This window comes from Zingiber officinale, chromosome 11B (assembly GCF_018446385.1).
Source record: "Zingiber officinale cultivar Zhangliang chromosome 11B, Zo_v1.1, whole genome shotgun sequence".
Lineage (NCBI taxonomy): Eukaryota > Viridiplantae > Streptophyta > Magnoliopsida > Zingiberales > Zingiberaceae > Zingiber > Zingiber officinale.
Window position 1 is genome coordinate 29,731,327 of NC_056007.1, and position 72,089 is coordinate 29,803,415.

The 72,089-nt window shown below is 38.1% G+C and overlaps 1 protein-coding gene and 1 pseudogene across 1 annotated transcript; both read left to right on the plus strand.

The window, feature by feature from the left end:
* The first annotated feature begins 5,678 nt into the window (after positions 1-5,678).
* LOC122033859 lies at positions 5,679-23,899 on the plus strand. The gene is made up of 4 exons (XM_042593016.1): positions 5,679-5,847; positions 23,311-23,434; positions 23,521-23,653; positions 23,723-23,899. The coding sequence occupies exons 1-4, from the start codon at positions 5,679-5,681 to the stop codon at positions 23,882-23,884; spliced, it is 588 nt and encodes a 195-aa protein (XP_042448950.1). The 3' UTR covers positions 23,885-23,899.
* Positions 23,900-24,888: 989 nt separating this feature from the next.
* LOC122033860 lies at positions 24,889-26,424 on the plus strand (annotated as a pseudogene).
* Positions 26,425-72,089: the final 45,665 nt, after the last annotated feature.

The window sequence follows — 72,089 nt, forward strand, 5'->3', positions numbered from 1 at the left end:
GTTCGTGGGAGATTTCGGTGAAATCAGAAACCCAATCGATCAATTGATCGATTGAGAAGTCCTCAATCGATCAGCCGATCGATTGGGAGGTGATTCCCCGCGAAAAGTGAGCAGCTGAGTTGATCAGCTGATCGATTGAGAATTCCTCGATCGATCAGCCGATCGACTGGGAAGCGATCTGCCGCGTACAGAAAGCTGATGAATCGATCAGCTGATCGATCAACCATGGGTCGATCAGCCGATCGATCAGGAATTTAATTTTTGCGAACAGAGAGCCTCTGAATCGATTATCGGATCGATTGGCCAAGCTGGATCGATCAGCCATCGATCTAGAATTGACCCCCGTGTATAGTAGCACGTTGAATCAATCAGTGGATCGATTAGATAACTCCAATCGATCAGCCGATCGATTGGAGTGTCTGATTTCAGCTGGAAGTATCTAATTTCAACTTTTTAATCAAATAGAAAGTTTAGGTTCCCTTCTTTAGCATATGTACAACTTCAGAAGTGTATTCTGGGTATAATTTCCAGATTTTATAGTAAATAGCAGAGAGTTTTAATTAGTTCAGCTTTTCCGCATCTTAATGTTCAGTGATAGCCTAAGAATAGTTTAGCATAATGTAACCCCTGGTCTCACAGCCTAGACAGTAGGAGGCGGGGCGTTACACTTCAACACTCCAAAAAAATCTAAATTGTCCCCGTCATTAGATGATGGTACGCTAACCCCGTTGTTCTGAGTAGTTCTGCGAGCATCACGAGATCTTGTATGGTATCGAATACCATTTACAATGCAGGCATCATACAATTGAACTTCAAGATCAGGTCCCATTGCTAAATAATATAACTCGTTTGTGATTTCTGAATTTGTTAAATTCTTTAACTTTATCATTCTATCCCTAAACCATTGTGGGAAATCTCGCTCATGGTATTGGAGAAGTTGATTTGAATGAACTTTATGTGATAGAAGTTGTAGATGTTCATTGTAGAAAAAAATAATTATTTTACAATTGTATAATGAAATATAAATAATAAAATTACATAATGTAAAAACTTACTTCCTATATTGGTCAACTTCCTTACAATTGTAGAGAATATACCAATATGCTTTCTTATACAAAGTCAAAGGAAATTTCAGAATATGTGGATTGCCAAATACTCTTGTTTGTTGTGAGAAAACACTTAAATTGCATGTTACTGGTTGAACATCATGGTTTCGTTCTGACCTACTAAATCTTGTCTCAATTTGACTCATATATAAGGAACTAAAAGTCAATGCCTCATTTACAATATACCTGTAGGATCAAAAAGAATTTAGATATCTCCACAATGACATGATATTGTCCACTTTGGGCCTAAGCCCTCATGGTTTTGCTCTTGGGCTCTACCCAAAAGGCCTCATTGCCAATGGAGATATCTTTCTCTTATAAACCCATGATCTTTCCCATGTGTTTTCAATGTGAGACTATGTTTGTAACCTTGCAACCCCAATAATCCCCCCCTCAAACAAAAGACCACAGACTTCCCACGTCCGATCATCGACCCACCAGGTCTTCCTGCCCCTCGGTCCACCCGACCTACTAGGACTTCCTTGCCTAGTCGCAACTAGAACTTCCTGCCTGGTGTCTGGTCCTCTTGATCCAAACATAGGAGCCCCCACTTCCTTTGTTCGAGGTCAATATTGTACCCACATGGCTCAATTAGACCATAGCTCTAATGCACAGTCGGCGATTAAACCTTCTAGCAGTCCGGGCTCTGATACCAATTGTAAGATCGAAAAGAATTTAGATATCTCCACAATGGCATGATATTATCCACTTTGGGCCTAAGCCCTCATGGTTTTGCTCTTGGGCTCTACCCAAAAGGCCTCATTGCCGATGGAGATATCTTTCTCTTATAAACCCATGATCTTTCCCATGTGTTTTCAATGTGGGACTATGTTTGTAACCTTGTAACCCCAACAATACCCTTCTACAATAGATCCTTCAGGCCTTGCTTTATTACGAACATACTTTTTCAGTTTGCCCAAATATCGTTCAAAGGGATACATCCATCATGAAGAAACATGTCCAGCTAACATGGCTTCACGAGGTAAATGAACTGCCAAATGAACCATAATGTCAAAAAATGCTGGAGGAAATATTTGTTCCATCTTACATAATATGAAGACTATTTCCTCCTCCATTTTACATAAGTCTGCTAAGTGTAAAGATCTTGCAGTTATCTTTTTGAAAAAATCGCTTAACTTAATTAGTGTGCCGCATATGTCTTTTGGAAAGAATTTTCGTACGACCACTGGAAGTATTCTTTGCAACAAGACATGACAATCATGTGATTTTAGTCCATGTACTTTCCATCATTTGCATTCACATTTCTATATATATTAGTAGCATATCCATCAGGAAACTTCACAGATTTTAAAAATTGACAAAATTCACTTCTTTCTTCTAATGTCAATGTGTAACTTGCATATGGTTTACTAAATTTGTCTCCAACTTTCTTTAAATGCAATTCACTTCTAATTCCCATATCTTGCAAGTCTAACCTTGCTTTAAATGCATCCTTTGACTTTCCATCTATATTAAATAATGTGCCAGCCAAAGCGTCGCAAATGTTTTTTTCGATGTGCATCACATCTAAATTGTGTCTCAACTTTAAATCTGGCCAATACTTTAACTCAAAAAATATAGACTTTTTTACCCAATTTTTTTCATCCAAAGATTGTTGCTGCTTTTTACTTAATGTAGGATCCTTACTGAATGTCACTTGGGGTAATGCATTTAACTATGCTAAAATCTCATAACCATTAAGTCTTCGTGGTGGTCCTTCTTGTTCAAACTTTCCATTGAAATTCTTATTTCTACGCCATGGGTGTTGCACATTCAAGAATCAACGGTGGCATGTATAACATATTTTACTCCATAATCTTTGAGATTTAGTTTCATCAAGACATACTGGACATGCTTTATAACCCTTTGTGCTCCATCCAGATACTGTTCCATATGCTGGAAAGTCATGAATGGTCCACATTATAGCAGCATGTAATTGAAATACTTGTTCAGTCGATGCATTATATGCTTCCACCCCATCATCCCATAGCTCATTCAGTTCGTTGATCAAAGGTCGTAAATACACATCTATCTCTTTCCCAGGTGATTTGGGACTAGGAATTAAAAGAGACATTATCAAATATGATGGCTTCATCATTTTCCATGGTGGTAAATTATAATTCACAAGTATAATAGGCCACATACTATAAGCATTTGACATGTTTCCAAATGGATTAAAACCATCAGTAGCCAACCCTAAGCGAATATTTCGTGGATCACTAGCAAATATTTCATGTGAAGTGTGAAATTCTTTCCATGATTTACTATCTGCTGGGTGTCTTAATACACCATCTGTTTCAACCCTCTTTTCTTTATGCCATCTCATATCTTTTGCTGTATGTTTGGCAATAAACAACTGCTTAAGTATGGCCTTCAAAGGAAAATATCGAAGAATTTTCTGAGCATTCATTTTCTTATTCATCCCATCATACTTGTATCTGGGCTCCTTGCACACTGGACATATATCTTTATTCTCGTGCTCACCCCAAAATAATATACAATCATTCTTACATGCATGTATCTTCTCATATGTCAATCCTAACTCTTTTAACATTGTTTTTGCTTCATAATAAGAGTTTGGAATCACATTTAGTTTTGGAAATGCCTCTTGCAATAACTGAAGTAGCATATCAAAAGATTTATTGCTCCACCCATTTAACACTTTCACATGCATTAACTTGACCAAAAAATCGAATGCAGAAAAATTAGTACAAGTGTGATACAACTCTTTTTGTGCTTCTTCAAACATTGAGGTATAACTTCCTCTAATATCATCTGCATTAATATCATCTAATTGAGGTGCACTGGTATTGATATTTTCTGCATTTCTTAAATCAGTAAACATATCTTCAAAATCATCTTCTTCAAAACCACAATCATCTTCCTCTTCATTGACAATATTTATATTAATCGATGATGTAGTAGCTTCTCCATGAAAGTTCCAAACTTTATATAATTTATGAAATCCCCACCTATAAAGATGTCCTCGAACATAATCCAACTCATATTTAAACAAATTGTCACACCTTCTACATGGACAACGAATTTTGGATAAATACAAACTTATCATATAATTCTCTACCACATTTTAAAAACTGATTTAGCCCATTTATATATTCAAGCTCAATCCGATTCTCAATCATTATCCAACTTTTATCCATATTTATAACCTGATTAAATATATAAAAAATTTCATATTTTTAATAAAATAATTCTAAAATTAATTAATAACATCAAAATAACCCTAAATTATCATCTAAGCATTAAAATAATCCTAAAATTATCATCTAAGCATTGAGGTTAACAAAGGAAAAAAATAAATTGGACTCAAAAATTTGAATTCCGAAGGCAAAAAGAGTAAAAAGGTATCACCACCTAAGCCAAACTGACATAAGTGAACATGGAGACTTGAAGTCCGAAATGTCATATTAAACAAATAAAAAACTAAAGTATGACCAGAATGCATCACAAAAGGATAAACACAAAATATTACAATTCTAAACTAGGTATAGCTACTATAATCACCTAGAGACAAGGTTACCAGTGGTTTTATCTGAGACAAAATTTGGTAACATAGAGATTATTTTTGTTTTCTATGTTTCTATATGTTTGTGTGGAGAAAAGATTTATGTTTTGTATGTTATTTATTCTAAATGATGGTGAAACTATCTTCTTTTGTTTTGACTGGATTTGTTGATTTTTGTATGATATTCAAGTCTGGAAATGTGTCTAAATTCAATAATTTCAATTTTTGATATTATGTTGTTATCAACCACTGGTATTGTTTGCTCATGGGCACATTAGCTTTGGATGATTAGTATGTTCATTTTAAGAATATTAGAGATTTTATTTTACAATGAATGCACAGAGCTTATTTGATGTTACATATAGTTTCTTGTATCAATGATTTTTTAGCAGAGTGACTTCACATTTAGTTGATTGATGATGTAAGACTAATGCTTCCTTTTGACCTATGACTTACTCTTTAAGTTTAATTTTATGAAAACTAATTCAAAAGGTGGTAAAGGATAAAAATTATACTTACATTCATATATCAGGGGGCATTGGAGTAACCCAACATGCGGTTTGACTTACATGTCATCTTGTTTATTCAAGACTAGCACAACCTTTTGTAGGGCACCTTAGTTTTTTGATTGGTTGGCTTGTTAACCCAAAAGTTGAGCCATTTGAGAAAAAGCTGTAGATTTATTTCATGATTCATATGCTGTAGATTTGTTGCTGTATTTAAAAATCATAAATATGGCATTTATACCTTAAGTTAGGTTTGGCATTAATAGAACTATTGTTTGGTATGATCTTTTACATGTGACTTATTTTCAGTGTTAATCATTGAACGGTGAGTACTACAAACATTTTCAATAAATCAAATCTACAACTAGATTTTTTGGTTTTAGATGGTTAAAGGAGAGTGAATATACCTTACTAACAAGTAGCAGATTTCCGGATGGGGTAGTTAGTCGGTTGCCAAATCGCCAGAAATAAGAGGGAAGATGAACCTAGATGTGGTGCTTCCGTAAACAATAAACAAACAAGGGGCAGGAGGTACCGTGGATGGTGGCCCGCTGGAAAGTAAAAAGCGAGGGGAAGGCGCCGGAGTCGTCGGAGTCGCCGGAGGAGAAGTGGGGCGTAGGATGGCGCAGGAGAAGGGAGCAGGAGGATTCCGTAAGAGTCGCTGGAGTCGCCAGAGAAGAGGTAGGCGTGGAGAAGAAGAGAAGTTGTGGTGCGAGGAGAAAGACCGTGGCGTGGAGAAGAAGAGAATTCGGGTCGGGGAAATTAGGGTTCTTTTAGTGAATTTTAGCGGCGAGTTACTCAATTTCGTCGCTAAGGTTATGTTAGCGAATATATTAGCGACGATTTTAATATATTTCATTGCTAATATACGAATATTAGTGGTATTTTTCCCACCTTGATCATATTAATTAACAACAAACTCCATATTTCGCCGTTAAATAAATAGCGACGATTTATTTCCCACATATTCGTCGCTAACACATATTTTTATCAAAAAAAATATTTTAAAAAAATATTTGCGACAAATTAATATGTCGTCGCAAATTGCGATGATTTGCTTCAAAATTTAATTTCGTCGTTAAAAATTCGTCGCTATTTTACTAATTTTTTGTAGTGAAGTAGGGTCAGGCCTGACAAAATCTCTACTTTCCATCTCCCCATTGGAGTTTTGTGTTTCTAGCTGGTTGATGGATGACACAATTTGATCTAATTGACTTTGTATATTCTGTATCCTTGAAAATTGTTGCTCTTGATGCTCTCTCATTTGTTGCATAATCTCATTAGCTTTCCATGTTGACATTCCAAATTGAGGATCATTCTGTTAAAACCCATATAAATTCTGGTATGTTGGTTCCGGCTCAAAAAATGGTCCTTGTGTATTTTCATACCTGAAATATGAATGATTCACCCAATTAGAATTATAAGTATTAGAAAATGATTCATACCTATTTTGTTGACCCATGATTGGATAAAATTGATGCTCAGGCTGAAAATACTGATTCTCCTTTCCACCTCCAAAATACTGAAAATATGAATCCATGCTAAAAGAAATCTCATGTTCTTACACTACAACACTAATAATTAATATTAGAAGACTTAGGAGCACATAGTTTCAAATACATGGATATATGAACATTAAAAACTTAACAATTCAAGAATAAACCAACATGAAAATACAAAAGATAAGCAATCAAATCAATAGATATGCTAACAAAGAAAGCCAATCAATGTACAATCTAAAATAAACACACACTACTAGTTATGTTCCCCGGCAACGATGCCAAAATTTGATGTCGTCCTTTTATTACATGTCACTAGGCACTTCAAATTAATAAAGATTGGAACCCATTAAAACTAAAGATAAGAGTTGCAGTAAGAAGTCCCAAGTCGTATTTTTCCAAGTTAACAAAATAGTGTGTATTTGACAAAACCTATTCTATTATGGAAATTAAACCTAAACAAACAAGTAATCAAACATCATAAAACCAATTCAAAGTAAACAAATCTAACGGGAACCTAAACTAGTGCAAAAATTAAACCTAAGAAAGAAGAAACTAGTGACTTAACGCAACCTAAATTACTTGAAACTAAACTAAACCAAATGAAAACAATTAAAGAAATGCAGAAATTGGAAGTCAGAATTGAAGTATATAAACCAGGAATCAGTAACGAAGTGATCAGGATTCGAATCAATGCTATGAGTCAATCTAAATCCTTACCTCTGGGTTCGGCACAATGAAGGACTACTTAACCAACTATCTAACTAATGCAATTGCCTAACAAACTTAGATAATAAGCTAAGAATAGGAATTGGAATTAAAAATTTAAACTGTAAATAGAACTTACTGTAAGTAATTGATGAATTGGATTGCATAAGCTCAATCTACCGAAATAAGAATGAAACCTAGTTGTAAAATTGAAACATGCTAAACTAAATGAAGAATCAGTAACAAATCCTAATTACAAACACCTGAGAGCAACAAATGTAGATTAGGTCATGTTTGAATGACAAGCAAAACAAATCAGAACTGAAAATCTACAAATTAAATCTAGAAACTAGGTAAATAGAACATTCCACAATCTCAGTTCATCGATCTATTCCTTCCCTCTGCCATCACACAAAGTTACTTCTGGAAACACCCTTTGAGCAATCAACGATGAAGATCTGAACTCCTTGCTGATTCGGACGATGTTCTTAGTCGTTTGAGAATGCCCTTCAAGCTTGCGATTGTCTGAATCTACCCACATTCAAAGAACAGAGGAGAGAAATCGGAAGCACTCGTTCGGATCGATTCTGAAGTCGCGGTTGGAAATGAAGATGAAATGGACTCGAAAGAACTGGGAAAACTTCGAAGTCACTTCAGATGGATGATGGCAGCTCAGATCAGGGAACACCTTTAAATCTGTGTGTGGATGAGACTCGCGGAACTCAAAGTTGTGAATCGAGGAGCGCCCTCAAATCGCGCCCTGCTCCTTGATCGCCGAAAGCCGGATGGTTCAAAGCACGCTGTCGATGATGGAATTTGACCTCAGATTTGGATGTGGAAGGGAGCGTCGGAGATAAAGAAGATGAACAGTGAAATTATCACAAGGAGAAACACTGAGCTCCAAAAATCACTGTAGCTTCTCACTGGTTTTAAAATCAACTCAAATCTCAATCAATGGCTGAGAACGCTTCAAATTTCATCTAACGGCTGAATAAATTTAGATATGGATCAAAAGCTTTGGATCTTGATCCATGACTATGATTTACTTCCACTTGGCTTGGATGGATCAGATCTTTAAAGGATGATTCAGATCTCTCTTATTAATGATGAACGGTCCAAATTAATTCTAGATTACCCCTCCTTGATTAGCCTAAGATTTAAGCCCAAATTCGATTTGATCTGATCGGGTCCATGACCATTTTGATGCCTACAAATAATATATCAAAATATTAACATCAAATACCATGATTATAAGATAATTTGCAATTAAGTCCAAGAATAAATGCAATGCATGAAAATGATGTAAATATTAATTTAACCTATGAGAAGATCATTAAAAACATGCATTATAAATCAAAATATTGTAGCAAAATCATGGTTATCAGTATGCTCTCATTTTTATTCCAGCATTTGAAACTACTGAAATAATCCTATTAGTCTTTGATGTTCAACCCTCCACTTGCTGACATACTAGAAATCAAGCTACAAAATCTACGATGTCTTTTTTTATGTCGTTCCACTAATATGAATGCTCCAAGTCTCTATACATTTAGGTACCACCCAAATGTATCCCAAATCTGAATTAGTGTGCTTCCTTAAGTAACTCCTCTCGGACAAGATAAGACTCAGGAAACATGTAATCTCCCACGATAATAATGAATACTGCATAAATAATGTCAACACATTTTCAACGTGAAAAATGATAACTACTAACTCTAAAATCATGAGTTGGACAATTCTTCTCATGATCCTACAGCTATCGAGAAACATATGATACTGCTCGTTTATGCTGCATCAGAACTGCATCTAACCCCTGGTATGATACATCCGCATATTGTACAAATCCGTCTACACTAGAAAGTAGAACTAAGATGGATGCAGTTATTAGTTTTCATTTCAACCCCTAAAACGGGTCTCGTAAGCATATATCTAGGTAAGTTCTATACCCTTCCTAGACAAACCAATCAACGGTATAATAATGCTAGAGAAATCCTCAATCAATCTCTGGTAATATCCAACTAGACCGAGGAAGCTACGATTCTCCTGTACAGACTTCAGCTACTCCTAATTGGTAACAACTTCTATCTTCTATGGATGCATTGATATGCTCATGTTAGAGACAATGTATCCCAAAAATCCCACAATTAGTATAACTGGTAGTATTCACTGAGACTGTAAACTTTGATCCTCAATCCCCAAGTTGACGGACCCGACCCTTGTTTCCCAACTCGATATTAGTCGATGCCACATAAAATTCTACATTCTCTGCATCAAGTTCGACCCTCAAAGTGTCAACTAGTCGTGTTCGTGGTCATCCTCGACCACGGATACAAATAAGGCTGACTCACTAAGTGTCACTATGCTAACACCAAGTCAATGGATACCTAACAAATAGGTATAGAAATAGCTATACAATCCAACATAACTAAATAAGGAAATGAACCTAAACAAGTATGATAACCACTAGAACATACCTTATTTTCCTATAGCTTGGAGATGTCCTGCCATTGCCTGGTCCCAAAACTCAAAAAGTCACATCGAGAAAAGAAATCACAAAATCTAAAACATGAAAAACAAGCCTCATAAACCTGTGACTCTGATATGACCACTCTGGAGTTCTCGAAAAGACCTTAAGTATGTACCTTAAAGAGTCACGATTTGTTACCTTTTCTCTGAGATTGTTGAGCTGGGTGATTAGATCTTTGATCTCAACATGGAGTTGAGCTACCTTCTCACCCTTGTTCATCCGGAGATTCATCAATTAACTTCGGAGGATGTCCCATCTTGCTAGTTTTGTTGGTCCCTTGCGGTCGACAAGAGCTAGGGGGGTAAATTTCCTTGTGCAATAAAAAAACCCAAAACACCTTTCTCAATCTTATAGCTTTATTAAATCACTTGTACATAAAGAATTAAGAAACTAATTAACTAAAGAAAAGATGCACAGTAATTTACTTGATTTGCAATCAGAAGATTGCTAGTCCAAGACGTTGAAAGCTCACTATCAAATTTCCTTCAGGTAGAAAATCCTCTTACAGCAGTTAAAACACTAGATAACAAAGTAGAACAGAAAAGAAGATTATTTTACAAGTGTTATCCTGACTACTAAGATCAGGGCTATATTTATAGTGTTGATCCGAGCGCCTAGAAGGGTTCTAGGTGCTTGGGTGTGGATAAAATTTTATTTACGATGTAACGGATCGTAACAACTAGCATTTCGATAAGTTTTCTTGTCCGGGCACCTGGACCAGGTTCGAGCGCTTGGACCGAGCTGAACAAGACCTCGACCAGGGTGCGATCCCGGGGTGCCTTGACTGCCTCAAGGGTGTGGGTCTTCCGCTCGTTTGGGTGATTTCTTCCATCCGAATAAGGCTCACCCGTACTTATTTTCTGGCCTTCTCCTCAAGCAAGCTTCCACTCTAATTTCTCGTCTCTCAAAAATGTCGCGCGCTTCATTCTCATCCACCAACTTACTCTTCTGCAACTCCTCGTCCCTCGGACGCACCAAGCCCGTTGACTCTCTCCCGTGCCATCTTTCTCGCTAGCTGCATCTTTCGCTCTACTTCTTATGCTCCTAAGTTCCTACACACTAAGACACAAGACATCAAAACATAGCAGAACCTAACTTGACTTGGTTGATCACATCAAAACTACCACAGGATACTTACAATCTCCCCCTTTTTAATGTGCGTAACCCAAGTTAAGTTAGAATAAACTAAAAACAAATAACAGGAAAATAACAAGTATAAATTTTGTAATTAAAAAAATATACAAAAATTAAGATATTACCCTCCCCCTAGAATTAACCTCTACTTCTCCCCCTTTTATCATATTAAAAATAGGGATATGCCATGAAAGTAACCTAAAGTAAATTCAAAATAGGGTCTAAGGGATTAAAATACAATGACTAGTATTAGAAAAATCATCAAGTTTAAATTTTGAAAATCTAGATTTTTACTATTTATAAACAATTTTTGGAAAAATAATTTTATAATTATGTTTAATTGTTCAAAAATTTTGAAAATTTTTGCAACAGGTAAGCATATATATCCAAAGTTGTAATAACTTTTTTATGAAATTATGGAATTGATTTAAGCAATAATAATTTATCTTCTAAAAAAAGTTATTTTTTTTTAAAAAATATTTAAAAATAGTTTTTAGGCTCAAAAAATCATAAATTTTTTTCTAAAAATGTAATAAATCAAGTATTTTTAAAGATTTTTTTTTTTAAAATTGAGCGAAAATTAAATTTTTAATATTTAAAATATGATTTTTATAGAAAAAATCATAGAAAAATAATATAATGATAAAAAAAATTAGAATTTTTTTCTTTGATCGATAACATAATAAGAATTCACAAAAAAAATGAATTTTGCAAAAATTACTTTGAGAATTATTTTTAAATTGAAAAATATATTTTTTGTTAAAAAATTTATAAAAAATAATTTAATAGTAAAAAAAATTTAAAATTTTTTCTACATAAAAGTGATGAAATTCTTTTTTTTTTGAAAAAAATTAAATTCTAATTACTTTCTAACAGAAATCATGCAAAATAATTTATTTGAAAATACAACCACCTCAAATACAAGTTCCTCGATTCACAAGGTAACGGAAAATCATGAATTCTTGTGATTATATTTATCTCCAAGAGCATGATTTTGACATAGGTTTGGAGAGTGATCCTACATCGTTCTAAGAAGTCAAACAATGCTCTAACCCTGAAAGATTGATTAACACCATGCAAGAAGAGTTGAAGTCTATGACGGACAATGACGTTTGGGAACTTGTCGAATTTCCTGAAGGAAAGAAGCCCGTTGGCTATAAATGAATATTTAAAATCAAGCGGGATTCAAGGGGCAATGTCAAAAAGTATAAGGCTTATCTTGTTACTAAGGGATTTACTCAAAAAGAAGACATTGATTACAAGGAGACTTTCTCACCTGTGTCGACGAAAGACTGCCTTAGGATAATCATGGTACTTGTAGCTCGTTATGATTTGGAACAACATCAAATGGATGTAAAGACTTGATTCCTCAATGGAGACATAGAGGAGTCTATATATATGGTGCAACCAGAAAACTTTGAGTTGAAAGACTCAAAGCACTTAGTATATAGATTAAAGAAGTCTATTTATGGTTAAAAGCAGGTGTCTCGTCTATGGTATCAGAAATTTGATCAAATGGTTACCTCATTAGAGAACCTCGTTGATCAGTGCATATATGTCAAGTTCAGTGGGAGCAAGTTTATTATTCTTATTTTGTTTGTGGACGATATATTGCTTGCGAGCAATAGTAAGGATCTGCTGCTTCAAACTAAGTCATTTCAATCTGATAATTTTGAAATGAAAGATCTTGGTAAAGCATCCTTTATTTTAGGTATACAGATCTATCGTGATTGTTCAAGAGACATTTTTGGACTTTCACAATAGGCCTATAATGAAAAGGTGCTTATAAGGTATGGTATACAGAACTGTAAACTCGGTGACACACCTGTGTCAAGAGGTGACAAGTTCAGCTTGCAGTAGTGTCCACGGCTTGAACTTGAAATAAAGGAGATGGAGCAATTCCCATATGCGTCAACAGTGGGAAGTCTCATGTATGCATAAGTTTGTACTCGACCAAATATAGCATTTATAGTGGGAATGTTAGGCAGATATGTTAGTAACCCAGGACCATCACACTGGAAAGCGATAAAGAGAGTGATGCGGTATTTATAAAGAACTAAAGGACATATGCTCACGTATCGGAGATCAGATCATCTGGAGGTGATTGGATATTTAGACTCCGATTTTACTGGATACTTGGATAGTAAAAGATCTACTTCAGGCTATATTTTCATGCTTGCTGGAGGGGCTATATCTTGGAAGAGCATCAAACAGACGCTAGTAGCCACTTCTACTATGGAGGCAGAGTTGGTAGTATACTATGAAGCATCCAATCACGGGATTTGGTTGCGGAACTTTATTATAGCATTAAAGATGTTGATGGCATTAACAGACCACTAAGGATCTACTGTGATAATAAAGTCGTAGAACTTTATGCCAAGAACAACCGTAGTTCATCGAAGTCTAAGCACATCAACATCAAGTTTCTAGTGGTTAAAGAAAGAGTTCAGAGTTGTCAGATTATGGTAGAGCACATCAGCACAAATTCCATGTTGGCAGATCCACTCACCAAAGATTTGGTGCCTAAGGTGTTTCATGCACATGTTGTGGATATGAGAGTCCTTATGGAAGAAGAACTCATCTAGTGGAAGTATGTATTTATTTTATTGCTCTATATTTGATAATAAAGATAAACATTTTGTTTTTATTATTGTACATACTTAAAGTTCAAAATATTAATGGAAATTTATATGTTTGATTGACACTCTGAATGTGATATCATCATTTACTACTGTTGTTTAGCATTTAGTATTTGTAAATATGATATAGATTTCTTTTGGAATCATAAAGTTAATCATGATTTACTATTGCAGTTAAGCATAAAGTATTTCACAAATATGATCTGACCTCTTTTGAGGTTATCTTAGGACCAGTTGAAAATTGACATGTACTGATCACATTTCATGTAATTTTCACTCTACATATTTACATCTTGATCTATGTCATTAATGTCATTGGTATTATGATTATTGTTGGGGTTTGTTACGATCATATACAATAACTATGACCTCTTTAGTCCTATACCAATGAAGTTAATGGATCAGATTATTTAGGGTATCTTGTACCCATAAAGTTTGATATCAACTAAAGTTTTACTTGTATTCCACATACAACTCACATATAGACCAAGTGGGAGATTGTTAGATATAATTATCCCTATCAGGTGGGCTTATTTGTAAGTTACATATGTAAATACGATCTGAACCCTTTAAAGTGATCTAGCTTATGCTTATTGGGTTCGGTTATTGGATATAGACCATATATGTACAAAACCTTTAGTCCCGCATCTATTATCATCTATATGCTGATAATAGATGTTCAGTATATATATGGACTTATAGTCTCACATCTATGATTATCTATGGGTTGATAATAGATGTGCACTATATAATGGGTTGGTCCATAGAGGATTAGGGTATCTTTGAGACGTCTCTTCGTTCCCCATTGACGAAGAGAATTAGGCGCCGTCAACCCTAACTCCTCTGGAAGGCCAATCTTCTTCTCCTTCTTCTTCCGCATGATTGTTGAATCGATGAGCTCTACACGAAGAACAATAACAATTCTGCTACGGTTCTTTGTAATTATAGTATTTACTTTCTTATGTCATGCTCTCGATGAAACGAAGATCCATGCTCATATGTTATTGGGTTTCCTATTTGAATTCTTATTTTAATTGTCTAGAATTCATGCAGCTTAGATTTTTACCAGAACTATCAAACATGAGAATGATAACCAAGATAGGGCAATTCTGAGTTCCATAGATTTGTTGAAACTACTTCTATGAAACAAATCACATGAGCATTTTCTTTTGTACAAGGAGTCTCAGTATCCTGGTTCATGAACATATGAGTGAGCAAATCTAGACAACAGTAAGTTATATAATTTTGTGAAAGGTGAAAAAAAAAAGGCAGGTTTTTCAAACATCAAGTAAGTTTAAGACACACAGTATAACCAATGAAATAGGAAAAGACCGAGGAATACAAGTACACAGCATAACCAAACATACTGATCCAGCAAAGCTCTAGAAAGGTGTTTGGAAACTTTGCTCCATGATATGTTGAAATTTTTCTTCGTGCCATTCAGAATGAAGAGTGATTGATATATTGACATGAACTCTTAGAGGTCTGGGCGTGACTATCTACGTTGATCAACCATGACATCTACTTCGAATAGGCTTATGCAACTAAAGATAGAATTCTTTTACCTCCAAAGAAATATTGTTAATTGCTTGAACCCTCTAGATTCTCAAAGTATGATCGCAATTATGTAGCAAAATCTCCATGGTCTCCAGAACCTCCACCTAGGGTCACATTTTACAAAGGATGAGAATCTTTATCAATCTCAGGCACACTGGCAAATACAGTGTAGCTCAACTTTATTCAAATTTTTTTTTGGTCATTTCTCTTCTAAGTGCCCATTACAAAGAAGGTTCAAAATGAAGCATAAACAATTTTCTACTCTGCCTTTTCTACCTCTGCAAAGTGAAGAAACCATCCTGTATTAGACCAGAGCCACCGGATTCCAACTCTAGTGGGATTACTTGGTCTATCTGAAAGGATTTTTCCCTTCCACTTATCCAATCTAGAAGTATCCAATTTCCAGATTTAACAATGCTTCCCTTAGAACTCGTTCCATACAATCGAATTGCATCTATTTCAACCATGGCGATTACTCCATCCAAACACACTTTAACAAAGATCTCTTCTTATCAAAACGACTTAATTCGAAGAGAACCAAACACCGGCGACGAGGTTAGTTCAAGTTCAGGGCACCATGAAGAACTACCTTCATCGGTTACAGAGTTCAAACAAACAAATATGGCTTGAATGGCTTGGTTAAAGGCTCTACACCAAAAGGTTAAGTTCAAGTAGCCTAATTAATGCTCAAGTTCGGTTTCTATTTTAAGCTTTAGTGTATATTACACTAAGAGTTACAACCTCTTTTCTATTCAATGAGTTTTATGTTGTTGGTTTCATTCTTTATTGTCTTCCATCCCTGTTTTCTTCTTTCCAACACCGAGTAAGGTTTAATGGGGCAATGAGGGTATGTGACTCTATCCTTTACCCAACTAGTAGTAGCAAGAGTTGGTACAGTTAGTGATATTTTTTTGAGACTGTACTTCTTGATCTCCAATAGGTTGTTGATGGACTTGACCCCTACTTTTCAACTGAGTATCAGTTGCTACAGAAAAATCTATATTTTCTGTATAAGGTTCGAATCCTGAAGTGTCAACTTGTCACTTCCCTGGTCATTCTCAACCATGATTGCGAGTGTACTAACTCACCAAATGTCATTATACTAAACCAAGTCAATGAGAACCCAATAGACATTCAACTGGTCTATCAATAAACTAAAACATAATAGTGAATCCAAAAGGTATAACAATCCTAAAGATATACCTTACTTCCTATAGCTCAGAGATGTCCTGCCGTTGTCCGATTCCAAAACTTAAAAAGTTGCATCAAGAAAATAAACCACAAAATCTGAAACATAAAAAAAATAAGCTTTACAATCTGTGACTCTAATACCAATAAATTGTCACGCCCTAAAGGTTTACTTGTCCAATAGAATAGATGATACCCCCTAATGACAATGTATGATACAACATGGTATGAGTCCACAACATGGACATAGATATATAGCGGAAGATAAAATATAGTGACAATAATAAAGAAGGATTTACACAATCCGTACAAAACATAGAAAGCATAAATGACTACATGCTGACACAGCTTAACACAATAAATATCACTACTGAATAAAACTATGCTATAAGACTAAAAACCACAAACAAAATCACTTGTAAATACAAAGTAGCAAAACATAACTTAGAAAACATGATCTTGAGTGTGATGTGAGATTACCTATTAGGATCTTTGAGTGACACAACACATTCTTTATCTTCTAATGTGAAAGACAAAGGAAAAGCAATGGATATTGAGTACAATAACTCAGTGGGTATAAAAAGACAATACATGATACTAAATATGAGGAGATCAAAGAATACTGTCTCAGGTAAAATACTTAGTATCAAAGTAAGAACACTAATATAATTGTTTGCTAACCAAAATCATAAATAATAATAAACTACTTCACTAATCTGCTTAACTAGGTATAACCAATTAACTGGGAGTACATACAGTACATCCAAACCTGCATGAACAAATGCATAACTATCACATAGCAAACATATAACTAATCCTTACTAGCGTAACGACATGCGATCATGAATAGGTCATGTGGATGGTCAAGGTATATAAATAGTCACTTTCCGTGAGAGAACGTTTTACCACCGATGTTTCCATGGGTTGACAGGATGGGATATCTATCTAGCTTCTCAGTTACTAACTATGGGAGACGCTCTACCACAGATAGTCCCGTGGGCAGTTAGGGTATGCAAATAGTCACTGTCTGCATGACTACCACGGAGAGTCCCATGGACAAACAGGATACGTAAGTGGCTATTATATGTGGGAGAGCACTCTACTATGGATGATCCCATGGGTGGACAGGGTATATACATATACCAAGCCAAAATAATAAAATAAGTAGTAATAATTCATCTAAGGATAATGCTTTCCAAGATACACTATAGTCTAACCTTGCTAGCGTATAGGAATGATCTTATATAAAAACAAAAGGTCTACTAGGATACTCGATATCTAATACTATGATATAATTTTACTAATGTATAGGCATGAACTTACATAGTAAGTAAAGATCTAGTAGGATACTCAATATCCTACCATACAATATAATCTTACTAATATATAGGCATGAGCCTACATAACAAGCAAAGGTTTAGTAGGATACTCAATATTTTATTGTATGGTATAATCTTATTATTTTTTAGTCATGAGCCTATATAACAAGTAAAGGTTTAGTAGGATACTCGATATCATACCATACAGTATAATCTTACTAATGTATAGACATGAACCTAAAGAACAAGCAAGGTTCTAGTAGGATACTTTGCTATTTAGCTATGGACTATGTGCGATAGGTTAATATCACTATTTGGTCTAATAGGCTATTCAAATGCATAGAAATACAATAAGTAACAAGTCTATCAACATGTACCTAAGTACAACAACAACAAATACAGTAATAATGATCGCAATCAAGGAAATTCTAGTCACCTAGTCATAATATCTCATCTAACTCATTGGTATCATCATAATTACCATAAACCAATAGATTCAGAATCAAGTAGTCATGGATGTCGTTATAAAGAAAATAACCTGGTGGAATACTCTACCCCTCTACTAGGATAAGATATCTATCCTACGCATAAACATACACGAGTTTACTTATAGGTACAAGCCTAAATATATAACTAGAATATGATGTACATGCACAAGCATCAATTTGTAACTATACTATAGTCTAGTGATATCATGTATACCCAAACAATACATGCATGAAAACAAAGGAAACTGCATAAATATTAAAATAGATCAAAATATAAGCTCAAGCAATAAAAAGTTAAGCTCAAGAAGTAACCAAGAGTAGATATCAATTTTAAATAACTACTACTCAATCAATACAAATAATAGAATCATGCATTAAGATCAAAGATCTAAAGAAAATAAGCATGAACTATCCACCTCAAATGTAGAGTGTCCTGCCTATGTTCAAGTCCAAAGGTCACCTCGAGTTTGAATCTGAAAGCAGTAATAAGTAACACAATCAATACTTAGATTTACAATAGATCAGATAACGAAACCAAACTCTAAACTAATCAAGAATGCTAATATCTCATCCCAATGATTCAAACCTAAATTGATTTGGAAAACTCCCAATTAAATTAACCTAATCCTTAATTAACTCAGATCAATCCAACCACTTTGATTTAATTAGGTTTATCCCATATACACAAGTAATCCATGTATGAGAATTAGAAATCTCCCAATAACTAATCCATCGATGCAAGTTTACAGAGAGGTAACATTCCTTACCCTATGACTTCTCCTTCAGTGACAACACCTGGTGGTTAGCGAAGGCAACAGAGAGAGCTATAATGGCGGAGCAGCAACAGTAGTAGTAGCAACAACTACTGCCCTAGGCCCATCGAAGTGAAATGGTGGAAGGTTGGGTGGTTTCGACATGGTGTGCTTGAGTTGGCTACTGGAGGAAACAACAAGCAATCGTGGCCACAAGCTTGCTATAGTGGTCGCATGCTACGATGGTCGGAGTAGAGGTGAAATAGCCTGATTGAACTCAGGACCAAAGGATGATTGATGGTGCTAGCAAGAGTGATGATCAATGGCCAACAGCGCCACACTCGTGTTTCCTCCCATGCATAGAGAAAGGAGAGAAAAATAGTAGCTAGCCGGACATGGTTGCCACCACGTTGGCCTCGACTGGCAGCGGTGGCCACAGGATGACATCGATGACGACAACGTTGATAGTCGGCTGGTGATGGCAATGAAATTGGGAGAGGGGTGGCAGTCCACATGGTGAGGTCTCGCGACCCACACAGAGAAGTGGCACTGATGGATTGACATGAGGAGAGGGTAAACTTCTCGCTCGTGGCTAGAGAGGGCATATAGGCATCAACGATGAGGATGGCGACGTCAAGCAATTAAGGAGGAATCAGGATGACATGAGAGAGAGAGAAGAAGAGATCGAAGGTGAGAGAATTTAGGCTATGGAAATAAAAAAAATAATTTTGTAAAATTAATATTTTCTCATTTAAATAAGGTAAATAAAACAGGTCTTTCTTTATTCCTTTTATCCCCATAAAATATAAAAGACTCATTTAAAATTTTAAAAAGATTCTAAAAATTCTTAAATATCTAATAAGGTAATTTCTTAATTAACTCCTAGAATTTAATTTTTGTTTCAAGGAAAGGAGCGGAGCCCTAAATCTAAGATGATGTCAAAAGGGGAGAAAATACCCTTTTCTAGCTGGGGGACACAACCGTGGCTCCACACCACACGGTCGTGCCTTAGAGGTACAGACATAGCGTGTATACAATGGGAAGGAGGAATAGTCGGTCCATGAAAATTCTTGAAAATAGGAGACACGGTCATGCCTCTTAGGCACAACCTACCCGTGTAGCCTATTGAGATGAAGCATTGCCATGTACCTAGATATGACCATGGTGTCGATCTTGTTGGAGCGAGACATGGCTGTGCTGTGGGTTCTACTAGGCACAACTTTGGAAGCTCCTAGGAGACACGACCGTGACTTGTAAGCACGTCCATGTTAGTGAATAAGCACAGTTGTGCCTAGAGAAGCACGGTCTTACCTTGTTGATCTTCCTCTAAAGCCGCTCAAATGTTCATTTTTACTCAATTTTTTTGCTTTAAATTATGTCATATAAATGAAAATACACAAAAATATCTTTGAATAAAAAAAAGTAATTATGCTGATATAATGATAAAATAGGATGCGATAATATAAATCATGCTCCTAAAATGCAAGTAAATGTACATCAAATAATGCATAAAAACATATATAATCTACGCGTATCACTAGGAAAGATTTCAATATATAGATAATTACACATGATGAAATACCCACTAATTGTAATTCAATCACAATTTTTCTCATGTTATTCTTTGTATTGTGGACTTTATTAATTGTGTTTAAGATTAAATCACATACATAAATAATGTACATCCAAATAGTGACTTTTATTTATCAAATAACTAAGACAATGTTTAAGGCGATTGTAATTTGTTGGTACCCCAAGGTAGTTTTGATGTGATCAACCAAGTCAGGTTAGGTTCTGTTGGTATTTAACCCCTGTATCTAAGTGTGCAGGAACATAAAGTACAGGAAGTCGAGCGAAAGAAGCAGCAACGAGAAAGACGACACGGAAGAGAGCCGACAGGCTCAGTGCGTCTGAGGGACGAGGTGCTGTGGACCAAGACTTTTATTCAAACTTGATGTGGCGCGAGCCATCATGATGAGGATAAAATTTTATGCCCCTCTAGGTGCTTGGAATCCTTCCAGGTGCCGCGAACAAGGTTATAAATATAGCCTGATCCCAGTAGTCTAGAACAACAGAGATACGAGTTTCTTTAAGTGTTCTACGACTTTGTGTGCTTCCAACGCTTATAAGAGGCTTCTCTGCCTATGACAAAAGGAGAATTTGAGTAGTGCTTCAGAGTCTTAGATTAACAACCTTCCCGGTTGTAACCAAGTAAAAAATCAGTAGACTCCTTCTTTTTAGTTTATTAATTCTGTTTATACAAGTATATTATTATTTCAAAAGATTGAGAAAGGTTTGTTTGTTATTATTGTACAGACAATTCACCCCCTCTTGCCAGCCACACCGTTTCTAGAGCCAGACCCACTTCAGAAGGACTAACTGCCATCTGAAGTAAAAGAAATGGTATGATCTAGTCTATTCGCCGAAATTTGAGGGAGACTTTGCAACTTGGAAGAAGCTCATGGAGGTATTCTTCAAAACTGACTTCAAAATTCTCTTAAGTATAAAATATGGTTTTGTAGCACCTACGGATTAGCATAGAGCCAAGAAAGAATAATACACATGGATGAAGAAGGAGCAAGCCGACTTTGTAGCTAATGGAAAAGTAGAGTTCCATCTACTCAGGGTTCTTCCACCCCCGGAGGTCAGCCGGATCGGAAGTTACGACTCCACCAAAGATCTCTAGAAGAAATTCCTGGAACTTCATGAAGGTACCTCAGAATCCAAATTGGCTAAGAGGGACATCCTTCGAAGCCAACTAACGAACCTCCGGATGAACAAGGGAGAGAAGGTAGCCTAATTCCATGCAAGAATCAAAGACTTGATCACCTAGCTTAACAACCTCGGAGAAAAGGTAACAAATCGTGACTCCTTAAGGCACACACTTAACTCCTTTCCGAGAACTTAAGAATGGTCACCTTTATAGATGCTTACTACATCTCTAAGGATCTTGAGGTATGTACTTTTGAAAGCTTATTTTCAACTTTTGAACTTCACGAGTCTTGCTATACAGATTCTCAAGAAATAGAGAAATCAAACAACATTACTTTAAAAGCCAAGAAGGATGAATCAGATGCCAACAACTCCTTTGACGACAATGAAATAACATACATGGTAAGGAAATTCAAGAAATTTTTTAAAACTAATAAGTTTAATCAAGTGCATGCAAAGAAAAGAAGATCAAGGAAGGTAAGATGCTATAACTACACTACAAGAAAAACCCTCATAGACATCGGTGGAACAACAACAGTTTTAAGCAAAAACCGATGTCTTTGAGTATTTTACAACGGTTTTTCTAAAAACCGGTGTCTATGAGCGCAGATTTTCGCTCATAGACATCGGTTTTTTAGCCGACGTCTATGAGCGCCTTTTTTTTTGTTAATAGACACCGGTTTTAACAGCGGTTTTTAAAACCCGGTGTTAATGAACTAAAAAAATATAATTTAATTTTTTCACCAGCCAAAATTTACAATACTTCACAAAGTTCCCTCCAAACCTACCAATATCGCACCCCTTCTCTCAGCCTAAACCTAAACCTAAACCTCCAAGCCTCATCTACCTCTTCCCCTTCGATCGACGCCCCTTCCTTCTTCCCCTTCGATCGACACCCCTTCCTGGATCGACGTTCCGTTCTGCCTCCTCGTCCGATCCTCTCTTCCTCCTCCTCCTTCCTCTCTTCACTCTTCCCGGCTAAGGTAGGGGCCGACGAGATCCGAACAACGAGAGGACGCCCACGACCACCATGGCACGGTTGGTCGGCAACGTGAGGGAATCCGAAGGAAGAGAGAACAACACCGAGATCCAGGAGCTCGTACACAGAAGGGGCATCGACTTACTTCCTCCTATCCCTCCCCTCCCGTTATCTCCCCTTCTGCGCCAGATCTACCTCTCTGGCAATCACGACCTCGCCTTCGTCGGCGCCTTTCCGACGGCTCCCCCTTTGCCGCCACCTGGAGCGGGAGCGGTGGTTCGAGGGGGAGGGGTATGAGGCGATGCACGTTCAAGGCAGGCGGTGGAGCGGCGACATGGGCGGCCGATTTAACCCTAAGAAAGGCATGGTGTTTGAGGGTTCAATCTTCGATGCCGGGCCGATTTTTGAGTCCTATGGCGTAGCTCACAGATAGGCAGGTCGATTGCTCGATTTTGGGTTCCAAGTTCAAAACTGCGCTTAGCAAACTGATACAACAAAATCTGTTCTTTGAATCTACTTTTTTTTTCCTCCATTTTAACATATGGTTCTTCCAGTCTCATTTGAGGTTGTATCACTGACTTGATCAGGGCAGTCCTTGATCCTCACAAAAATTTGCTCTTTCAGAATTGGTCTAGATTTAACTTGTTTTTGTCTGGAACAAAATGATTAGTTCTGATCACGGCCGATCTGATTGTCGGCATGTACATCTGGTCGCATTTCCTATTTCCTGTAGTTTGTGGAAAATCAAATGTGAACCCACAGTCTAGGGACTTGGTGCTGCAATTGGTCGAAAGGTTTGTCATGAGGCAATGCTGATACTCTTATCCTTTTGTTTCTATTTATTGCTTTAGTCAAAAGCTACTTTTTGGCTTTATTTTAGGATTCTCTCTGGACCGAAAGCTCGAACTATTCTGTTAAATGGCGTTGTTCGGAAGGGGGAACGCATAGTACCACCTGCTGTACTTGATCTACTCATGCGGGCGACTTTTCCTGCTTCTACAGCTCGAGTCAAGGTTTGCCTATTTCCATGGAAGATTATTGCATAAAATTTTACGATGAGTTCCTAATATATCTTTCTGCAGGCAACTGAAAGATTTGAGACGTTTTATCCTACTCTAAAAGAGTTGGCTCTTACTGGTTCTGGTACCAAAACCACAAAGCAAGCATCACAACAGCTTTTGCCTTTTGCCATCCAAGCGATTCAAGAAAGTATAATTGAGATGTTGCATTATTATGTGTCCTAGGCTGATGTTTTCATAGTATGACTGTACTTAACATGGAACTTATATACAGATAATTCTGAGCTAACAAAGGAAGCGACGGATTTGTTCATCTGGTGTTTGACTCAGAATGCTGAGGGCTATAAACAGTGGGTGAGTTGTTCTTCAAACGTGCTATTTATAGCTTTTATTATTTTGTAAACCTTTCTAACTGCTTTAACTGTTGTATCATGAAGGAAAAACTCTATGTAGAGAATGTTGGTGCGACAATTATTGTTCTTCGGAAACTCTCCACTGAGTGGCGAAATTACTCGGCCAAAATTTCCCCCGACACTCTCAGAGTAACACTTAAGCATTTGAGGGCTAAAGTAAGTATAGCTACTATCAAATATTTCTAATTTTCTTGTCCAAGTTTAGTCATTCGAAGCTCACGATTTTTGGATTTCCATCCTTGGCATCTATCGTGTGCATGATATGATAAATTTACTTATTTGTTACACTTGTATCTAGATGTGGTCAGGTTTAGTTGCACAGTGTTTTTCAAAATTTAGTTGCTGATCAGAATCTTTTTCTTCTTATTTTCTCTATCAAAGAATGAAGATGCCCTGTCAAGAAACACAGACCCTAGCCAAGTAGCATCCATCAAAGAAGCTGACAAGTACTACAAGATAATTTTGATGAAGTTAACACGTAATTTTGGCTGCATGAAGGGTAGTGTTTTGGTGATTGTGCTGGGAATTGGTCTCTTTTTCACTCTTTCACCGAATGCCGAGTTAATTAACTGGGAGAACATCAATTGGGAGAAATTTCAGGTGTTGTTCAGTTCTCTCCAATCCTCTTAGAACAACTTGGAGTTTAACCAAATTTTACCAACAAATGAGATAGGTCAAGAAAGGATATGATGGCGCTAAATTCAAAGATAATAATAAGTTTGGTTTTTCACCTCGGCTAGATAACTATCTGAAATTGCTCTGGTGTTCGTCGTTGTGGCAAGCTGCTCCTACTGCTATTTGCTTTCCATCCCACCAATGTTACGCAAGTATGGTTTTCATCTTGTTTTGTCTGGAAACCGTTACTACATTTCTGATCAGGTACTTGATTGCATGTCAAATTCATATTCATATTGAAACTTGTGTCTCAGATATTTAAAGCATGTTCAAAGTTTTATGTGCTAATTAAGGAATATATATTCAATGTTAGCATTTTGTTTATATATTGGAATATGTGGAAGTCGTTAGCAATGAACCTGGATGTATGAAGACATTCACAAATGCAGAATGCCTTAAAGCACATATCAAAACTTCTCACCTTTATGTTGATTGTGTGATTTGTGGAACAAAACAGCTGAAGAAGAATATTAAACGACATGAACACATGCATGAAGCAAGTGAGGTGACTGAGAGGACAAAATGTAACTTTGAAGGTTGTGAACACACCTTTTCAAATGTAAGACCTGAATTTTGTGTAGTTATCGATTTTCTGTCTCTCAGGCCGTCAAAGCTTAATTGCTATTTGGAGGCAATCTAGTAGCACTTTTTCAGTTAATAGGATGAGGTTAAAATCATGACCAAATAAAACCATAATTAATATGTTTGCATCCCAATTTGTGCGCCATCAGGAATTTGGTTAGGACATTGTTCGAAGCTTAACCTCTTTGCGAGAGACTAAGACATGCTGAAACTGTTATTGAGGTTGATTTTCCTGTATTAGAAGCAGTTCTTGAACTAGGAGACAATTATTGAATATGAATGGATCAAAGGTAAAGATCATGGAGATGTCTAATTTGAGCCTTTTTAACAGAAGCTTAAAACACCTAGGCAAAGACAATTATCAGATATGAACGGATCAAAGGTAATTTGAGCTTTTTTAACAGAGGCTTGGAGTGTGTAGGCAGGTAAAATAGATGTTCAAATGGCCTTTTACCACATTCATTATTAATTGCATAAATGCACACTTGTTGATAAGGACAATTTATTGGAAGATCACCCTTTTTTTCTTCTCATATGCATCACTTAATTTATTTCTGGATAAGCAATCAATCTTCTATTTAGTAACTATAAAGTATAGTTTTTGCGCCTTGCAGGTATCAAATCTCAGACAGCACATAAAAGCAGTCCATCAAAATCTTCGTCCATTTGCATGTAGATTTTCTAAATGTGGGAAGAAATTTTCCTACAAGCATGTCAGGGATAACCATGAAAAATCTGGTGTGCACAGTTACATTCAAGTAAGTGTTTAGTCTAAGATTTATCTACTAGACTTGACATGGTTATCTGAAATGTTAGCAAATTCAATTTTGAATTTTGTTTGAATCTGAACAAATATTTAATCTAGGTTTGCATGAATTCTGAGTTGCTTTGAGCTTCTTGTTGCAGGGTGACTTCCTAGAAATCGACGAGTAGTGGCAGTCATGGCCACGAGGTGGACGGAAAAGAAAGTGTCCTTCTATCGGATCTTTCTGCAGGAAGAGGATTGTTTCACCTGAGCAAGCATCAGCACTTATGTACAATGTTCTCCGGAACATGATGCAAGCAGAGTTTTGCTGGTGGGACGAAATAGAATAGGTGATTGTTTTTGTGCAAGCAGAGTTTCATTTTCCCTTCTACCCAACTCTTTTCCTTGCTTCTAATTTGAGTTTTGTGCAAGCAGAGTTTTGCTTCTAATTTAAGCATTCAAATTAGTCATCTTGTTACCTGGTGCTCTTACTACTTTTTCAACTATGATTTTTGGTCTTGGTTTACTAATATATTATTTATGTATTTTTACAGTTTACAAATCTCAAGTACTCTAGAGTTGAAATTGATGAAGTGTGGTTCGAGTGGGCTGAATGCATGCTAGATTACATTTGAAGTGCGGTTCTACCTTGATGTGTTAAAAGAATGTTCTACCTTGATTTTGATATCTATTAGCTAGCTTTTGATGTAAAAAGAATGTTTGGGTATTTTATGGATATTGTTGTAAGAAGATTATTTATATAATTTGTGAATATTTGTGTATTTTATGGATATTATTGAATGAAGAATATTTGTATAATTTGTGAATATTTGTGTATTTTTTTTTGTTATTGTCGGTTTTTCATTGTTTCGGAAATCAAATTTGCACTGTTAAAAAATATACATATTACATCGGTTTTCCACCGCTGCAAAACCGGTGTTATTAACTAATATTACATTGGTCATTTACCGCTGCCAAAACTGGTGTTATTAACATACAATATTACATCAGTTTTACACCGTTGATGAAACGGTGTCGTTAAGTGATACTACACCGGTTAATAACCGATTCGAAGACCGGTGTCGTTAAGTGATACTACACCGGTTTTAACCCGATGTCTAAAATGATAGACTTTTAACATCGGCTTCATAGACATCGGTCGAAAATGAAATAGACACCGGTGGAAAACCGATGTCTATGAAGGTTTTGTTGTAGTGCTACAATGAAGAGGGACACATTAAGGATGACTACCCAAAACTGAAGAAGGAATACGAGAAGGGACCAACCACAACAAAGCACCAAACCCTGAAAGCGATGTGGGATGAGTCATCATTAGAGTCAGATCTGGTGGAGTACACTGGACTTGCATTAATGGCAAGCCACTAGGAGGAGAGCATAGATGAAGGGGGAGGCTCCTCGGAGGAAAATAGCAGCGAGGAGGAAGAAATAAACTTTAGAACATATCTGGTAAGTGAGGTATATTTACTACCCCTAACCAGTTATATTCAAGTATCAAATCCATGACCATATCCCTATGTAAACTAAAAACAAAAAATATTAATTTGAAAAAGGAAGTTTTGGAATTAAGAACAATCCTAGCAAAAACATGCCCCCTAGAAATGTGTGATAAATTAAAAGATGAAAATAAAAAATTAAAGGACCAAATTGAAAAATCAAGAAACTTTGCATTTGATAATCAAAATACCTGGAAAAATTATAGAAACCTAAATTGGTATCTTAAATATCATAAGGGCCAAATTAGGAAAAAAATATCACAGAAGTATGCTCCTAGAACTTTTTGATAAATTCAGTAGGAAGGAATCTATTTTAGGTTCCAAAATTATGCTTAAATTAAAATTATCTTTTGATGCATGACCTGACTTAGGACTTTCAAAAAGAAAATTAAAGATTTAAATTCTTTAAGAGGCTTTATTTAGAAGTGGTTGATGCTCCAATAACCAAGAAGGTCTAGTGTCTCGCCATAATCTGGAAGTCAATTACTAAATTGAATGTTTAATTGACTTACCGTGAAGCATTTAACTAATTCTTTAAATTACTTATTAAAATTTCTATTAGAAAATTTTCGATGAATTAGTTATCAAAATGCAAGTTTTTTTGTGATTTTTTCCCTAAAATTTAAATTTTTACCCTTGTTAAATCTTTTTAAACATTTATTTTTTTTAAAAAAAAACTTGTTAATAAAACCAGAGTTTTTCAAACTTAACCTTTCATTTTTTTCCTTAGACTCTATATTTACCTTTCCAAAGTCATTTTTAAAAGTACCTTATTTTTTTAATGTGATCAAAAGGGGGAGTAGTGAAGATTAAGTTTAGGGGGAGGGTAGCTAGTCATATTTTTAATTTTTTTTACTTATAAGTTTTTTCTTTCAAAAATTATAACTATTATTTTTGAGGTTTACCTAACTTAACTTGGGTTTGCTCACATCAAAAAGGGAGAGATTGTTGGTATCCCAAGGTAGTTTTAATGTGATCAACCAAGTTAGGTTAGGTCTTGTTGGTATTTAACCCCTGTGTCTAAGTGTGCAGGAACTTAGAAGTATAGGAAGTCGAACGAAAGACGTAGCTAGTGAGAAAGATGACATGGAAGAGAGCTGATGAGCTCAGTGCGTCTGACGGATAAAGTGCTATGGAAGAGTATGCGGGCAGACGAGAAGGAGCCGCACAATGTTTCTGAGGGACGAGAAGCCAGAGCTGAAGATTGCTCCAAGGTCGGAAGTTGGGTTTGGGTTATCCCTATTCCGGATGGCCGATATCACCCAAGCGAGCGGAGCCGGAGTGGAAGACACGGACCCAAGCGAGCGAAATTGGAGCTGAAGACCGGGACCAAATGTTAACAGGATGTTGACTTTCTTGGTCCGGGCACCCAGACCAGGACTTTTATCCAAACTCGACGTGGCATGAGCTATCACGATGGGGATAAAATTTTATCCCCCTCTAGGTGCTGAAACCCTTCCAGGCGCCCTGAATAGGGTTATAAATATAGCCCTGATCCTAATAGTCTAGAACAACTGATATATGAATTTCTTTAAGTGTTCTATGACTTTGTGTGCTTCCAACGCTTGTAAGAGGCTTCTCCGTCTATGACAAAAGGAGAATTTGAGTAATGCTTCAGAGTCTTGGATTAACAATCTTGCCGGTTGTAACCAAGTAAAAAATCGATAGCCTCTTTCTTTTTAGTTTATTAATTCTGTTTATACAAGTATATTATTATTTCAAAAGATCAAGAAAGGTTTGTTTGTTATTATTGTATAGGCAATTCACCCCCTCTTGTTGGCCACACCGATCCTAACAGCCGTTAGAACACCTCTCAAATTAATATTACTAAAAGTTAGATGGAAACCTTTTCTATTTAAGTTAGAAATAGAAACAATGTTCTTTATTAACAAAGAAACATAATAATAATTATCCAATTCTAAAACTAGTCCACTAGGGAGTTTTAACAAATAACTTTCTATGGCTATAGATGCAACTTTTACCCCATTGCTAAATTGTAAATTTGCTTCACCCTTTACCAATCTTCTAGTCTTCTACTATTCTTTATCCCTCGTATGTCATTATATATGTGTGAGGCACACCATGTATCCATACCCCAAGTGTTTGAAAAAAAAGTATTACATTCAATAACAAAGATGCCTAAAGTAGATAGGGCATTGAATGCCTTCTTCTTCTTTAAGGACTAAAGATAAATCTTGTAGTTTATTCTCCAATGTCTCATCTTACCATAGTGGTGACATGAGCCCTTTAGAGTTGACTCTTCTTTCTTGGCCTTCTTTTTCCCTTTGGCTTGAGTTTTTGACATTCTTTTAGAACCTTTCTTCGAAGAGTCAAACAACATCACAACTTTTAGTTTTTTCTTGATAGATGGCTCCACTGTCTTAAGCATGTTGATCAAATTGAGAATGGTGGATTCATGATGGTTCATCTGATAGTTTATTACAAATTATGAATATCTATTAGACAAATTATGTAAAAGTAAGTCAATCCTTAATTAATGATCCTTGACAAAACCAATTGATCCCAATCACTCAATGCAACCTTTAATCTTTAGTGCAAGTTGCATCGCAGATGAATTCTCTATCTTTGAGTGAAAGAGAAGGCTAGAGTTCTCGAACCATTCGGATATTGGCTACTCATCAAACAACTCATGAAGTTGATAGACAATAGCATAAGTATCCATATGCTCATGTTGCTTTTGCAATTCAAGAGACATCGAAGCTAATATGATGCAGCCTGCTAGCTCAGAATCTATCATATGCTTGTGATAGGCCAATCATTGGTGATTAGTAGCATCATCAACCGGACTTGTGGAAGAGGCTCTTCGAGGACATAGAAAATTTTCTCAAGCTTGAGAACAATTCTTAGATTTTGAAGCCAATCTAAGAAGTTCAAACCTATCATTTTATTTGTTTCTAAAATTGAGCGCAAATTTATAGAAGTAATGCTTATTCTAACCACTTATAAATATAAAATTGAATATAAGAGAGATAAATTAAATATAACATGCAAATAATTCACATTCATAAAAAGGACCCTACTTGGTTATTCAAATTCAAGAGTCCTTACTTTGAATTCAAAAGATGGTAGGTTATCTCTAAATGGGTTGGTATCCACTATAGATAATAATAACTTTGGAGAGAGTCCAACAAGTCAGTCTTAGTTCTAGTGGTAGGTTTCAAATATACCAATTATATATCGTATATATCTAACTATCACATTATGCTATTAACTATTGATATTTGCATTAATTATCAGATTGTTAAGTCATTAACATATATACATCATATGTATATCACTTAACTTTAACTCTATCCATATTAACCTTGGAGAGAGTCCAACAAATTAATGCTTCAACTTAAAGTAAACCTATTAATCATAAGATCATATCTCAATGGTCTAAAAATGTCCAATGCCAAGTTATGCTTGGAGAGAGTCTAACAACCTAAACAAGAAATTAAACTCTAGTTCTTATCGTATTAATAGAAGGTGTAAGATTTAAAATTTAAACAAGACATTTATGTTATTAAGGTCTCATCAATTCCATACAATGTATAAACATAACATAGACATAACATAGTTATCATGGTATAAACATGGTATAGACATTGTCTAGTTATAATGGTACAAACATGGCATAGTTGTCATGGTATAAACATGGTATAAATATGGCATAGTTATCATATATCAAACCATATATATATAATTAAGAATTTGGTTTCAAAAAACTAAATTCCTTAACTAGATTAGTAAACAATTTGGAAAATGTTCCAAATTTAGAAGTTCCTAATCAGATTAGGAAACATCCTTTAAATTTCAAAAAATCTAAAATTTTGGAAGTTCCTAATTAGATTACCTAATTTTGGAAGTTCCTAATTAGATTAGGAAACACTTTCCAAAATTTAGAAATTTCCAACGCATTAGGAAATAATTTTTAATTTGAGAATTCTAGCCCGGATTAGGAAACAATTTCCAAAATTTAGAATTTCCTAATCATATTTGGAATATGCGACTAAAACCATTGGAGTTTCCAGGATCATCTTTAGACTTTAAAAAAAAACTTATGACAATTTATGATATGCAAAACTTAGATCTACAATCTATATTGAAACACAAGCTGCTCTGATACCACTTATTGGAAATTTTGAAATACAAATTGTATGTTTTCAATAAAAACACGCATAAGAAGAAACATGATTTACTTAAAAAAAAAATTCATCCTAAATAAACAATATCATACAGTTGCAAGACATAAACACAAATAAAAAAGGTTGTATAGAAGTTATACCTTTCTGATAATGTTTAGTTGAAAAGAAATAACCTATAAAGCCTCAAAAGACTTGCCACTATTAGTATTCATGTTGAAATATCTTCAAGAAGACTTTACAATCTACAAGTTGTGCCTTCGTTTGGTACTAGCCAAATAAAAGAGATATCACAATTGGAGAGAGATGTCGGCGACACCAAGAGGAGCTGGAGGTACAAGGGGATGCCGACCCATAAAGTTTGGGTAGTGGCACAAGGGGGGAGCCGACTAAACCTTTTGGGAGGCCATAAAGGGGAGCCAGCGAAATCTTTTTGGTGGTACAAGGAGGAAGGCGGTGACACAAGGGGATGAGTGGTGGCTCTAGGGTGGCCGACGACACAAAACCAAGAGGAGAAAATAAAAAAAAAAACCTATCTTTTTTTTTTATTCCATGAAGATGGCTTTTTATACCTCTTCACTAAGGCTTAAGGAATAAGCCCTAGCTCATGCCATATGTTTAAGCTTGAACTCGCCTACAAGAGGCTTGGCTAGGAGTGCTTCTGGAGTGACAAATATTTTTCATATTTTCCCTTTACTTGGTCCAACCAGACTTAATCTCCCTATTTAAGAATCTTATTTTCTAACTTATTTGTAGGTCTTTAAGAAATACTCATAGTGTGTGTGACTCAATAGATTTTTGGTTATGTTGGTCATTTATAATTAACCATTAATTATAAATAGATCATGAGTGTCACATAGTAGTACATTATGACCCCCAATTGACTGAAAAATTATAGTTGACTTCAAAACATATTCTGAACTCATTAGCAGCTATAGTAATTAGTGCTTCTATTCCTTTTACTCATCTTATATCCACCTGGTTTAGGATATGGTATATGTGTTAGTCCCCACTAGGCTGACTACATCACACCTAGCCTAAATTGTAGTCTCTTGTCCTATGAATTCAAATTACTCAAAGAGAAAAATACATATCCAAGAAGATCATCCCCTTGACATGTTTATTTTGGCTAAAGACTTATGAATACTAATCCTGACAAGAGACTATAGGGTATACATCTCCTTATAAAAGGAATGTTGAATTTTTTGTTGGGTTATTCAAATACCTTCGGGTATATTGACTTATACTCAATCATCACATAACTACACCTCCTCAGAGATGTTTAGCTAAGATATCAAAGTATAAGCCTCTATGACTAAGATAACTTGAATATCTCAAGTCTGAGGAAACTTACACTCGAGCTACAATGAGGTTTTCATTGGCATGTAAAGAACTACATGAAGTCTAATAGCAGGTCACATCCGATGAACTAGTTACCATTAACTAGCATCCACATGTTAACTCTCGATATCCCTGTATTTCCAACCAATGAGGGTGTACTGCATGGAAAAATGAAGGAGTATAACATGTGCTAGTCTCATAGAATTGACAATGTTGAATCTCATCAATTCACCAACTAGGAAAAAATTCAATACTTACATAATTATACATGATGAGATACCTACTAATTGTAATCCAATCTTAATTTCTCTCATGATATGTTTTCTATTATAGACTTCATTAATTAAGTTTAAGTTCAAATCACATACATATAGAATGTACATCAAAATAGTAAATTTTATTTATCAAATAGATAAGACAATGTTTAAGATGATTTCTTTTAGGACACCTCTCAAATATAACAATTAATAATAAAAACCCCTCTAAGTCAATGTCGATCTCAGAGAAACCACTACAACAAATATGAATTTTCACAATGCACAATTATACTATCTGCCGCACACATCGCATGTTGCACAACTGCAAGCTATTAAAAGTCATCAGGCATTAACATCACGCGCCGTACACTGCAGTTAATGTAAGTACCCTGTGGTAGTTTTGTTGTGGTCAACCAAGTTAAGTTAGGTTCTGTGTGTGTTTGATTCTTGTGTTTAAGTGTGTAGAGCTTAGGAATACAAGAAGTCAAGTGGAAGACACAGCTATCAAGAAGGATGGCACGAGAAAAGAACCGATAAGCTTAATGCATCCGAGGGACGAGGTGCTGCGGAGGAGTACACCGGTGGACGAGAAGGATGTGTGCAACGTTCGAGGGATGAGAAGCCAGGGAGGAAGCCTGCTCGAGGAGAAGGATAGAAGATAGGTTCTGGTGAGCCCAATTCTAGATGGACGAAATCATCCAAGCGATCAGAGCTGCGGAAGAGCCAATCAGGAATTGCGGAGCTACTAGAGGCACTCTCAATTTGGTTGGAGGTGCCTCCACACCTTTTTGTGAGAAGATGACTTCAATAGGGTTGAAGGCACCTTCAACCACCCATGGAAGGTGCCTTCAACCCTTTGAAGGCACCCTAGACTGGGCAAAATATAACCTTTAGCGAAAATAAAACCTTCTCTTCGCTTTCCTAGTTGGAGGCGCCTTCCACCTTATTGAAGGCACCTTTCAACCTCAGATAAGATTTTTCAGGGGTTATAAAAAAACCCCTAGACCTAGGAAATATAGAATAACTTCAGTATTAACTTTCCTAGTCATTCTTGATCTATCAACGTGTATAAAAGGTTTCTTTGCTGTAATGCCATAAATTTCCTCTATGTCAAAAGGGAAAGAATAAATAGGAGACAATAAAAGAAATAAAAATAGATTTATAAATAGCCTTGGGCTAAAATTGAACCCAAGACCTTTTATTTAAGATTAGTTGAAGTTGCCATTAGAGTGGTGGTAAAGTATCACATTAGAAATAGGAAACAATTGATTATAAGTAGATTTTGTGTGAAAAGATGCTTCAACTTCCACCTAGTATAAAAGGGAAAAGAAGAGATGAAAACCTAGCTTTTCATCTTCCTCTTCTCCTCTCTAGCCGAAATCTCTCCTTCCTCCTTTCAAGTTTCGGCCAAGAAACCTAGGGCTTCAAGTCTTTAAGCTTTTCAAGGGAATAATTTAAGGGGAGGGTCTCTCCAAAGGAAGTAGAATGTTCAGGAAGGTGTCTTGGAAATTAGGGAGAGCAAGAGAAGATTATCTTCCCTACATCTTATACTAGTAAGATTTAGCGAAAGGATGTAAGTACTTCTCACCTGCGGTATAAGTTGCTTCGTCGATGCATGTTGTAGTATGTATCTATGTAAGTTAAAAGAATATTCATGCCATGATATGTTTTATGTATGTTAAAGATGATAGATGTTATGATTGTAAGATGCCCTCTAAAGGTTGGGATTAAGAGCACGTTTAGAGTATTTGATTTGCTTCCCATCAAGTTTTGGGACTAAGAAGCATAATCAAGTGCCCCAAGGTGCTTCCCTATAAGTGTAAGGGATTAAGTGCACACAAGGTGTTTGTTGAAATGACAAGTTAGAACAAGTATAAGAAAGAAGTATTAAAAAGAAAGTATTTTAATTTAAGATGGCATGTACTGGACACAAGGTCCATGGGTGGGCTCCTAGATCGCCCCTAGGCCCCTAGATCGCCTAGTAGTACCTTAATAAATTCGGGATTAGCTACCTCGGACTTTATTAAGGATGCGCGCAAAGTGGTACAATGCCGGGCCCAAAGCAAGTGATTATTATTTTCACTAGTATGTAAGATAAAGTTTTCAAAGCTCATTGATTTGTTAAAGTGAAACATTATTAAGTTGAGAACTAGAGTTAGAGAGTGCAGGGTTTGATCTATATAGTATAGCAAATTTTATGTTTTTCATTGCATGGTTTTAAGTGGATATTTTGCATGATAAAATGATTTTAAAATGCATGCCATATACATATTTCCGAGTTATGTATTTTAGCATAAATGATTGTTAAGTGCATGTTTTGGGTTTCCCCAAGCAGTTTGAAAACATGTACTCTTTGAATGCATTGTTTTGTGAGTAGATGGTACTTACTAAGAATTTGCTTATAGATTACTTTTCCTTATACTGCAGATAAAGGTAAAGGAAAGCTCAAGTAAGGAAGGGTAGTAGGAGCAATGTTTGCTGGTGTGTGTGACAGAACAGTGGGAAGTGATCTTGGAACTTGCTAGTGCATGGAATATGTTAGATTTTGGTACTGATGGACCTATTTTCTTATCCCACTTAGTATAAAAATACTATTAAGAATTGTGTATGATGAAATTGACAATTTGTTAGTAATTAGCATGTCAAAGACTCTTCCTAAAGAAATGGGAGAGAACGGTAAGCCAAGAGGGAGTACAAAGGGGAGAACCAACCTCCTTTGTAGTGTTGTGTGTGATCCCCTGCATGGCCCGTGACACGGCCATGTGGGTTCACACAGCCATCACCTGCTCCCTCTCAGCCAGGGTAACATGGTCGTGTGGATTCACACGGCCATCACCTGCTCCCTCTTGGCCAGGGTGCTACAACCGTGTGGTTTCACATGGTTGTGCACCTCTTCCTATCGGCCAGAGTGACACGGTCATGTGGCTTCACACGACCGTGCATTCCTCTTGGTCTCGGTCAAGGTGACACGGCCGTGTGAAGCTCATGGTCGTGTACCTCTTCTTCTCGAGTAAGAGGACACAACCGTGTGGTTTCACACAATCGAGCACCCCTTCGTCACACCCAAGGTGACACGATCGTGTGGAAGCCACATGGCCGTGCCCTGCTCCAGCAGGGAAGGCCTTACACGGCCGTGTGGCACACACTGTCGTGCCTAAACTTGGGTCTGGTAAGGCCACACGGTCGGTCATCACCACACGACCATATCATGCCCCTTCACGGGCAGTGCCATAGGGCTGTTAGGGTCACACGACCCAGACCCCTCAGCAACTATAGAGTTCCTCTCAGTTCTGCTTCGCTCCAAACCATGACTTAACAGTCGAAACAAGTTCAGACTAGATTTCTAAATCGAGTGAAGTGAAAATAACAATGTCCTTAGAAGGTATAAAAAAAAAGTAATGTCCATGCTCTAAGTTAGGGTTTCAGTCAGGCGGTCGTTACATTTGCCTTCAACAAAGGAGATCTACCAGTGATTTTCAATCTCTTGAATTAACAACCACCTAGGTTGTAACTGTTAGTACCCCAAGGTAGTTTTGATGTGATCAACCAAGTCAGGTTAGGTCCTATTAGTTTTTAACTCATGTGTCTAAGTGTGCAGGAACTTAGGAGCACAGGAAGTCGAGTGAAAGATGTAGTTAACGAGAAGAACGGCATAGGAGAGAGCCAACGGTCTTGGTGTGTTTGAGGGATGAGGTGCTGTGAAAGAGTACATGAGCGAATGAGAAGGAGGCCCACAGTGTTTCCGAGGGATGAGAAGCCAGAGCGGAAGATTGCTCGAGAACACCGGAAGTTAGGTTCGAGTGAGCCCTATTCCGGATGACTGAAATCACCCAAGCAAGCGGAGCCGGAGCCGAAGACTCGGAGCATGGTGAGCAGAAATATAGTAGAAGACCAGGACTGAAAAATCAACAAAAGCTAATTTTTTGGTCCGGGGCACCTCGAGCTGGTCTGGGGTGCTTGGACCTGTCCGGGGCACTCGGACTCCAGGTGCCTGAAACCCTTCTAGGCGCTCGGAGGAAAAAATTATCCGAAACATGATATGATGCATTCCGTTGCGATAGGATAAAAGTTTATCCCCTCCCAGGTGCCTGAAAATTTTCCAGGAATCCCGACTAGGGCTATAAATACTACCCTGACCCCAATGCTTCAGAACAACACTTGTAATTCATTTCTTTTCAATCTTGTTCTGTTACTGAGTGCTTTAATTGCTGTAAATAGACTTCTCTGCCTGAAGGAGAGTTTAGTATGATTTCAGTTGAACTCCATGGTAGTTTTGATATGATCAACCAAGTTAAAGTTATGTCTTGTTGTGTTCGAACCTTATGTCTAAGTGTGCAAGAGCTTAGGAACACAAGAAAATGAGCGGAAGATGCAGCTATCGAGAAGGATAGTACGGGAAGGAAGTCGATGGGCTTGGTGCATCTGAGGGATGAGGTACTGCAGAAGAGTACACCGGTGGATGTGAAGGATGTGCACAATGTTCGAGGGATGAGATGTCGGAGCGGAAGCCTACTCGAGGAAGAAGACCAGAAATTGGGTTCGGATGAGCCTTATTTCAGTTGGCCGATATCACCTAGATGATCGGAGGAGCGGAAGAGCTAAAATGGAGCTATGGAGCTGCTGGAGGCGCCTTCAACAAGAGTTAAAGGCACCTCCACGACCTTCAGGCAGAAGGCACCTTCAACCAGCCATGGAAGGTGCCTTCCAACCCCATGGAAGGCTCCTTCAACCAGGCAGATTTTGTCATTGGAAGTGGATAAACTTTTATCCACTGGCGCCTCACTGGAGGCGCCTTCCAGCCGTGGATAAGATTTTCCAAGGGCAATAAAAAGACCCCTGGACCTAGGAAATAGATAACAACTCTTGTATTCTTTTCGTAGCAATAGTTTGAGCAATTAACAAGTGTAAGAGGCTTCTCCACCTTCATCGAAGGAGAATTTTAGAGCTTTCTTCGTCCTTGGATTAACAACCACCTAGGTTGTAACCAAGTAAACTTTGTGCCTCTTTCTTTATTTTCTTGTTGTTTATTTTAATTATACTATTGCTACGAATATGAGTTGAACGAACAAGAAAGGTGTTTGTTTTACTTTTTGGCAGATAAACTCTACCCTCTCTTGCCGACCCTGCTGCGTCAACAAGTGGTATCAGAGCCAGGATGCCTCAGAAGGACTAATCACCAACTGAAGCAATGGGACGATGGTCGGTGCAAGTATTCACCCACCAAAATTCGAGGGAGACTTCGCGTAATGGAAACGTCGGATGGAGGTATTCTTTAACATAGATTGAAATTTTGTTAATTATGAAATATGGGCTTTTAGTTCCAAAAGAAAAAGAAGAATATCAATGGACAAAGAAGGAGCAAGCCAACTTCGTGGCGAATGGTAAAGCAGAGTTCCATCTGCTGAGCATCCTTTCGCCCCAGGAAGTCAATCGAATCGACAGCTACGACTAAGCCAAAGAGCTCTGGGAGAAGTTCCTAGAACTCCACAAAGGCACTTCAGAAGCAATGTTAGCAAGGCGAGACATCCTCTGAACCCAGCTAACAAACCCGCGGATGAACAATGGAGAAAAGGTAGCATAACTCCAAGCACGAATCAAAGAACTCATCACTTAGCTCAACAATCTTGGAGAATCAGTAACAAACCAACACTACAACAAAAACCTTCATAGACATCGATTTTCCACCGGTGTCTATTTCATTTTCGACCGATGTCTATGAAGCCGATGTTAAAAGTCTGCCATTTTAGACATCGGGTTAAAACCGGTGTAGTATCTAACGACACCGGTTTTACAGCGGTGGAAAACCGATGTAATATGTATATTTTTTCACAAATTTGATTTCCGAAACCATGAAAAACCGACAATAACAAAAAAAAATACACAAATATTCACAAATTATACAAATATTCTTCATTCAATAATATCCATAAAATACACAAATATTAACAAATTATATAAATAATCTTCTTAGAACAATATCCATAAAATACCCAAACATTCTTTTTACATCAAAAGCTAGCTAATAGATATACTATCCCTAACCATTAATGGGTACCCCACGGAGCAGTAGGCCTCACTTCCTGTCCAGATCCAACATTCAATCCTTTCCCTAGGTCCCATAGCATAGTTCAGTGGTCGGCTCTGAAGTCCTCAGTGGTAGAAGTCCGACCCCATTCTCCTTTTCTCGTTCGCTCCTCCCTTTTCCCAGTCATCCCTCTTCCCTGTCATCTGTGCAATTAGTTTGTAAATTCAAATAACCGTAACACGAGAAAAATATACATATTCAATGACATTCAATAAAATATATAATATAGTTAAACAAAGTGAAGACCTTGACAAAATTAAGACTCCAATGGTTTAGTCATGCATATTGCATAGAGTTCAATTGAGGAGTAAGAACTAAGAACCATATAGCTGACCAAATAGTTAGCAAAAATATGGGTTCATTGATGTTGATAATATATTTCTCTGTCCTATTTACTAATAACCACCTGATATGGGTTCATTAAAAAATTTTGTCATATTTTGTCAAAATTAGAATCAACTAGCTATAGATTGAAACTGAGCCTAAGCAGAATCAGAATAATAAACTTGCTGAACAATCTTGGGCATCCTACAATAGATTATCCAAAAGTTGCAGAACAAAGTTGTAAAAAGTAGTAAAAGATTTGCAACTCTTATTCGATGCATAACAACAATTTTGATTTTGACACACGAGGCATTAACACCTGTTTTAACTTGACGCTATCTACTTGATAAAGTCAAGCAAAGACATTTACCTTCACTTCGATCCTTGAATCCTCGAATAATACATGCAAGACTCCAAGGCCTTCCACCAGAGCATGCTTTTGCTCCACCTTTTAATATGCCATTGTGTTGCTTCAGTCTGAGAATATGTCATCTTTTGTCAAACAATGGGAAGGGTTTCACTTACATATGCACGAATCTATATATTCATCAACAACATCTTCCTGCCAGACGAATCTAATGAAGGTAAAGGCACACAAATAATACAAAAAAAAATTCTTCTGAGTGTGTGTTGATAAAATATGGCTACGCACCTTAAAAGTCCTCATATTTAACAGAGAAACTTTTCCACCTGATGCAGACGTTGCATAAGAGTCATTCTTAGATAAAGCAATACAAGCAGTTGCTTCTTCTGGATTGTTATCACTCCTTTCATTGGTCATAAGAATATCATTTGGTGGCTGACGGAGCTGAGGAGCAACAGATGCAGTTGACTGAACAAGCAAAGCAAACAATCAGCACTAGGCTTATAGCAAATAGATAATTTCTTACAACTGTTTCTTTCTGACCTTGCCTGATGGATTTCGTTCATCGCACGACCACTGCCAGAGTTTATGCACTGCATTGGAACCAATTGCTAGTAAACTGCATCCAGAAGAAAAACTGCATTGGAACCAAGTGCTTTGATTTTACCATCAGTTGAAGTTGAGAAGAAAAACTTCACAGATAGAAATAATGAAACACTAGAAATATATAATTCTGTTTCTGTCCAGTATACTATTTCTGTCCAGTTGAAGCATCCCACACCTATTCATCATGCAACGGAACCTGTTAAGAACATACAATTCTTCTTGTACAATCTTCTGACTGATCAACCACATGGTTTTACTCACTTTAATTGCCTTGTCATTGCCGCAAGTGATGATCGAGAGAGTCTTCTTGGGATAGGAAAAGGCAATGTCATTAACACTGCCTATATGAGCATCAATCTGCAGAACAAGATGCTATCATCATCATCATATATATGTTTGCCAAACACCATAACTATTGTAACGCCCGAAAATTCTCAAAACTATATTAGAAATATTGTATGATTTTTCTGGAATTTTAGATATTTTTCCGGAATTTTTAGAGTAGCGGAAGTAGCAAAAATAAATATAAGCGTAAAACGACCTTCGCGGGAATTGAACCCATGACCTCTAGCCGAGCCAAGACTTAAGTGAATCCGGCTAGCCAGGAGCCCCAGTAGGGGTGTGCTGAAAGAAGAGGGAATCAATAATATTTATATTAGAGTTGGGCCGAAATACCCACTTAAAATAAATAGAAAACTTTAGTGGGTTTGGTTTATTTCTTTGGTTCGGGAATTCTCCACCGAGACCTCACCTTACACTCCGCCCCCTCTCCTTCTCCTTCTTCCTCTCGGCGCCAACCCTAGGGTTCTCTCCCTAGGGCCCTAAGAGCACCTTCCGGCAGCGATTCCAACACAAGAGCGTTCCCCTCCGCGAGAAGAACGCGTTGGAGCGAGGAGATTGTCGAAAGGATCGTCTCCACCGGAATTCTAGCGAATAGAGTTGTAAGAAAATTAGCGTACGAGGTAAGAAACCCCTCACCTGCAGTATAAGTAGCTTCCGTATGAATTCCATGTTTTAGTTTAGTAATATGTAGACTTTCGGCACAAGGATGCGAATTAGTGCATACTAAGTGTTCGATTAAATTATTTAGCACAGAAAAATGCAACTTAGGCATTTTAATAGCTCAGTAAATGCAATAGAAGCATTTAAATAGTTTAGTTAGCCTTGCCACAACATATATGGGAATACGGTCCAATGGGTAGGCACCCACAGTCGCCTCTAGGTTCAGATAACCTAGTAGAAGCAAGGTAAATTAATTAGCTATGATTTAGTATTTTATTTTCAGTAGTGGCACTGTACAGGATTAGATATCCATTGGGCTGGGCTCCCATAGTCGGTCCCTAGGTTTAGATAACCTAGTAAACCTTGCTAAATTCGGGATTTGCAACCCCGGGTTTAGTTGAGGATGCGCGCATAGCATGTACAGTTGCCGGGCCCATTAGCAGTATGATTATGTATTTTAATCTATTATATTATAGTTTTTCAAAACTCCCAAAGATCAGTTATGTTAGTTGAGTTTGAATTCAGTTCCAGACTAGTTTAATTCATGTTCAGCTCAGTTTTCTTGTTGTTACACATGATAGTTATGGTTAGCTTTGTATGCCATGCTTTGGTGTTCATGTTCAGCTTTTATTACACATGTTTAGATGATAGTATGCCATGACTAGCTTTGATTTCTATGTATGATAACATGCCATGTTTCGGTCTAATCAATGCACTTTCAAACAACATGTTTTAAAAGCATATTGCATCGAATGCATGTTTTAGTGAGGTAGATTGTTTCTTACTAAGCGAAAGCTTATAGATACTTTCTTTTCCTTATACTACAGATAAAGGTAAAGGAAAGATGGACTAGCGGAGGCTGGAGGTCAATGCAATGATGAAGATGTGTGTGGAAGGAACCTGGAGTAGAGATCTTGGAGAAACTAGCAAACTAAAACTTTAGTTTTATATAACGTTATTTCCGCATTTTTAGTTATTTTGATGCATGAATCATGAAAGACCTGTTTAGATTGTTAGTAATCATGCTTAGAATGTCAGTTAAATGTTGTTAGTATGTTTATAGCCATGTTAGAACTCATGTGTATGAATTTGGAATGAAACAGTGCTGAAATTAGAGTTCTGGTATGAAATCAGAAACCCCAATCGATCGGTCAATCGATTGGAGGCTTCTCAGTTGATCAGCCGATCGATTGGGGAGTTCGTACCGCGAACAGTAGGCTTCTGGATCGATCAGCCAATCGATCCAGCAAATTCTGTCGCGAACAGTAGGCTCTGGGATTGATCACTGGATCGATTGGTCAGTCTGGATCGATCAGCCGATCGATCCAGAAAATTGGCCCGAGCATAGTAGCGTGCTGGATCGATCACTGGATCGATCCAACCTGACTTCCGCATATAGTAGCCACCTGGATCGATCCGGCCATTCCAATCGATCCGTGGATCGATTGGGAGGCCTGACACCAGCAAGAAACTCTTAGTTAACTTCCTTGACCATTGGGGAATGTAATATATGTCATTAATAGTTTAGATTACACCCCTTAGCACATGTAGAACCAAGAAATGATGATAGTTTAGCAAAATTTTAATTAGTACAGCTTCCGCACTTAGATTTAATGATGGTCAGGGAATAGTTAGCACAGCATAATGTAACGATCGGCCTCACAGCCTGGTCAGTAGAAGGCGGGTCGTTACAGAGTGGTATCAGAGCCAAGTTCCATACTTCCTACACACACATCAGCATTGTACTTGCAGCTTCCAAGTAAGAATACCTCTCACTTTGTATGTTTATTGCTTTTCTGTTATAGATAACTAAAGCATGCTTTTTTTTTTATGATAGTAGTTAACATGATAACAATAGTTTCTCTATTATGCTTGTGTTAGTCATGTATGTCCTGCATGTCTTTAGAAATGGCACGAGGACGCCCAGCTAGAAGGGCACCAGCCACTGAGCCCCAACATGAGGCAGGCAGTTCAGTGCCTCCCCCAGACCTTACTGTTGGTGCGGGTAGCACTAACGGTCTAACCCAGGTTTTGATGAATGACAAATAGGTTAAGTTAGTTGTGTTGTTGTCTGACACTTTGATCGAGTGTGCAGGAGAAGTCCAGACAGGTCGACGGGCTGACCAGATGTCTGGCACGAAGTCCAGCTAGGTCGACGGGCTGACCGGATAGCTGGCGAGAAGTCCAAGCGGGTCGACGGGCTGACCGGACGCTTGGCGAGAAGCCCAGCTAGGTCGAAGGGCTGACCGGATAGCTGGCGAGAAGTCCAAGCGGGTCGACGGGCTGACCGGACGCTTGGCAAGAAGTCCAAGCGGGTCGACGGGCTGACCGGACGCTTGGCAAGAAGTCTAGACGGGTCGACGGGCTGACCGGACGTCTGGCAGGTAAGTAAGGTAAGTCACTGGAGGGGAGTGACTGCGAGGACGCGTTCCCGGAACATCCGTTGATCCACTCTATATCCATTGCACTGGATTCAGATTCGTGACTGATGAGGTCTCAAGGCGAGATGGACTCATAAGGCGACCTCGACGAACAGAGCTTCTCTGAGCTCGGATTATTCCTCCTCCCGATCCGTCAAGGAATGTGTGTGCTCGACGGCCCCTACTCCGGCGCCTGGAAGGTCCGAGCTCCGAGCACGGTTTTATCCCGTGACGACGTTGACACTTGGAGTCTCGTTGAGTTTGGACTAATTCGTCGCATTGCCGTCGGAAGGGATCCCGCGCCGAGAAGATATGTAAGGCGTCGGAGATATCAGTCTTTCTGAGAACTCTGAGTCCAATCACTCTGCTGCTCTGCGCTCCAACAACGTTCACAAAGCTCCGACGACCCACTCCGGCTCTCCTTTTAATTCATTGTTTGTTGGTTAGCTTTGTTTTTTTTCTTTTCATTAGCAATATTTGTACGTAAATTGTAATTATCCGAATTGCTAGTGAATTGCCCAACGAAAGTACTCAAGGAGTACGGGCCTTCGAGTAGGAGTCGTCACAGGCTCCGAACGAAGTAAAAATCAACAGTGTTCATCTCTTTACTTCTTTACTTTTCCGCTGCGTCTTAACTCGAGATTTTCGAATCGATATTCACCCCCCCCCTCTATCGAATCTAACGGTCTTACAAGTGGTATCAGAGCAGGTACCGCTCTGATTTGGTGCAACCACCAATCAGACAGGGGGTGAAATCATTTTTTTTAACAATTCCAAACTGATATTATTATCTTTTTGGAAGATTTTTTTTCTCGTTGCATTTAAAATCTAAATTGGTACAACACCAACTTAGAGTTTCTATTTCTCCCGCACTGCTAATCCAAGACGAAGTCTTGGGATTTTTTTCCAGTTAATTTAGTGTGTGCAGGATAAGATGTCTCAACAAGAAGGCTTCAGCACAGTACGTCCTCCCCTATTCAACGGGGATGACTTTTCGTACTGGAAGAGGAGAATGGAGGTCTACATGAAGACAGACTACGACCAATGGATGAGCGTCACAAGGGCTTACAAAATTCCAGTAGACAACTCCGGGAACATAGTAGACCCTGAAGACTGGACAAATGATATAAAGAAAAAGGCATCAATTGAAAACAAAGCCATCAATACTCTACACTGCGGACTAACACGAGAAGAACTGAACCGGGTCGGACCGCATCAAAACGCTAAGGAGCTTTGGGATAAACTGATCGAGCTGCACGAAGGAACAAGCGACGCGAAGGTAACAAAAAGAGATTTGCTGTTAAATAAAATTTTTAATATAAAAATGCAGGAAGGAGAAACGGCAAGTCAGCTCCATGCGAGGGTCAAAGATATCCTCAACAGTCTCCACGCGATAGGCCACCAAATGGAGAACCGAGACTTAATCAGGTACGCATTAAATGCTTTTCCGCGAAACAATTTGTGGGCATCAATCGTAGATGCCTACAAAATTTCAAAAAATTTATCTAAATTAAAATTGGATGAACTCTTTTGTGAATTAGAACTTCATGAGCAAACTAACGCCGGGGTCGAGAAAGGTGTAGCTTTATTTGCAGGTTCCTCTAAAGAAAAGAAGAACAAGACCGAATCTGAAGAAGATTCCGATCAAGACTCTGAAGATGAAGAACACCTGGTGAACCTGGTAAGGAAAATGTTCACAGCAAACAGGATCTTCAGAAGATCAGTTCGCCAGCCGACTCAAGAAATGTCACATGTTTCGGATGTAACAAAAAGGGGCGTTACAAGAACGAATGCCCAAGATTGAAACTTGACAAACCAAAGTCAACAAAGAAGAAAGCCCTCAAAGCAACATGGGACGATTCCTCCTCAGACGAATCGGAAGGAGAAAGACAAAAGCACCAAAGTCACCTCACGCTGATGGCTCGCGAAGCTGAAACAGAAGACGAATCAAAGGAATCGGAAGACGGGTCCGAACCCGAATCGAGCCACGAGTCCGCACTCGTTTCCGAAGGTTCCGAAGAGGTATACCTAAACTTAAATCGTAAATTCTTTAGAATTATCTCGTGTTTAAATAAAAAATTAGTTAAATTGGAAAATGAAAATAAATCGCTTCTTGAGGAAAATCAAAACCTCAAGGAACAATTAAAAAATTCGAATCCAACTCAAGATCGAACACTTGAGGAGGAGAATTTATCATTAAAAAATGAAATTAATAAGTTAAAAGAATTTTTGGAAAAATTCACAACAAGATCTAAAAATTTAGATTTAATTCTAAATAACCAAAAGGCATGCTATAATAAAACCGGACTTGGATATAAGTCAAACTCAAACAAAACCTTTAAATCATTATTAACCCAACACAGAGCAACTAAACAAGCTTGGGTCCCGAAAGCATGCTTAACCACGCAAGTAGGACTTAATCAATTCTATATACCTAAAGATAAAATATATTATATAAACTTGAATAAATCAGATCAAAAACTAAAATATAAATCTAAATTAAAATCAAAATTCAAAACTCAACAAAATTTAGATTATCACCAAGTTGATTATAACTATAAAAAGAATCGACACAAACCCAAAATCTAAATTAATGGCCAATAATTCAGGGGGAGGCTCCAGAATAGCTGGCACCTCCAAAACTAACCTACCCGACAGGGTAACCCAAAACAAATTAACCCGGCAGGGTAATTAGGATTAGTTAAAGAGAGACCAAGTTTAACTTGACTCATGGTACTGGTGAAGTTTTTGGATGATAGTACGTTGGGGAAGCTTGGGTATCGCATGTCTAGAAAGATATGGCTTCGATCTGGTGCATTTGGCCAAGTGGAACTGACCGAAGCTACCCTTAAACGAATCCTAACCAGTTAAACCAAGATTTAGTACTAAGTTCCGTGGATAGGACTATTCGGAAAACTTCGAAAGGTTGGTTACTTCTAATGATGTCCTTGTGACTCACCAAGCTTAGAAGTTTATCCGAAGAATGCCTATTTGTGGAAACCAAAGCTAAGTCTGAATCTAACACAAGTTAAACCAAAAGTCTGTAATCAAACCAATTTCATCTCACAAAATCATAGGATTCCCTGATTGATAATATAGTTCGGGTGAGATGAATAAGGCTTAAAAATTAATTTCAAAATTTTAATTTTAACCTTAAAAATTAATTTCAAAATTTTAATTTTAACCTTAAAAATTAATTTCAAAATTTTAATTTTAACTTAAAAATTAATTTCAAAATTTTAACTTTAATTTAAAAATTAATTTCAAAATTTTAATTTTAACTTAAAAATTAATTTCAAAATTTTAATTTTAATTTAAAAATTAATTTCAAAATTTTAATTTTAACTTAAAAATTAATTTCAAAATTTTAATTTTAATTTAAAAATTAATTTTAATTTTAACTTAATTTCAAAATTTTAATTGTAACTTAAAAAATTAATTTCAAAATTTTAATTTTAACTTAAAAATTAATTTCAAAATTTTAAACTTAAATTAATTTCAAAATTAAGATTTTTTTAAATAATGATTGATTAAAAATTGATAAACTAAGACTAACATAAAAATCCTACTTGTTGTAGGAAACCAAGTGGATTTTGGACAGTGGTTGCTCCAAACATATGACTGGAGATCACACCAAGTTCACTCAATTAACCTACAAAAGCCTAGGAACAGTTGCCTTTGGAAACAACGGTAAACTCAAGGTAATTGGTATAGGTAATATTGAATTAAAAATAGATTTCATAATTACAAATGTTCTACTTGTTGAAAACTTTAAATACAATCTTCTGAGCATAAGTCAATTATGTGACACTAGGTATAAGGTAAAATTTCTATCTACAGAATGTTTGATCAAACATCTAGATAATCCAACCATAAGCCTAAAAGGCTTTAGAAAAGACAATATTTATGCCATTAACTTAACCACTTCTTCAGTCAAGTGTTATTTAACACAAAAAGAAGAAACCTGGTTATGGCATAGAAGAATGTCACACACACATTTCAGAAACATAACTAAATTAAATGGTCTAGTTAGAGGCTTACCAAAATTACCTAACTTAGATTTAACGATATGTAATGCTTGTCAACAAGGCAAACAAACAAAATCTACCCACAAACCAATTAATGAATCCCAAACCAACTCAGTCCTAGAACTTTTACACTTAGACCTATTTGACTCCCATGGAGTTAAATCAATAAATGGAAGTCTATACTATTTAGTTATAATAGACGACTATTCTAGGTTCACTTGGGTCAAATTCTTAAAAAATAAAGATGAAACCTTTGAAATTTTTACAAATTTCTGCAAACAAATTGAAAATGAAAAAGGCATAAAAATCAAAAGAATCAGAAGTGATAATGGAGGAGAATTTAAAAATCATAATTTTGATAAATTTTGCCTTGAAAATGGCTATCATCATGAATTCTCTTGCCCTAAAACTCCCCAACAAAATGGAATTGTAGAAAGGAAAAATAGAACTTTACTTGAAGCATCTAGAACTATGCTAAACGAATACAACTTACCTAAATATTTTTGGGCAGAAGCTGTTAGTACAGCTATGTACAAAACCGAACAACACTAAACAAAAAACACAATAAAACATTTTTTGAAATATTTTACAACAAACAACCTAATATAAAACACTTTAAGGTATTTGGTTGCCCAGCCTTTATCCTAAATACTAGAGAACACTTAGGCAAATTCACTTCCAAAATAGAAAATGGAATTTTTTTAGGGTACTCTCTGAATAGCAGAGGCTACAGAATTTATAATAAAGTTACCTTAAGAATTGAGGAAACCACCAATGTAAAATTCAAAGAATCCAATCAAAACCTAGAACAAGCCCAACCTCAACCAGTTGACCCTGTTCATGAACATATCAATTCTGAAGGAACAAACCAAACCCAAAATCATGAAGAAGAAGAACAACTACAAGAAAGTCAACCTTCTAGAACCATAAGAGTCAACCCAAACCATCCTACTGATCAAATAATTGGTGACCCAGACCTTAGGGTCCAAACTAGGTCATCTTTCAGAAACCTAAGTCAAATCTCGTTAATCTCAAATATTGAACCCAAAACTGTAGCTGAATCCCTACTTGACCCAGACTGGGTCATAGCTATGCAAGAAGAATTAGCTCAATTTGAGCGCAATGAAGTTTGGGACCTAGTACCTCCACCTAACGATAAGAAAATAATAGAAACCAAATGGGTATTTAGAAACAAGTTAAGTGAAACTGGAGAAATTACTAGAAACAAGGCCAGGTTAGTTGCCAAAGGGTTCAGTCAAGTTGAAGGACTTGACTATGATGAAACTTATGCCCCGGTAGCTAGACTAGAGTCCATTAGAATGTTACTAAGCTATGCAGCCCATAAAGGATTCAAACTATACCAAATGGATGTCAAGTCTGCCTTTCTTAATGGATTAATAAAAGAAGAAGTTTATGTAGGTCAGCCACCTGGTTTTGAAAGCCTAGAACACCCTGATTATGTCTACAAATTAAAAAAGGCATTATATGGACTTAAACAGGCACCTAGGGCATGGTATGAAAGACTAACCTCTTACTTAATCTCTAAAGGGTTCAACCAAGGTCAAGTTGACCCAACACTATTTGTGAAATCAATAAAAGAAGATATTTTTATAGCTCAAATCTATGTAGATGATATCATCTGTGGTTCGACAAACTCAGAATTTTTAAACGAATTTACAAACCTAATGGAACACGAATTCGAAATGAGTCTGGTAGGAAAATTAACTTATTTTCTAGGGTTACAAGTCAAACAAACAAATGAAGGAAATTATATTTATCAACAAAAATATACTAAGGAGTTACTTAGAAAATTTGGAATGGAAAATACTAAAGAAATAAAAACACCTATGGCCGTAAACACAATCCTAGATGATGATCCTAATGGGAAATCTGTAGACTTAAAACATTATCGGAGCGCAATAGGTAGTCTACTTTACTTAACTGCAAGCCGACCTGACATTTTATTTGCAGTTAGTATGTGTGCTCGATACCAAACCTGTGCTAAAGAATCTCATTTGACTCAAGTCAAAAGAATCTTTAGATACCTCAAGGGAACCACAAATGTAGGAATTTGGTATCCTAGAACCAACAACTTTGAATTAATAGGATATTCTGACTCAGATTATGCCGGATGCAAATTAGACCGCAAAAGCACAAGTGGTGGATGCCAACTACTTGGTCCATCCCTTGTCAGCTGGTTTAGTAGAAAGCAACACTGTGTTGCACTATCTACAACTGAGTCAGAATACATAGCTATAGGCGAATGTGTTGCACAGTTATTATGGATGATGCATACTCTAAAAGATTTCAACTTAAATATCACAAATGTAAAAGTATTAATTGACAATATAAGTTCAATTAACTTAACCAAGAATCCTGTGCATCATTCAAGAACCAAACATATTGAAATTAGGCACCACTTCATCAGGGATCATGTTACTAAAGGTGATATTGAACTCAAGTACATTGAGTCTAAATCAAATTTAGCTGACATTTTTACAAAACCACTCCCTGAAAGTGAATTTAGCAACTTACGACGACAATTAGGGATGTGCTCAATAGACTAGGAAATTTCAAAAATACTTTCAAAATTGATTTCACCAACTTATAGGCTAAACTTGTTTGTTTTCAAACTTTCCATTTTTTAGACTTTCGAAAACAGTTTTGGCCTTAGACTAGTTGTACATCCTTAGAAAACATGTACCCATAGGTTTAGTTCTTGAGCATCTCACCAACATCTTAGGTTTACCTTGCTTGTGTTTGATAAACATAGAAAGGGGTGAGATGCATAGGCCAACTGTCTGGACTTAAGATGCTTATTTCAGTGCATCAGCATAAGTCTGGACATTAAATACAATTCAGATATTAATCAGATTAAAGTTCATCAGTCAAGTCAAACACTGACTGATCATAATTAACTTAATCTGACTAACCAAGTGAAAGCTACTATCTTCTGATAGTTAGTTAGTACCAAATTGGTTAGACAGCTGGTAAGAGTTAAGTATCAAATTCAGGGGGAGAAATAAAACTACTTTAGTTTTCCAAATTGAATTTTAAACTTAATTTTGAAAATCAAAATTTAAAAACAACTTGTTTAAAATTGTGAAAAAATTTTAATTCACAAACTTTTTATCCTTTTTACCTAGTCTTTGAAAACTGAACTTTTCAAGTATTTTAAACCATGGTTTTGAATCTAGTACGTTTAAACTTTGAAAATTTGATTTTGGAAAACAAATTTTATCAAAACATTCTAAAAAGTAAAGATTTAAATTTAATTTAACTTTACTTTGAAAATGTTCCTGCATCTAGTTCTTAAAATTTGATTTTACTTAGTTTTGACAATTTGATTTGAAGGTTAAATTTTACAAAAATTATTTTACAAACTAAGCTTCTCAAAATCATTTTCCTTGATTTTGAAAATTGAATCTTTTACAAACTTCGTGTTGAAAAATAAATTTCAATTAGTTTTGAAAAATAGATTTTTCAAACTTAGCTTTGAAATTTTGGTTTTGAAAACTTATGTTTGAAAAGCATTTCAAAGTTGAAACTTGTTTCAAAGCGTTTCAAAGTTGAAATTTAATCTTGAAATTTAGACCTTATACACTTATGTTTGAAAATTAAACTTAAAAGTTTTCAAATCTTTATACTCCCCCCAGTCAACTTGATCTTTTCTTGGATTTAAAAATTATACTTTTGTCCTTGAATCCTGAACCAAACTCAGTCATTTTTCAAGATTAAGTGTTATTGTTTTAAGTAACTCTACACTATGATTGTTTACCCTTATTTTTTTTTATGAATGCCAAAGGGGGAGAAGGGTTAGGTGGTTAAGTTAGCTAAACCAATCTGAAAACACAAACTAACTTTAAAACCACACAAATGCATGTTGTTTCGTACATATGCTTTCACTAACTTAACCAGGTTGTCATTCCATCAAAAAGGGGGAGATTGTTGGTGCGGGTAGCACTAACGGTCTAACCCAGGTTTTGATAAATGACAAATAGGTTAAGTTAGTTGTGTTGTTGTCTGACACTTTGATCGAGTGTGCAGGAGAAGTCCAGACAGGTCGACGGGCTGACCAGATGTCTGGCACGAAGTCCAGCTAGGTCGACGGGCTGACCGGATAGCTGGCGAGAAGTCCAAGCGGGTCGACGGGCTGACCGGACGCTTGGCGAGAAGTCCAGCTAGGTCGACGGGCTGACCGGATAGCTGGCGAGAAGTCCAAGCGGGTCGACGGGCTGACCGGACGCTTGGCGAGAAGTCCAGACGGGTCGACGGGCTGACCGGACGTCTGGCAGGTAAGTGAGGTAAGTCACTGGAGGGGAGTGACTGCGAGGACGCGTTCCCGGGAAGGGAACATTAGGCGTCGATCCGGCTTAGATCCATTTCGGATATCTAAGTCGAGATCGTGACTAGATTCCGGTCTCGGAAAGACGGAATCTAAGTCATACTCTTGATGCTAATTTTTATTACTTAGCGTATCTGTAAAAATGTGCTAACAAACTGTGCTGCAGGGTTTATTTGCCTCGGAATGGCTCCGGGCGCCCGGAAGGGATCCAGGCGCCCGGAGGCAAATTTTATCCCCAGGACGACGTTGACACTTGGAGCATGCTGGTTGGGAGTGTTACGTCACATTCCAGGCGCCCGGAAGGGATCCAGGCGCCCGGAGCAGCATATAAAAGAAGCCCCAGGCAGGAGCTTCAATATATCTGCTTTCTGAGAACTCTGAGTTCAATCACTCTGCTACTCTGCGCTCCAACGACGTTCACAAAGCTCCGACGACTCACTCCGGTTTTCCTTTAATTCATTGTTTGTCGGTTAGCTTTGTTTTCTTTCTTTTCATTAGCAATATTTGTACGTAAATTGTAATTATCCGAATTGCTAGTGAATTGCCCAACGAAAGTACTCAAGGAGTACGGGCCTTCGAGTAGGAGTCGTCACAGGCTCCGAACGAAGTAAAAATCAACAGTGTTAATCTCTTTACTTCTTTACTTTTCCGCTGCGTCTTAACTCGAGATTTTCGAATCGATATTCACCCCCCCTCTATCGAATCTAACGGTCTTACACTTACAGCACTAGTGGCTCAGTTACAGCAGCAGCTAGCTGAACAGCAACAGGAAATAGCCACCTTAAAGGCTAGTCAGCAGAACACTACCACTGTCACCCCGGAGCCTAACTTAGCGACACCAGTGGTCTTAGAGGTTCCACCAGTCCAGCCACGGCACCAGTAGCCCCAGCAGCAGGAACGCAGAGAGAAGCCTATCTGATCCAGTGGCAGAGAGTCAAGCCAAAGAATTTCTCAGGCAGCAATGAACCATGGGATGCTCAGGCATGGTTCAAAACACTGGAAAGTACGATGGAGCTTCTGGACTGGCCAGAACATGAGAAGGTGAAGTGCGCCTCCTTCTGTTTGACAGGAGATGCACGTATGTGGTGGGAGAGAATCAGAGCGAAGCGCCCAGTGAACCAGATGACATGGGCTGACTTCGAGAAGGAATTCTTTGAGGAGTTCTTTCACGTGCGGGTCACCAACCGTCACTACGACGAGTTCACTGAGTTTCGCTGGGGCATCTATCCGTTGAGGAAGCCGTGAAGAAATTCAACAGTTGGCTCGCCTATGCCCCGAATTAGTCAGCAAAGAACGAATCCGGTTGAGGCTCAAGATGCCGAGGCCGGAAATAGCAATGAACGTGGTGGTGGTGTTCATAGGCCACAAACCACGGAAGAATTAGTGAGCGTGCTCTAATCACCGAGCATTACCATAATAACATCAAGCAGCAAGTCCTCTCGAAGCTAAAGGTCAAGGAGGCTCAGCACTCAAGCAGGTCACAGCCCCACGGCTAACCGAAAGGGAACTCCAGAACAAGCGCAAAACCGTGGAGTTACCCAAAGGAGGACCAAACCCAGCTTATCCAAAGTGTGCTACTGTGGGAAATTCCACCGAGTTTGTCGTAAGGGCACACGAGGATGCTTTGAATGCGACAGAAGGGCATATGGCAAGCAAAGGTTCTAAACAAGACCGCCTTCCTCACCACAATGATTCAAGATGGAGGCCACCACCGCTTACATCGATGCCGCCTTAGATGGTCCACATATCAGCCAGGAAGATTACCCCTCCAGCTATGACCAATGCGAGGATCTACTCACTCACCGGAGAGGACGCAGCAAATGCCTCGACTGTTAAGGTCGATTAGTATTTTACAGAAAGTACAACCGTCTTATTCGATACTAGGGCAACCCATTCATACATATCCGGGGCATTTGTCGAGAAGTTAGCGGACTCTAGAGGTACTCAAGAGCCGCCTCACGACGCTACCCTCGTGAGAAGTCATGGCGCCCACGCACCGGCTCGAGGCGGTCACTATAGCGCATGAGAGCTCTTTGCGATCCGATAGTGATTAATATGACCGACTACGACGCCATCTTCGGGATGGACTTCTTGATCAAATACTGTGCCATCGAGTGCCGTAAATAGAAAGTCATATTCCAACCTGAAGCGGAACACAGTTCAAATTCATCGGAGAACCCGTGAGAAAGGCCAAGAAGTTTCTCTCCTATGAAGGCACAGAGGTTGATGGATTCGGGATGTACGGGTTCTTAGCACACGAGTCAAGACTCGGCCAGACAAGGACCAACAAGCAGAGGTCCGAGTCGTATGTGACTACCCAGCAGTCTTTCCTGAAGAGTTAACAGGCCTAGCACCAGACAGGGAGATCGAATTTGAGATAGAGCTCATTCCCGGTACAAATCCTATCTCCAAAGCACCTTACCGCATGGCTCCAGCAGAACTGAAGGAACTTCATGAGCAACTACAGGAGCTGCTTGACAAGGGCTTCATCCGTCCTAGTCACTCACCGTGGGGAGTACCTGTATTGTTCGTGAAGAAGAAAGACGGGAGCATGCGCCTGTGTATAGACTACCGGGCACTGAAACAAGTCACAATCAAGAACAGGTATCCTCTTCCCAGAATAGATGACCTGTTTGATCAGCTAAAGTGAGCAGCAGTGTTCTCTAAAATAGACCTCAGATCAGGTTATCATCAGGTGAAGGTTAAAGAAGGGGACATACCCAAGACAGCATTCAGGACTAGGTACGGACATTACGAGTTCGTAGTCATGCCCTTTGGCGTGACAAATGCTCCAGCTACTTTCATGGACCTTATGAACAGGGTATTCAGAGAATATTTAGATAGGTTCATTATCATGTTCATCGATGACATCCTTATCTATTCCAGAACTCAGGAAGAACACATAGAGCACCTGAAAATAGTATTGCAGACCCTTCAGCAGAATCAGCTGTATGCCAAGTTCACCAAATGTGAATTTTGGGTAGATCAGGTGTCCTTCCTGGGTCACATCATCTCAAAGGATGGTATCATGGTAGACCCCAGTAAGATAGAAGCTGTGAGCAACTGGAAAAGACCCAAGAACGCCAGTGAGATCAGAAGCTTTCTGGGATTAGCAGGTTACTACAGAAAATTTGTAGAGGACTTCTCCAGGATAGCCTCCCCACTGATAGCTCAGTGGACAGAGGACTGTGAGAACAGTTTCAGCGAGCTGAAAAGGAGATTGACCAGTGCACCTATTCTGACTCTACCAGAGAACGCAGATAGCTTTGACATATATAGTGATGCCTCGAAGTTGGGACTAGGAGCAGTGCTGATGCAAGATGGCAAGGTGATCGCCTATGCCTCCAGACAACTTAAGGATTATGAGAAAACTATCCTACTCATGACCTTGAGCTTGCAGCAGTTGTGTTCGCTCTCAAGATTTGGAGACATTACTTGTATGGAGCTCAGTGCAGAGTGTATACAGATCATCAGAGTCTGAAGTACTTTTTCATTCAGAAGGATCTGAATATGCGACAACGCAAATGGCTAGAACTGGTCAAAGACTACGACATAGATATCCTCTACCACCCAGGAAAAGCGAATAGGGTAGCAGACGCCCTCAGCAGGAAGTCCAGCGCTACCCTATTATCTCTAGCAGCCATGTCACCGCCCCTGCAGAAGGAGATCTCAGATTTCGGTCTCGAGCTCATAGTCGGACAGCTCTCTACTATGACAATAGAGTCTACCTTGCTCGGTGACATCCAGACAGCTTAGGAGCAGGATCCTGAAATTCAGAGAATCAAGCAAGGTTTAGCAGAATCAGAAGGTGGAGAGTTCAGAATATCAGATAGCGGGGTGTTGTATTTTGGTGACAGGCTATGTGTTCCGGATCAGGAGAAACTATAGAGGAAAATCCTAGACGAGGCTCACAAGACTCCCTATGCGATGCATCCTGGCTCCACCAAAATGTACCAGGACATGAAGAAACGTTTTTGGTGGCCTGGGATGAAGAGAAATATATCTCGATATCAAGACCGCCTAACCGCCGAGGGTTAAGGCAGAACATCAGAGACCAGAGGGAGTTTTGCAGCCCATACAGATACCAGAATGGAAGTGGGAAGACATTTCTATGGATTTCATAGTGGGACTACCCAGAACCACGAATGGTTTTGATACCATCTGGGTAATAGTCGACAGGTTGACTAAATCAGCCCACTTCTTAGCTATCAGGATATCCTACTCCATGGAACAGCTAGCACAGTTGTATCTCAAGAAGATCGTTAGACTACATGGAGTCCCACGAACCATTATTTCAGACAGAGACAATAGGTTCACATCACACTTCTGGGAGTGTGTACAGTCAGCTTTGGGCACGAAGTTAAAATTCAGCACAGCCTTCCATCCTCAGAAAGATGGTCAGACTATGCGAGTAAATCAGGTACTCGAAGATATGCTCCGAGCATGTGCCCTAGACTTCAGGGGAAGTTAGTGCAAATATCTGAGCTTAGCAGAATTTACATACAACAACAGCTATCAGGCCACTATCGGTATGACACCTTATGAGGCTCTCTATGGGCGGAGGTGTAGATCTCCAATCTGCTGGTATGAGAGTGGTGAACAGAAAGAGCTAGAACTTCAGACAGATCTAGTGGCAGATACCACAGCAGCTATACAGCAGATCCGCCAGAGGATAGAGACAGCTCAGAGCCGCCAGAAAAGCTATGCTGATATACGGCGCAGACCTTTGGAGTTTTCAGTTGGGGATTCAGTGTTCCTTAGAGTAGCTCCCATGAAGGGAGTAATGCGTTTTGGGAAGAAGGGCAAGCTAAGTCCCCGATATGTGGGACCATACCTTATCAGCAGAAGAGTGGGCAAGGTAGCATATGAGCTAGAGCTACCCCAGGAAATGTCAGCTGTCCACAATGTATTTCATGTCTCTATGCTGAAGAAGCATATCCCAGATGCCACCCAGGTGATTGAGCCCCAGTCGGTACAGATCCGCGAAGACCTCAGCTATGACAGTCGGCCTATTCAGATAATAGACCGAGCAGTTAAGAAATTACGGAACAAGGAAGTACCATTAGTCAAAATTATTTGGCACAGTCACACAGCAGAAGAGGCAACTTGGGAGACAGAGGCCAGCATGAGACAGAAGTACCCAGAGTTATTCTAAGTTCGAGGACGAACTTTTTATAAGGTATGGGGGATTGTAATGCCCAAAAATTCTCAAAACTATATTAGAAATATTGTATAATTTTTCTGGAATTTTAGATATTTTTCCGGAATTTTTAGAGTAGCGGAAGTAGCAAAAATAAATATAAGCGTAAAACGGCCTTCGCGGGAATTGAACCCATGACCTCTAGCCGAGCCAAGACTTAAGTGAATCCGGCTAGCCAGGAGCCCCAGTAGGGGTGTGCTGAAAGAAGAGGGAATCAATAATATTTATATTAGAGTTGGGCCGAAATACCCACTTAAAATAAATAAAAAACTTTAGTGGGTTTGGTTTATTTCTTTGGTTCGGGAATTCTCCACCGAGACCTCACCTTACACTCCGCCCCCTCTCCTTCTCCTTCTTCCTCTCGGCGCCAACCCTAGGGTTCTCTCCCTAGGGCCCTAAGAGCACCTTCCGGCAGCGATTCCAGCACAAGAACGTTCCCCTTCGCGAGAAGAATGCGTTGGAGCGAGGAGATTGTCGAAAGGATCGTCTCCACCGGAATTCTAGCGAATAGAGTTGTAATAAAATTAGTGTACGAGGTAAGAAACCCCTCACCTGCAGTATAAGTAGCTTCCGTGTGAATTCCATGTTTTAGTTTAGTAATATGTAGACTTTCGGCACAAGGATGCGAATTAGTGCATACTAAGTGTTCGATTAAATTATTTAGCACAGAAAAATGCAACTTAGGCATTTTAATAGCTCAGTAAATGCAATAGAAGCATTTAAATAGTTTAGTTAGCCTTGCCACAGCATATATGGGACTACGGTCCAATGGGTGGGCACCCACAGTCGCCTCTAGGTTCAGATAACCTAGTAGAAGCAAGGTAAATTAATTAGCTATGATTCAGTATTTTATTTTCAGTAGTGGCACTGTACAGGATTAGATATCCATTGGGCTGGGCTCCCATAGTCGGTCCCTAGGTTTAGATAACCTAGTGCTAAATTCGGGATTTGCAACCCCGGGTTTAGTTGAGGATGCGCGCATAGCATGTATAGTTGCCGGACCCATTAGCAGTATGATTATGTATTTTAATCTATTATATTATAGTTTTTCAAAACTCACAAAGATCAGTTATGTTAGTTGAGTTTGAATTCAGTTCCAGACTAGTTTAATTCATGTTCAGCTCAGTTTTCTTGTTGTTACACATGATAGTTATGGTTAGCTTTGTATGCCATGCTTTGGTGTTCATGTTCAGCTTTTATTACACATGTTTAGATGATAGTATGTCATGACTAGCTTTGATTTCTATGTATGATAACATGCCATGTTTCAGTCTAATCAGTGCACTTTCAAACAGCATGTTTTAAAAGCATATTGCATCGAATGCATGTTTTAGTGAGGTAGATGGTTTCTTACTAAGCGAAAGCTTATAGACACTTTCTTTTCCTTATACTGCAGATAAAGGTAAAGGAAAGATGGACTAGTGGAGGCTGGAGGTCAATGCAATGATGAAGATGTGTGTGGAAGGAACCTGGAGTAGAGATCTTGGAGAAACAAGCAAACTAAAACTTTAGTTTTATATAACGTTATTTCCGCATTTTTAGTTATTTTGATGCATGAATCATGAAAGACCTGTTTAGATTGTTAGTAATCGTGCTTAGAATGTCAGTTAAATGTTGTTAGTATGTTTATAGCCATGTTAGAACTCATGTGTATGAATTTGGCACGAAACAGTGCTGAAATCAGAGTTCTGGTATGAAATCAGAAACCCCAATCGATCGGTCAATCGATTGGAGGCTTCTCAGTTGATCAGCCGATCGATTGGGGAGTTCGTACCGTGAACAGTAGGCTTCTGGATCGATCATCCGATCGATCCAACAAATTCTGTCGCAACAGTAGGCTCTGGGATCGATCACTGGATCGATTGGTCAGTCTGGATCGATCAGCCGATCGATCCAGAAAATTGGCCCGAGCACAGTAGCGTGCTGGATTGATCACTGGATCGATCCAACCTGACTTCCGCATACAGTAGCCACCTAGATCGATCCGGCCATTCCAATCGATCCGTGGATCGATTGGGAGGCCTGACACCAGCAAGAAACTCTTAGTTAACTTCCTTGACCATTGGGGAATGTAATATATGTCATGAATAGTTTAGATTACACCCCTTAGCACATGTAGAACCAAGAAATGATGATAGTTTAGCAAAATTTTAATTAGTACAGCTTCCGCACTTAGATTTAATGATGGTCAGGGAATAGTTAGCACAGCATAATGTAACGATCGGCCTCACAGCCTGGTCAGTAGAAGGCGGGTCGTTACATAACTGACCTCCAAATGTTGTCGTAATTCTTCATTTAAATTAAAAGCATAGATCTGCACTAGATGCTTTGAAAATGCAACACCTATTAGTATCACAGAAGAATAACAATAATTTTAGTTTGATTAACTTGATCAAAATAATCCAACTTTGTTTTTTTGCTTCGGCATACCAAGAATAGAACCTTCAGGACTCCACAAGCATCTGTTGACAGATTAGAACAAAAAATACTTTGTTCACTACAGCAAAGAACAAAAAATGATAAAATCTAAATTAATAAAACACATAAATAAAGTCCATTTCGATCGAAAGCTTACCACATATACACAACTATGCAAGTGTCTGTGATTGGCTTCAATTCACAAAAGGGAATTATGTCATTGCAGTTAACATAGACTGTGCGCTCCATGCCAAACACAAAAGGGAATTATGATATCAAGTAACTGTGTCAATTAAAGAGCAAGTTGAATCTCAAGTAGATGTTGATGGTCCATTTGCTGCATGCTTACATTGAGAACTTGTTGCCTTTGCCTTGTCATCTCATTCCCACCCACGAGAAAGTAAGCAGTGTGCCTGAAAGCCAGCCTAAATAATAAAAATAATAATAGTATTCATATCATCAACAAAGGAAGACACAGTGTGGGTTGATATGTGCCTGAAAAAATTCATCATTTTGACTTTTGAATTAGGATCGATGCTCATGGTGCTATCGAGTGCTTGTTGCATGTGGTGCAACCACCTCTCAGCAGCTTGGTGTGTAACAGGGAATGGTGCATGTCGTCCGATCAGAGCTGGATGACCTGCAATAATGATTGATTCAAACGAAACTGTATTGCAACAATTCAGCCAAAGGTTTCCCTTCATTACAGAAGCAAACTTAGAACTGGAATCTATAGAGAGAGATGGATGTATCAATTTCTTGTATATTTTTCAGATTTTTTCTTCTGTATCAGCTGAGTCCAGATACTAAATTGTTCTTATGATTTCCTTACCAAATGAATAAAACATGCCTTTTGTTGCATCAAACTCCATAATACTGGTCTAAATATAGCAGCATATCCACAAACTAAAATTAATTATTCATAATAAATTCAAATGCATGAACTCAGGTGTTTCAGTTATGTGACTATTTTTGATATAATCACATAACCGAAACACCAGAGATATGATCGGTATAACAATATCTCAGTATGCATCAAAGTAGGACACCAACCATTCTTGTACTTCCTAACCACCATTCTCCTAAAGGCTCAATGAACAAATCCTGAACACAAGGTGATTACAAAAGAGAATAGAATATTTAAGAGGTCATATGAAATTACAATGATACGAATATCATCACAATAATCAATTTGTGTAAGATTCTGATCATATAAAACAAATATAAAATGATAAATTTGGCAGATGCTAAATGATTTTGCTACTTTAAAAGGCGAAACAAATAGTGCAAGTTTCAGAAAGAAGCTATCAGACATCAAAAGAACAAGTTCCCTTCACCTTTCCTCTGGGAATACAGATTAGGGCCTCCCATCCTCTGAACGAAGAACTCGTACTGGTTCCAAATCGCGTCCTCCTTCTTCGAATTCGAAAAGATAGATCAGAACCCCACTCTTCCTCATCAGCGAAAACCCTACCAACCATCTGTGTTAACAAAATCAGAGATGGTCATAATCAATCGAGCATCTACAACGGACGGAGAGGGCCGCGGAGGAAGAGGTAGGTAGATCGGCTCACCTGTTGTAGAAATTGGTTGAGAGATCGATGAAGGGCTGGATTCCGCCTAGGGTTTCGAAGAGGTTGGTCTCGTCGATGGCGAGGCGTCGCTCACTGCCACTTCGCTCGAGGACGAAGGTAGCGTATTATCTATAGCCTTGATAATTGTGGCGCCACCCATTTTGACTTAACCCACCTGCTAAACTATTGAAGATGAGGAAGAACTTCAGTAGTGACAATGGATAAAGAAAAAAAATTTCGGAATGTAAAGAAGGACTCCAACGATGACAGTGAATGTTGGACCGGAGATGGATGAAGGAAAAACTATCGGAATGCGAAGAAGGCCTCCTCTTCTCAACCAAATGGAGGAGTTGGAGGAGATGCGGTGTGGTTGGACGGAGAAGCAAGTTCGTCGTGTCTTGATCCTGATCGGGAGAGGATCTAGGAAGGGGGGAAGAGGGAGATGAGGTTGAGAGAGATGGTCGGAGGTTTAGGTTTAGGCTGAGAGAGATGGTCGGATGGTCGGATGGTCGGATGGTCGGAGGTTTAGGTTTAGGCTGAGAGAGATGTCTCGGTTTAGGTTATCGCGAGAGAGATGGTCGCACGGAGGAAGGGGCGGGATAAAGATTTAGGTTTGGAGGGAATTCACAGTGTGCAGATTTTGGCTTGTGGGGAAAATTAAAATATTTTATTTGGGTTCATTAACATCGGATTTTAAAAACCGATGTTAAAATCGGTGTCTATTAACGAAAAAAAGGGCGCTCATAGACATCGCCTAAAAAACCGATGTCTATGAGCTAAAAACTGCGCTCATAGACACCGGTTTTTAGAAAAACCGGTGTAAAATACTCAAAGACATCGGTTTTAGCCTAAAACCGTTGTTGTTCCACTGATGTCTATGAGCGATTTTGTTGTAGTGCAAGATGTAATCCGGTATGCACTCAATGCCTTCCCGAGAACTCCAGAATGGTCATCCTTAGTAGATGCATACTATATCTTTAAGGATTTCGAGGTAAGTACACTAGAGAATTTGTTTTCTACTTTTGAACTTCATGAAACTCGATGTGAAGATCCTAAAGATATCGAAAAGTCAAACAACAATCTTGCCTTGAAAGCCAAGAAGGAAGATCCTTACTCTGAAACATCCATCAACGAAAATGAAGCAACATTGTTGGTAAGAATGTTTAATAAGTTTATTCAATCTAATAAATTTAAGTTGTAGACAAAAAGGGATTATCGAAACAAAAAACAAAGTTCGATGCTACAACTACAATGAAGAAGTGTAATATACCAAAAATATAAACAAGGATGTAATACTTGGAATTTGATAATATTGAATTATTATAAGGAAAATAAATATATTGGTCAGATAATTTATCCGGAAATAAGTTCGTGTGTATTTTAGAAAATTTATTGGAATTTTTATGAATTTTACAGGAGTCATTTTAGATTTTATGGTGTAAATGGGTAAGATAAAAAGCCTATTTAGAAATACCCAATTAAAATGGGAGTTGATTGATTTATAAAGCTAAGTTACAATTAAATCAAAACCTAAGTTCGTAATGTGAAGCTTGCGTTTTCTTCCTCGTGATCGCGATGCGGCGCCGCTGTACTCCCAATCGGCGACGCCATGGCTCGCGGACGACCGAGGCTGCCCTCCACCTATTCCTCCTCCTCCTCCTCTGCTTCCGGTGACCATGAGCACGATGACAAAACCTTGCCCGAGGAGCTCGCCGCGGCACTCGCGAGCTTCTGCCACCCACCTCCGATGAGGAGCTTCGCCGGATGATGGTCAAGGCCAACTCTAACGGGGGATAGTTTCATCGTGGAGGAGTTCAACCGACAAGGACCTTCGTGTCTCTCCTTCACCAGGCGTACGACGACATTATTCCACCGCGGGGATGACCGACACCGCCACTGGCAATGCATTACAGCCATCACGCGCGGGCAGGCCGAAACCTCATCTTCGGCGCCTGGCGGCTGGCCGGTTCCCTCCTTCCCTCTTCGATGGGATATTTCACCGTGCGATCTGAGTCGACGCCATGCCTCTTCCCTGTGCGGCAGCGCTACGCTCCGAATGCAGCCGATCCGAGGCCACCACCGCAGAGCGTCACCTCCAGCGCCATCGTTATCATCTCCAGTCGTCGTCGTCTTCTCGGCATGACCAGATCAGAATCCCAGCCGGCGGCTGCCACGCTATCGGGGAAGAAATTGTCGAAGATGAAGGAGCCAAAGCCGTGTTTTGGTAACAGTTAATTAAACAAAATTTTTGGTTTTTGACTAACCTAGATTATTCGATAATTGATGATTAATTATGTTAATTAGATTTGGATTAACTAATCACTAAATCGATTAATAATCTTGATTATAGATTTAAGTAAATTAAATTAATGGTTAAAGGTTGATTAATTGAGATTAATAGATGGATTAGATGATTAATAAATAATAAGATAATTAATTGATTAATTGAGGTCATTTAATTAAATTATAATTTAATTAATGGAGAGATTAATATATTAACAGGGGAATTAATAGATAGGTTGGTTCATGAGTTGATTCTTGATACACCTTACATGTAGATTGGAGCTAGAGATGTGCTTTATGATTTGAAGACATCAAAGGATATTCTACGTCGAGAGGTAGGTACTTCTTGCTTTGTTTCTTTTAGTACTTTGACCTTGGTACATGAACTATTTTGGATAAGAAACTGCTTTTACTTTGACTCCACTCTTATTTTCCTGCGCTTGATACTTCCACGAGATCTTTGAGGAATTCATTTCCATATGTATGCAGTCTCTTGTTGTTGTCCATGATCAGTAGCAGATACTAGATACTATGTTTGTATGCTTTGACTGTTGTTTATTATGTACTATAATGAGCATGCTGGCTTCATGTAGCATACTAAATTTTTGTTTATATTTGTATGATGATTGTTGCATTTGGCGCATCATGTCATGGCATGCATGTCAACGACTAATTCTCCCTTACGGTCGAGAGAGTCGTTGACCAGGGGCGCATCCTCGGTCACTCGAGAGAGTGGTAGCTGGAGTTGATGCCACTTGTCCTGTCGTGTCGCACTCGACCACTCATGGGTAGTGATAGCTGGAGTTACGAGCAGTAGGGACCCCCGTCGCAGATGTAGCTAGTTAGCTACTATGCAACTATCCCCTCGACCACTCATGAGAGTGGTAGCTGGAGTGGCGTACAGTCTGTCACTGACCCGACCTCTCGACCATATAGGGGTTATGGTGCAGAGAGGTGGGCGGGAGTGACCATCCGTGCATACGCTGTTATTATATTTGCTTTGGCTGCTGCTGTTTATATATGCTGTTATTGCTTACTTACTGATGTTGTTCATATATGCTGATATGTTTACTTATGTTGAGATATATTATCATTGTAGATGTTTAGTCGTTGGAAATTTGTATATACCTTGCTTATTACCTCTGTAGTTATCAACAGTACTATAGCAGATTAGTACCAATTCTGACCTACTATAACTAGCCTAGGATATGGTTTCAGGTATGAGCATTTATTTTGGTTCTATTGTAGTATCTGCTATTCCTCTTATGAGACTGTATTCCTTTTGACATTCTCTATTGGTTTATTTTGTTCATGCACTATCTTATCTTTACCCGCTGAGTTCCAATACTCACCACCTTGCAAATTGGTTTTCTTTTGCCAGGTAACAGATAGATGAGTCATGGATGCTTGGAGAGATGCTAGCTGCCAGTCCTGGGTCCTGCGTTATATCAGTTTTATTTCCGCTTTATTTGTATTTTTAGTATACAACAATTTTGGTATTGTATGCATTGGTCTGTGTTTGGAGTTGGATCCGTAGTGTTTTGCTTTCGTGTTCTTGTGGTTGTGTAAGCCTAATTGGCTAGTAAAGTCAAAAAATTAAAGTCCACATGGGATGAATCATCGTCCTCAGAGTCCAAGATCGATGAATATGCCTGCCTAGCCTTACTGGCCGACCATCGAGAAGAAGATAAAAGTAGTTCAGAAATGAGCATCGATGAAGGGGGAGGATCATCAGAGGAGAGTTGTGATGAAGGGGGAGCATCAGATCACGAGGTAAGTGAGGTACGTGCACTATCTCCCAAGCAGTCTTTTAATTTTATCTAAATACTTTCTAAAAATTTGTACAAATTAGAAAAAGAAAGCATTAATTTTAAAAGACAATTATCTAAATCATGTCCCTTAGAAATGCATGATAATTTAAAATTAGAAAATGATAAGTTCAAAATTAAAAATTAAAAAGTTGAAAAATAACCATGCATGTTTGAGTTTGAGTAAACCAAAATTTTGAAAGTATGGCAGACTAAACTGGTATATTAGAAAATACCAGGGATAACTTAGAAAAATCCCCAGTAGTTATGTACGCCCCAAATTGTTAGTTAACCCAGTAGGAAGGAATTTATATTGGGTTCCAAAAATATATTTGAATTGAATTATTTTTTTGAGGGCATTCAGAAAGGAAATTAAATATTTAATTTCTTTAAGAGACTTTATCTAGAAAGTGATTGCTACTCCAATAACCAAGAAGGCCTAGCACTTTACCATAGTCTGAAAGGTAATTATTGAAATAAATATTTAGTTGACTAATTGATAATTGTTATAATTTTTTAACAAGTTAAAGTTTTTTTAATTAGTCAAAATATGTCTTTATGGAATTTTTATTTCTGTTTGAATTTTTTTAACTACCCCCAAAAATTAATTTCAAAATTTTCTAACTTTTTTGTTACTTTTTCCTATTATTTTTTGACGTGATCAAAGGGGGAGGAATGAGTACAAGTTTAGGGGGAGGGCAATAAGGGACACTTTTTTAAAATCACATTTGATTGCCTAATTTAGTTTTGCAACTTATGCATGTTAATTCTTAACTTAATTTTGTAATTTCTTTACAGAACTTATGTCATTGCAATTTATTTATTTTTTTTCCATAACTTGAACTTGGATTGATGCACATCAAAAAGGGAGAGATTGTTGGAACCCCGTGGTAGTTTTGATGTAATCAACCAAGTTAAAGTTAAGTTCTGTTGTGTTTGAACCTTGTGTCTAAGTGTGCAGGAGCTTAGGAACACAAGAAGATGAGCGGAAGACTCAGCTAGCGAGAAGGATGGCACGAGAAGTGAGCCGATGGGTTTGGTGCATCTGATGGATGAGGTGCTGTGAAAGAATACACCGATGAACGAGAAGGATGTGTGCGACGTTCGAGGGACGAGAAGCCAGAACAGAAGCCTGCTCGAGGAAGAAGGCAAGAAATTGAGTTCAAGTGAGCCCTATTTCGGTTGGCCGATATCACGCAGGCGATCAGAGCAGTAAAAGAGCTAAAATGGAGCTATGGAGCTGCTAGAGGGGCCTTTAACAAGAGTTGAAGGCCCCTCCACGACCTTTAGGCAGAAGGCGCCTTCAGCTGGGCTGAAGGCGCCTCCAACCAACCATGGAAGGTACCTTTTAGCCCCATGAAAGATGTCTTCGACTAGGCATATTTTGCTGTTGGTAGTGGATAAACTTTTATCCACTGGCGCCTCGCTGGAGGTGCCTTCCAGCTCTATAAAAGGCACCTTCCAGCCACAGATAGATTTTCCAGGGGCTATAAAAAGACCCCTGGACCTAGGAAATAGATAACAACTCCTGTATTCTTTTCCTAGCAATAGTTTGAGTAATTAACGAGTGTAAGAGGCTTCTCCGCCTTCACCAAAGGAGAGTTTTAGAGCTTTCTTTGTCCTTGGATTAACAACCACCTAGTTTGTAATCAAGTAAACCCTGTTCCTCTTTCTTTATTTTCTTATTGTTTATTTTAATTATACTATTGCAATTAATCAGAGTTAAATGGACGAGAAAGGTATTTGTTTCACTTTTTGACAGATAAACTCTACCGTCTCTTACTAGGCCCGCTGCGCCAACACTTTTATCTTTCTTGGATTAACAACCTCTCCAGTTGTAACCAAATAAATCCTATTGTGTCTTTTTTTTCTTTCTCTAATTAGTCTTTTATTTCTTATGTAAGTGTTTGAGTTATTAAAGCCATAAAAGTCTGAGGAGTTTTCCAAGTCTATTCACCCCCTCTAGTTGGTCACCAAGGGTCCTACAATTGGTATCAAAGCAAGGTTCGCTTCAGAAAGATTAACTGCCTACTGAAGAAAAATCAACGGTCGGACCAAGCCTTGTCCCACCAAAGTTTGAGGGAGAGTTTGCGCAATAGAAATGCTTCATGGAGATATTTATAAAAACCTATTTTGATTTTTTTTAATTATTAAATACGGTTTTATAATTCCAAAAGATCAACAAGGCATAGAGAAAGATGAGTATCTTTAGACAAAGAAGGAATAAAGTGATTTCGTTGCCAACAACATAGCAGAATATCACCTACTGAGTGTGTTACTTCCTAATGAAGTCAACCGCATCGGAAGCCACTCGTCGGCCAAAGAGCTCTGGGAGAAATTCCTAGAACTACACGAAGGCACATCGAAAACGAAACTCCCATGATGAGACCTTCTTTGAAATCAAATAACAAACGTATGTTTAGGAAAAGGTTAGAAGGTAGCCTAACTATACACGCGAAGATCAAGGAACTAATCATCGGACTGGTTAAGCTTGGTGAAACGATAACCAATTGAGACTCGGTATGCTACGTGCTGAACGCCTTTCCCAGGACTCTAGAATGGACCTCAATAATCGACACCTACTACATCTCGAAGGACTTGGAGGTAAGTACACTAGAAGAATTATTTTCAACCTTAGAATTACATGAATCCAGATATACAGGATCAAGTAAAGAGTAAAGCCATAACCTGGCACTGAGGGCCACTAAGAAGGATGAATCTGAGTCAGACTCAGATTTGGAAGGAGACCAAGAAGCTTATATGGTAAGGAAGTTTAGGAAATTTTTAGATCTAATAAATTTAAAGAAATATAGAATAGAAAAACTCCAAGAAATAAAAGAAAAGTTTGATGCTACTGGTGTCAAAAGGAAGGGCACATAAAAGAGGACTGTCGAGAGCTCAAAAAAGAAAAATACAAGGGGCCCAAGCCAAACAAACACAAGAATCTCAAGACTAATTGGGATGAAAGCTCATCATCCAAGTCAGCAATAGAAGTATACGCCATACTAGCACTGATGGCAAGTCACGAAGACCAAAGTATCTCAAAAGCCAGCATCGATGAAGGGGGAGAGACATTAGACGAAAGAAGTGAAGCAAGGGGAGAATCAAGCTTCAAATCCAACATGGTAAGTGAGATATGTCTCTTACCTCCTAATCAACTCTATTTCGGTATTAAGCCTATGACTAAATCAATGTGTAAATTAAAAAGTAAAAATGATAATTTAAAAAAGGAGAATTTAGAAATAAAAAAAAATCTTAGCAAAGTCATGCTTGATAGAGGAGCATGATAAATTAAAAATTGAAAATGCTAATTTAAAGGAACAAATAAAAACTTAAAAAGTTCTACATGCTCAAATTTTTTTGCTTCAAATTTTAGAAACTATAAAGGATTAAATTGGTATTATAGATTTATACGGGCCAAATTAGAAAAATATCATAGAAATATGTTCCTAAGAAAATTTTAATTAATCCTACAGGAAAGAACCTATTTTGGGTTCCAAAATCATGTTTAGGATAACTATATTTCTGGGCTTAGGACTTTCAGAAAGAAAATTAAATATTTAATTTTTTTAAAAGGCTTTCCCTAAAAGTGGTTGATGCTCTAATAACTAAGAAGGCCTAGTACCTCGCCACAGCCTGGAAGCCAATTACTGAATTGAATGTTTAATTAACTTACTGTGAAACATTTAATTAATGCTTTAAATTTTTTTATAAAATTAAAGTTCTTGAGACTTACATTTTTCATATCTTTTTGTTTTTCCTTAGATTTTTTAGACTTTCCATGTAATATATTTAACGTATCCCACTTTTAATGTGATCAAAAGGGGGGAGTAGTAAAGATTAAATCTAGAGGGAGGGTAGTACAATAACAATTTTTAATTTTTGTACTTATAATTTTTTTGTAAAAATTATAACTGCTATTTTATTTATGATTTACCCTGACTTAACTTGTGTTTGCTCATATAAAAAAGAGAGAGATTGTTACTACCCCAAGGTAGTTTTAATATGATCAACCAAGTCAGATTAGGTCCTGTTAGTTTTTAAGCCTTGTGTCTAAGTGCAGGAACTTAGGAGCATAGGAAGTTGAGCAAAAGATGTAGCTAGCGAGAAGGATGACATGGGAGAGAGCCAACGAGTTCGGTGCGTCTAAGGGATGAGGTTCTGCAAAAGAGTATGCGGGCAGAAGAGGAGGCGCATGGCGTTTTCGAGGGACGAAAAGCTGGAGTGGAAGATTGCTTGAGAAGGCCGAAAATTAGGTTCAGGTGAGCCTTATTTCGGATGGTCGAGATCATCCAAGGGAGTGGAACCGGAGTGGAAGACCCATACCAAGGTGAGCGGAAATAGAGCAGAAGACAAGGATAAAAAAATCAACAAAAGCTAAATTTTTGGTCCGGGGTGCTCAGAGCTGGTCTGAGGCGCCCGGAGTAGAAAATTATCTGGAACGTGACATGGCTCATTACGTTACGATGGGGATAAAAGTTTATCTCCTCCCAAGCACCTAGAACCCTTCTAGGCACCCTGACCTAGGCTATAAATACAACCCTGGTCCCAATGGTTCAGAACAACACTTATAATTCATTTCTTTTCAATCTTTTTCTGTAACTGAGTGCTTTAATTGCTATAAAGAGGCTACTCTACCTGAAGGAGAGTTTAGTGCACTTTCACCTTCCTTGGATTAACAACCTCCCCAGTTATAATCAAGTAAATCCCGTTGTGCCTCTTTTATTTTTTTAATTAGTCTATTATTTCTTATGCAAGTATTTGAGTTATTAAAGGCATAAAAGTTCAAGGAAGGTTTGTTTTTATTTTACAGGGCTATTCACCCCCTCTAGGCAGCCACCTAGTGTCCTACAGTAATTGTAGGATCAGAAAGAATGCTAGAGGGGGGGGGGGGGTGAATAGCGATCGTCAAAAATCGAGTGTGAATTAAATCAAAGTACGGAGCGGAAGAAAAATAAACCAATCGAGTGTGAATTTACTTGGTTCGAAGCCTTCGACGACTCCTACTCCAAGGCCCACACTCGTCGAGTGCTTTCGTTGGGCAATCCACTAACAATTCTCAAAAAGTTAATAGGAGTTAAGTACAAGAACTAAAAATAAAAGTTATCAACAACAACAAAATGGGAAAGTCTTGGTCGTCGGTTGTCGGAGGTGCTTCACAACGTTGCAGGAGCTTTTTTAGTGCACCGAGCAAGAGATAAACTGTCGTAGTTATTGTTTTGAAGCTCTAGGTCAAAGTCCTTTAAATAGGTCTATTCTGAGCACCTGGAACCCCTCTAGGCACCTAGACCACGTGTCTCAGCCAATCAATGTGCTCCACATCAGCTTGTGGATGATTTTTCAATTCCAGGCACCTGGACCAAGTTTGGGTGCCTAGATCGCCTGAGCACCCTCGACACCCGCTAGGCGAGCCCACTCTGGGTGCCCAAACCCTTTTCTTCAGCATCTTCGACCTGCAAGAAAAGGTTACTCCAGACAATCGAAAATATATTTTACCGTGCAAAATAAAGTTAGCATAACATGATAAAATGTGAGTATTAATTGGATCCCATTTCCATGATATTAGGACCTAGTCAAGATCTCAACTTAAGTTTTCCAAATGGACATAAGTTGAATTGATACCTACAGTTCCCTCAATGGGAAATGAGTCCTCACTGGATCTCTCCTCTAGTTGCTTACCTTCACTTACCACTTGCAGTCACTTGACTTGCCTCTGACCCACTAGATCTTCCCGCTAGTTGTTAGGTTCGTAGACCCAACAGGACTTCAACTAGTTGTCAAGTCCCATGGACCCAACTGGACTTCCTATCAGATATTAGGCCTTGTGGACCTATTTGAATTTTCCACCAACTATCAAGCCCGTAGACCTAGCTGGATTTTAGCATGGTGTCAGGTCCCTCAGACGAGTCAACTCCTGCACACTTGGTAGAGTAGTTAGACAAACAATACATCTAATTTTAACCTATTTATTATACATTAAAACCAGATTATTAGTGCAACCTGCACCAACAATCTTCCCCTTTTTGATGAAATGACAACCCGGATTAAAGTTAGAAAAAAATACAATAAAGAAATAAAGCATAAAATGTTTAAAGTGAGTAGATTTTTCTAACCTAACCCACTATCCTCCCCCTTTAGGATACATCAAAAAAGATAAATGCATAAAGCATAAAATAAGACTAAAAGGAAGTACAATCATATAAATAATTTCATAGTAATGTACCAAATAACCAAAGGCAAATGCTTTGTATATTTCAGTTTGAAGTGAATATTTCAAACAACATTTCTAAGACATTTAAGT

Excerpts from the sequence above, each read along its gene's own strand:
- LOC122033859 (XM_042593016.1), top strand. The coding sequence starts at position 5,679 with ATGGTGGCCCGCTGGAAAGTAAAAAGCGAGGGGAAGGCGCCGGAGTCG. Across the intron at positions 5,848-23,310 it reads GGAGAAGAAGAGAAGTTGTG|TTCTGATCACGGCCGATCTG; the intron begins GTGCGAGGAGAA and ends CAAAATGATTAG. Across the intron at positions 23,435-23,520 it reads GTGCTGCAATTGGTCGAAAG|GATTCTCTCTGGACCGAAAG; the intron begins GTTTGTCATGAG and ends GCTTTATTTTAG.